The sequence below is a fragment of the Thalia democratica genome, chromosome 2, assembly GCF_965202585.1.
Source record: "Thalia democratica chromosome 2, ktThaDemo2.hap1.1, whole genome shotgun sequence".
NCBI classification, from domain to species: Eukaryota; Metazoa; Chordata; class Thaliacea; order Salpida; family Salpidae; genus Thalia; species Thalia democratica.
The window spans coordinates 32,761,812-32,833,742 of NC_139166.1; the positions used below are offsets into that span (position 1 = coordinate 32,761,812).

General features: G+C 25.2%; 2 protein-coding genes across 3 annotated transcripts; both read right to left on the bottom strand.

Annotated features, from left to right (window-relative positions):
- Positions 1 to 1,608: 1,608 nt before the first annotated feature.
- On the bottom strand, positions 1,609 to 32,811 carry LOC145830219 (sorting nexin-13-like). Of its 2 annotated transcripts, none has more exons than XM_082938151.1 (24): positions 32,674 to 32,811; positions 29,560 to 29,668; positions 29,219 to 29,308; positions 28,862 to 28,983; positions 27,396 to 27,510; positions 26,901 to 26,978; positions 25,043 to 25,147; positions 24,701 to 24,778; positions 24,031 to 24,114; positions 20,405 to 20,543; positions 19,355 to 19,470; positions 18,175 to 18,271; positions 16,438 to 16,545; positions 16,079 to 16,146; positions 15,493 to 15,597; positions 14,428 to 14,562; positions 12,505 to 12,589; positions 12,150 to 12,289; positions 10,545 to 10,766; positions 8,274 to 8,480; positions 6,201 to 6,386; positions 5,874 to 6,012; positions 3,567 to 3,711; positions 1,609 to 2,114 (listed from the first exon to the last, which is right to left on the bottom strand). In XM_082938151.1, exons 1-24 carry the CDS (start codon positions 32,802 to 32,804, stop codon positions 2,045 to 2,047), a joined length of 2,874 nt encoding a protein of 957 aa, XP_082794277.1. In that variant the 5' UTR covers positions 32,805 to 32,811; the 3' UTR covers positions 1,609 to 2,044. The 2 variants fall into 2 exon arrangements, with proteins under 2 accessions (XP_082794277.1, XP_082794276.1); XM_082938150.1 differs by having other exon boundaries at positions 16,414 to 16,545.
- A 10,442-nt stretch (positions 32,812 to 43,253) lies between these two features.
- Positions 43,254 to 57,847, bottom strand: LOC145830253 (DNA-directed RNA polymerases I, II, and III subunit RPABC1-like). Its single transcript, XM_082938196.1, has 4 exons — positions 57,715 to 57,847; positions 54,231 to 54,405; positions 47,676 to 47,872; positions 43,254 to 43,873 (listed from the first exon to the last, which is right to left on the bottom strand). The coding sequence occupies exons 1-4, from the start codon at positions 57,769 to 57,771 to the stop codon at positions 43,670 to 43,672; spliced, it is 633 nt and encodes a 210-aa protein (XP_082794322.1). The 5' UTR covers positions 57,772 to 57,847; the 3' UTR covers positions 43,254 to 43,669.
- Positions 57,848 to 71,931: the final 14,084 nt, after the last annotated feature.

Here is a 71,931-nt window from a genome sequence, read left to right on the forward strand (position 1 = left end):
ATATATATAAAATAAATTATTAAATAATGAAAAAAAAATCGGATTTATTTTGAACGCGGGTGGATTTTGATAGTATACCGTTATTTGTAGTATAAATCCTTCTTTCGAAAGCTTCTTTTACATTATCTGCTAAGAGAACCACTTTGACCTAGTTGACTATTCGCTTTAAAATTAAAATAAATCAGCACTCCTGCATGCGGAAATACACTTTGCAACAATGTGTTATTTCTACTAAATTGCTGCTTTATTATTCAAAAAGGTTCAAGCATTTCAATAATGTGGCTAACAAGTTGCCATTCTTCAGCTGTAACAACATAATTTGATCATTTTTATTGTAAACCACGTAGTACTTGACATTTCCTTTAACTATTCTAGTCTTTTCAAAACATAGATTTTCTGGCCAAATTCAATTTTAAAATAATATAATTAAATTTAAAGTCTATCTTTTAGTTTTGTTTTTTATCAAATTAGTAATAAAAAGATTTTTACAAAATTGTACAGTTTTAAATTTTAATAGTATTCTTAATACCATACGTTCTTTTTTATTAACATAAATCTTTGAAACATAATCGGTTTCTTATATGCATTCTTTTTTAAATAAGTGCTTATAAATAACTAATTCTGAATCTGTCGAAAACATCAACCTTAATTGATTTGTTAAAAATTTAAGAGGCGCTAAAGAGCAGTAAAAGTTTCTATAAAAAAGATTTGTAAGCAAAAACACATTAATCTAAGTATAAGACTGAAAGAAGCTGATGGAGGAAAACTAAGTATTCCCAATAAACTGGATCCGTATCCGGCTAAATTTCAGCTAGGATCTGGCCGGAACCAGATCTTGTTTAGATTTAACATTCAAATTTATTTGACGCCATTACAGGCTTTATACTTATCTTAATATAAACATTTTAAATTTTTCAATTAAGTACACTACATTAACACTATGTAATATTTTATTAGTTTAACACAATTATTCTAAACACAAATACAATTACCAAGATAGATGTTTATTTCGACAAGTATTTGAATATTTCATGACATGCTCTAATATGATAAGAAAAAAACAGTGTAATTAGATTTAGCAACTAGAATGTTTTATTGCATTTCATACTACATTTTTTAAAAAGCAATATTAAAACTATTCTTCAAAAAGTATGGCTTAAAATAAAAACATAAATCTGACGACATGTATAAAAAATATAATAAATATATACAATAGAAAAATATTAATAAACTTTTTATGCAAAATAAACTGCAAATGACGTTTTTTTAATACTTAGGTAAATTTTCATAAATAACTTTAGATAACCTTAATTATTACTTAATTTTTCTTTAAATTTTTACAACTTTCTTGTATTTTAAATTATACAGATCACTTATTAAAACTATCTATTTTTTAGAAAAATTGAAAATATCACTTTATTATAAACTTCTAAACAAAACAAAATATTTAGGAAAACTGAATAATTTTAATCGATATAATGATAAAAATAAAACTGCTACTTTATTAAGTTCTCAAGACTATAACTATGATATTTTTTTGCATTTAGTATTTTATAAAATGCGTCAACAATAATTTTTAAAACAACAAATCAAATTAGTCTTGTGCAGTCTTTTTTAAATAAGAGGACATAAGGAAATATTTTAACTATGAAAGTATTACTAAACTTACAAAGAAACTGTAAAATAAAAATGATTTTTATTTGGCACTTAATTGTGCTCATATTTTACGATAATTTTTTTTTTTTTTTCAGCACATCAAATATCAAGCATTTAAACAAAAACGTTTTCAACAAGTATAAGCTTTAAAAAAGTATTTAGTTTTTAAATATCAAAGTATCATCCTATTTTTAGTTTTCACAAAGCAATTTTGGAAGATAAGAATTATTACAAGATTGGCTTGTATGTGGCAAAATCAAAAACCTAAGAAAAAGTTTTCTTTTGACTTTCTTTCCTTGAGTATTCAATAACATCAATAAGCTTCTTTAAGGTGTTATAACTGATCACAATTTTGAATATAATAGTTTACTTATATTATTTGTTATTCTCAACTAATTTTCTTTCCTAATTTACTTTGGTAAACAGGATCATGAAACTTCTTTTTCAATTCTTCAAAACTAAAATGTTGTACATTAACAATTATCATTGTCGAATAATTCATTAAGTACAATATTAAAGAGCATGATAAAAAACCACCAAGTTTAAACTTGTTCTAAAAAATTATCAATATAAATTATGTAACAAAAGAAAGTAAAAATATTATTATAATTTAAAAACTTTTTTTAGACTTAAATGTATGTTTCTAAACTACAACATTAACTATCAAAATTATGTTCTAAAAAGTAAAGTTTACAGTAAATTTTACTTAATTAACATATTTTTTTTTAACCTAGAACTATAACTGTTTATATTTAATATAACTTTAAGACATTTTATACTTCAGTTTGACCCAGAAATTAGTTATTTTTAATATTTTGTTTCTAATAACTAATCATAAAATTAAGTACAGTAGAGTTCCTCTTGTGTTCGCAAACAAAACCCAAAAGTGCGAGCTCAACAGGAAGTGCGAATTCAAGAAATCAGGATCTTTTTTATTTGTAAAATGGCTAATTTCAATATCTTAAAAGCCAGTTATGAAATTTTGAGATATAAAATCTCCTAAAACTTAGAGATACATTTATTAAAAACATTCTTTATATTGAAGCTATCAAATATGTATAATTATTCAACTACATATATAAATAAATGTTTTAAATCTCTTAACAATTTGTAACATATTATGTAATTTTTTAATTTAAGTTTATTAAAATATTGTTTAAATAACTAAAAAAATAAGTTTAACTATAATTTTGAAACAATTCATCAACAACAAAATGTGTCTGCCAGACCAAAATGTGTTACTATTTGAGACATTTTTTCTAAAGAATCTACTTAAAAGTAAATACCTCTGTTTGTTATTTTCGTTTAAAATTTTATTTTTAAACATTGCCTTTTAGATAAATTTTTAATTTATATTCAATTATAAATGATGCTAATATAAGTTACACTGTTCGATTTTTTAATGTGTAAATTTTTAAAAGGATTTTTTACAAACTTTTATTTATAATCAATCATAAAATTTTTAGATGTAAACTGTACTGTTTTTATTACCTTTTTTATTGATTTTATTGCATTTTTATTAGTTATTTTGAATTTTTCTTTTTTTTTTTTCCATTTGATTTCATTAGATATAAAAACCTTAAATAATCGATTGCTTTTCATTAATACTTAAGTTAGTAATAGAGTTTTTTCAAATTAAACTTTGAAAATACAAATTTGCTTTTTGAACGATTTTCACAAATACAAAACGTTTTTGGGTGAAGATTGAAGAACTCAAGAGGAAGACTACTACATATTTTAAACAGACATATGAAATTTGTAGCCGCCATAGGTTATTAAAAGATCAACTAGTTTGTGACTTGAAGATACATTCGGGTTTTGGTTATGGACTTTTTTTTTATTTAGATATATGTATGAATACGAAAGGTTATTTTATTGGTTTATAACAACTCTACTTCAATAAAACTAACTTATTGCATGGGAACAAGCGGTGTAGGGCGCCTTCTAACAACACAAAAATGAGTCTAGTATTCACACTTGAAATCTGCATCATCTCAAATAACCTCAACATTGCTCGTTTGCATGTCTCATTTCCGACTATAGTCTTTAGTTCGTCTGTTAATAAATATATAAATTATTTCTAAAATGAGCAAATTAGAACAAATTAAATCTTCTTAAAAATGGAATTGCTAAAAATTAACATCTAGCTTTTGATGTTGTAACCTAAAATGACTTTAAGAATATCTTTTAAAAATTGTTCAGATTTTTATAGCAAAGATCTTTTACGTTGACGACAATTAATGATTATCATTTTAAAAAAAAGTTTCTTTTATAACATTTAATTTACTTAAACTTGTAGCGGTTCTCTATGGCAGTGGTCTTCAAAGTGTAAACTGGTGCACTTTGAAGAGCAATTCTTTGTTAACTGGTGAAATTTTTTTGGGGTACACAAAAGTTTTAGGGTACACGATAATCATATAGGGGTGTACGAAAATTATTGGGTACAAAAAAAGTTCAAATTTTTTTATTATATATATTTATTTATTTCAAACGACATAGTTCAATATTGAAGTTAAGTCGATTCAATTTGAGTTTTTATTTATGGTCATTGCACTCATATGTTTATCTTAAGTATGGAATCTAGAACATCATTATTTTTGTAAACAATCCTGTTGGGAGTACAGAAGTTTAAAGAAAAATTTAAATCACTATTATAGTACTTTTTTTGAACTAAATAATTATTTCTATATAGTACTAAAAGTAATTTTACTGATAATTATGTTTGAAAGCTAAGAGTTATATTTACGAGAAAATTTAAGAATTTATATTGAACAAAAAAAATTAATTAAAAAAAAAATTATTTAAGTATATTAACTCTTTGAATAGATTCTTACTAATAGTATTAAATAAATTTTAAGTAACAATTTTAAGTTTCAAATAAGCCAAATGGTTGTATGTTTTGGATAATAAATATTTTGAATAGTACATATAAAAGTTAAAAAATTATAGGTTTAAACTAATACAGAATTGCCACACACTGTGGCTTTCAAAAAGTTTTTGAAAATTTAGGCTGGCTCAGGCTTTCTGAAGTTCTTTTGTAAATCTCAGGCTAGTTAGGTATGGTTTTTTAATAAATTTTCAGCTAGTGTAATTTACCAATTTTTTATTTTGAAAACTTATCTTTTTAGTTATATGTTATTTCTACCTATATAATTATGACAATTTAATAAAAAATAAAGAACTCAACCATTATTAACTGTATATTTTCATGTTTTTAAATGTGTCTTCTAACATTTTTTTTTTTTCAAAAACTCAGAATGACTAAGGTTGATGGATGAATTTCAAGATAGATTTTGTTTACTTTCAACTTAGATTTTTGCTCTAAAAAGTGGCAACTCTGTTAATATCCAGTTCTATGGTTTAGCATGATTCAGGGTTGCCATACATTAAGCCTAGTTGAACTTTTATATAAAATACAAATTGACTAAAGATGTTTAATTTTTTTCTTAAACTTAAGATGACCCAGGCTAGTTTGATGTCACTCAAGCAGAGTTTTACACACCTAGGATAACTCACACAGTTTTTTTTTAATCTCAGGATGACTAAGATATAATTATTAGTATAATTAAGATTAACTCCGATTAGTTTGAAATAATAAAAAACTCAAGCCAGTTTGTTTTTTTTTATAAAAAAACTCAGCATACTTTCAAGGTTTTTGAAAATTTTATTTCAGCGTTTTTTCCAGATCTTGAATAACATTTCTCTGTTTTTGATTTCAATATTCTGATATTTTATAGCCAGTTTTTTTTTTTTTAAACTTGTTTTGTTTTTCAATTTTTCTTAGAGTTTCAAAAACTTAGGATAACTCAGAAATGTTTACTCAGAATTTTCACTCAGATTTTTTTTATTGTTGCCAATCAAAACTAATAAAAATACAAAGCATATTACTAACATTTATAAGGGCATATGGGGGGTAAACACCCTTTTTTGGTTTTTGATCTTATTTTATATAGTTTTTACTAAGCTGCAAGATGCTTTTTACAGATTTGAAAAATTCAAAATAGTTTTTGAGATATAGCCGGTCAAAGTCGAAGGCAACAATAGGTTCCTTATGGGAGGCGATAACTAAAAATCAATTAAAAAAGTAATTACATATGTAGTTTCATAAAAATAAACACACATTTTATGTATCACAAAATTATTTTGTACTAGTGAATGTTTTTTTTTATCAGGTTTCTTAATACATTTAGGACCAATAAGTACGTATTTCAAACTACCTGGCACGCAACCCATCAGTTTTGTTTTAGCAAGGACTCGAGTTCTCATTATAGTGTGGCGGTCTCTCTCTGGTTTAGTATCTGCCAGGATTCCACCTGGCCACATTGAATTCCTAAAATTCCCTATGTAGCCAGCAATCTATAATTTGAGAATCTTATAATTCAAAAATTTTATTTTGAGTTTGTTAAGTTGTTAGTTTAAAATTTTAAAAACTATCTAAATATTTAAGTATTCAGTTTTTACATTTAAATCACGTATACATGGAAATATTTTAAATATTATAAACTTACATAAAATAAAACAACACAAATATATTATAAACGCACAGCTGGTGCAGATAAGGCTTGTTGAATAAGTTCATCAATTTTTTTGTTCATTCTATCACCAAACAAAGTTCTTACAAACTGTTGTATTGCATTTAATATATGTCTTCTTAACCACTGGTTTCTTTCTTTCAGATCAAATACTTCATCTAACAGCAATATACCAACACCTAGCCACACATTGTTTCCCTATTTTTATTACTCGTTTGTTTATTGATAATATATTTCTGTTTCACGTTATAATAAATTTTTAAACTTTATTTAAATTTTATTGCTTTTAATAAGCTGTTTATCTAATGGGAGTTTAATTTCATTCTTTTTGAAGCTTTCTTTTTCATGTAAATTTTACTTTTAATTAACTATTACTGTACAAGAAAGAATATTTACTGTTGTCATTTTTTGGTTGTAATATCTTACGAGTTTGAATCATCAACTTACAAAATTAGTTTTTTGCAAATATCTAATAAATAAAATAACTTTTAATATACCATTAAAAAATATAAATGCATATACTTTGTTTTTTCTTAACCATATTAATCAATATATAGACTCGTCTTGAACATAGATAACTATAGTATTTTTTAATAAATTAACAGTCTCATACGCTTTATAAATACAAATGAAGTAAAATTAAAGGCATAGGGGAATGAATTTTAGTCTTACTTTATTCAAAACAAACTTAGCTACTAGTTGTTTTTTTACTAGTTTTAAAAGTTAAAAGAAACTTTTGTTGATCTAAGTTAGAGAGTCCAATAGATTCTTTATGGGAGGTACAAACTAAGAAGAAGAAATTAGACTATTTCACTAAAAATCATTATTTTCCTTCAGATTTGAGCATTTATTAAAAAAAAATTTCAGTCTAACTTTTAATATATTTTGTACTACTTGTATAAAACTGATTTTTTAATTTTTATTAAAACTTTTTTTGTTAAAATTTTTTTTGTTAAAACTTTTTTTTTAGTATCTGCTTCCTATCACTTGTTTGTATTATCAAAAAGAAAATTTCCTAAATATTTAAAGTAAATCTTTTTAAAAGAAAAGGAGAAGATATATTTCTACTGAATTCTTTTAAAACTCAGAGAAAATTAGCGAAGAAAGTTTTTTTATTCCATACGGTTGTATCAGATTATTTTAAAAATCTAGTTATCTCTGAAAAAATAATTTAGTTTTTTTTTTCAATAAAAAGTATCTTATAGTATATCTTCTAAAATTTTAAGTAAGAGACTATGTTAACTTTTGTAAAAAATTTTACAACCCCTCTTTACCCTTAGTTTGTAGATTTTTTTCAAATCTATAAGTTGCTTTTTACAACTTTTTAATATTCAAAGAAACTTTTGAGATAAAGCCAGTTAAAGTCGGAGAGTAAAACAGGTTCATTATGTGAGGAGAAAACTAAGACCTTGAAAAAATAGAAACTACTAAAAATCTATCTCCTCCTATGTTTTTGAAGAAACTTGCTTAAAATTATCAGGAAATGTTCTTTTTAATGTCATAAACAATTTGTAGATTTTTTATAAGATAAAAGTGTTATTTTATAAAACTTTATGATCATAATTTTTAAAAAGTATTTTTTTGTTTGTATTTCAAAAAAATATACTTACCGTTTCCCTATAAGTTGTTCGTAATTTTAAAAAAAAATATTTAGTTAATTTAAACTCAAAAATTTCTTTAACTAAAACGATTGCTCAAAAACTGTAGGTAAAGATAAATTTATAATGAAGTAGTGTGTTCTCACCTTTTTAAAATTAGCGCCTCACATTAAGAACCTATAGATCTCTCTAAATTTAATACCCTTATGTCTCAAAAATTAATAAAATTTTAACAAACGGTTAACAGTAACTAGTACCTTAGTTTTATGTAAAACGTAAGACTAAAAAAGTATGCTAATTCCCTCTGCCCTTAAATATTTGTCATTTTATTAAAAAATAACATTGATAGTTGCTCAGTTTACCAAGTATTTATCATAAGTAAAGTGCTAGAAATATAAAATTTATTTTAATGAAAACAAAACTATCTTGATGCCTTATTGAAATGGTTTGTAGTAAGATTGACTTATAAAATATTTACAACTCTAACTTCAATTTTATTCAAGTTGACAGCAGCAACAACATCATCTTCATGGCCACTATTCGCCTGATTACCAGGTAACATATCTTGCCAGGTCTCTTTCAGGTGGTCATGTACCTTGTCACTTGCTTTTATTATACCGTCCATAAAATTATCAGGGGCTTGATTGATGAAAGTTGACACATTTTTCATGGATTGTTTCACTATATTGTCCATCTTGTAAGGTAAATATTTCTTAATTTGCATATAAAAATATTTTAGTAATTTTTTTTTCAGCTATTTGTATGCCTTAGTATAGCTTTTAAAAGTTTAATACTTTATCTAAATAGAAAAACTTGCCAGATCTCAAAAACTAGCAAAAGTTCATAAGTAGAGTTAGAAAACAGTTAAGAGCTTGTGGCGTAATTTTATTTTTATCTTGAACTAAATTTTCAATGATCATATCAAGAAGTTCTTCATATGAAAATACTTACATACATTTACAAAAAACTTTTGTTTTGGATAACAAGTAAAATAAATTTTAAAAATATTTGTTTACGGGGCTTGACGGCGTTGCTAAAGCTTTATTGTAACTAAAAAATTTATGATGAAAAAAATAGTCCCATTGGCTAAAGATTTGCAACCATGCTACTTGTGTAAGATAACCTAAGCTTTTTGTAATGTATTTACAGTAATCGTTTATACAATTCATTTTTATCTCCTTTTTTTTATTGTATGTATGAAAGTTAATGCAGTAAAAATAACATACATTATAATAAATTTACTTATTAATATACTTTAAAATGACAAAAATAATATAACAATTATTTACTTAAAGTTGATGAACTGTAGTTATGTTTTTAAGAACACATATAAAAAAATGTTTACCTTGTAAAATCATATTTAAGTATAACCTTTAGAAATCTCAAAGTCTTACACTAATAAATTGTTTTATGTACAAAATCATCAAAAAGTCTTCATCTAAAACAGAATCATAACAAGAGTTAGAGAATTTTTATTCCAAATAATTTAAAATAAGAGTTATAAAAAGTGAGAATAACTTTTCTGACTTATTTTGTTTTATCCGGGATTAATCAATAATATATCGGCACATTAAAACAAGCGAGTAAACTTAGATAGTGCAACTGTTATTTATAATATATTTAAAAAACAACAGTCCGCCTTGTTTATCAATAAACTTCCCTCTTTAAACATAATTATTACTTATTGATTTTTCAGTAGTGCATAAGGTATATATGTATAAGATGTTTATTACTTATGTTAAAAATTTACATTTGTACATGATACTTTTTAAGAAAATTCTTCTACCAGACTTGCTTGATAAATTAATCTAACTAGACATTACTAAGAAGTGTTTTTGCATTTTCCGTTTTTAAAATGGTGTACCAAAGATTCTAAAATGATAGAAACATATAATAAAAATAGTTTTGAACATATCTAATTTTTGCTTTTAAACTTTTTAGAAGAAATTATGTTTACATATTATTTTTAAGAGTTCGACACAAAACTTATAAAAGGTTTTTATAGTGCTTAAAATTTTAAAGCAATACTATAGAAAGTTGTTTTTAGTATGGAAGACTTATATTTAGCTAGCGTATTTTATGAACAAAAGTTGAAAGTACAGCTAAATTAGATTTTTTTTTGTTTTTAAATTAATTCGTTTTCCAGGGAAAGTTAAAAAAAAAATATTTTTTTACTCAAAATTATACCACAAACATGATTTGATCAAGAAAGCCATTACATTTTTTAAAATTAACTTATTTTTATCGTCATTATACTCCCAAGTAATTTTGAAAAATTAGATAATAGCAGTACTTATACACTGTTGTCTCGTTTCGCTTTTGAAATAGCTTTAAATACTCAGCAACTTTTACAACAAGTTCAGCAAATTTTACAAGCTTAAAAACAGTTACTTTTATTGTTACCGCTTTTAGAAACAAAAAATAAATATTCAAACTAATTGAAACAAAGAAAAAAATATCTAATAAAAGGGGATCCTTCATGAATAAACTAATTAGGACCACCTTTATAACAATATTTTTTAAATATAAAAGTTTTTTTAAACATAGAGTTTGTAGGATTATAGTTAAGTATTGGCTAGTAAAACTCGTTAAGTTTAGTTTAATACACTGTGCTTCTCTCACCAACTTGTATTTAACATTTAAGCTTAGTTGTATTTAAAAAAAAAACTGTAAAAATTATTATGACCACCTACTAATATTTTTGGAAAATACTTTTTTCTGAGAACAAAATTTAAATAAAACTACGAAAATAGATAACCTTGGTAGCAAAATTTCTGTTTGTTTTTTGATATGCTTTTTCGTTTAGGAATGTGGTGACAACTTCGTATACTTTTGAGCTGACGTTTTCGTTTGAGTTGAGCATCTTTAATAAACTATCTAAATAAATGTTTAGGTCTTCCTTTCTCTTTTCTAAAAACTCCACTTTCAGCATTTTAAAAAGTGTTTTTTTGGGGAAGACTAAGCCGTCCATATTAAAACCCTGATTAAAATATTACATTTTTTATTTAATTTTACTTCGAAAAACAAGAGCTTTTGAAAGCTTTTAAATTTTCATAAACTGAAGTAAAATTTTTAAATATTAATTTTTTGGTACTTTTTATCATCATTTAAAATAATTACTTGAATAATATTTACAAAAACCTTTAATTTGTATAATAAAAGATACTATTATCTATCAATAAAGATCTTCTACTTAAAATTTTTTTTTTTTTTTTCATAATAATCTATTAACAAAAACTTAAAATAATCAATTTCAGGAGTCAGCAAAAAGTGTCTCGCACGTTTAACTTTATATAATTTTTATTTTTTTAACCTACTGGAATTTTAAATTTCAAAATGTTTGGTTTTTTAGTGAGACCTTCAAAACCAATAAGTAACAAGAAACACTAATTCCTCAATAAACCGGCCCAACACTTTGCATTTTCTGCTCAACGGCTTTTTTAAGCATTTTCGGTTCGTCGGTTTTATAGGCTACTGTTCCTTGGTATATTAATTAGTCAATTGATTAAAACATTAGTCACAGTATACTGGTCCTGCTTTAAGAATGTTTATACCTAATGTAATATTTAAAATGGCTGTTGATTTTTTTCAAAGATTTTTTTATTTAAAGTTCGTTACCATAATTATGTTAAGATTAGTGGAACGGGTTTCGTTTTTATTGAAATTCGTTATTTGGTCACAATCAAAGAAACTTTGACAGTCGACCTACAAACGTTTAACCTTGAAATACGAGCTTTCATTTATTACCATAATGCTACTGTTTGCAGGTATGATCAGGTATATTGTTTTTTTTAATGGAATTGAGGAAAGCTTGTGGTCCGATGATCAATGTGGTGTACTCAAAAATTAACGGTTTACAAACAAAACTAACATTTGTGTTAAGTACGTAAAACTTCAGGAATAAGTGTTGAGGATTTTGGCCGAATAATTTTCTTAACATTTTATAAACACTATATATCTATATATCAACTTTGTACTATCTTTACCAGGGATCGGTAACTACAGCCTGCGGGCCATATGCGGCTCATTAAGGGTAAAAATGCGGCTCGCAAACATGTAAGTTTATGAAATTTACACTAGATATTCTGGGGTTTGAAATTAAAATTAAAAACAGAGACCATAAGTATAATTAACGGTAATTAAAAAAACAATAACGTTGTTACTAAAACTGCATTCATGTGGTATGAAAACAGTTTAACAAAAAAGAATGCAGTTATTAAGTCAAAAATGATTCTTAATATCGTAGATTACCTAATGAGTTTTTTTTTTATCAGCAGTTCTTATTAAAATTAAAATAACATGGATAAATAATAACAAAACTAATAAAAAATTTATCTAGCAATCTAAAATAAAAGTAAAAAACATTTTCTCTTAGTGACAGGTGAAGATCATTAAATTCTCGATATCGTCTAAAGGTGTCCCATTTTTTACATGAATCTGAGGATTTTCTAGTTACTGAAATGGCATACAAAGCATAATTCTTCCCATGTTCCGTACAAATACCTAAAAATAAAAATTACTATAAGGTATTTAGCTTAATTTTGGTTTTTAAAGTTCAAGTTAATTTTTTTGCTGATTTTACTTTTCCGTTAATTTTTTATCCATCTGAAAAACTTTTAAAAGACAGCTTAAAGTCTTATTTTTTTTTTTTTAAGTGTTAAGGAAAACCTTTATATTATAAAAAAAATTCAAAGTTGAATAGGTGTTGTAAGACAGACCTGTTTGAGTAATTTCTGCAAAAAGTTTGTGATCACTAGATAGAGAAGTTGAATCATTTAACTTTTTATTCTCGGGTTCTTCTATCTACAGTTTGAAAATTAATTTTTTTTTTATACCTAAATTTTTGATGAAAAATATAAAAAATAAAAGAAAAAGCTGAACAAAGTATTTGAACAAAAAAAGTATTTTAGTTTTATCCAATATTTATAGTTTCTCAGTAATGTTTGAGCATGATTTCCAAATTATTTTTTCACAAAGTTAATTTATCTGTTATTATATCTAACGAACCTATATATGCTTTATTATTTTAGCATATTTTTAACTAATAAATTTGGTATGTTGGACAGTCAACAACAACTTTTATGCTCAAATAATATGATTTAAGATCATAAAGGAACTAGGGACTGTTTTACAAATTGATCTTAGTTTGCATATTTTTATCTTAGATAGTTAGTTGCTTCTTTTTACCATTTTTCTAATTTAAAAACATTTTAATTTATTAGTGTACTAATTTTAAGCGTTACTTAGGTCTAAATTGAAGGAACAAACTAAAAGTATAAAAGAACACTACTTAATCTTTTTTTTTTCCTTAAACTTAAAGCAACTACTTCCAAAATTTTAAGTTTTGATTTTTTTAATTGGTGAAACACTTTTTTTTAAGTAACTTCTAAAAGTTAGCAGTGTTTAGAATGAAAACCTAGAATATTTTTTATTTAGATTAGACAGTTTCGAAATTTATGAAAATATTGATAATGAAAAAGTTGCTATCCGTAAATTTACATATCTTTTTTTTTAACTGGCTATGTCTAAAAAAGTTAATAATGTTTTATATTTTATAAAACAAAAACTTTTAGTTTATACTAAATTCCTTCACTTAGAAGTCTCTGAAAAACTTTTGTAAAAAAAATTAACTCTTTATATGGCCCTAACTTTAAATATTATAATTTGGATTCTAAGCAGTAAAAGCTAGTTTTTTTTCGTAAGCTGTTAAGATTTTTGTAGCTTAAGGTATTTAAAAACTTTATTTATATTTATTGCTTAAAGTTGTTAAAACTAATTGTCACTAATATCTTTAACTTTACATAAGGTATTGAATTTTCTGCCTAAGTTATTAAATAATATACTTGGTTACAAAATATCTAGCAAAAATATAATCAACGTTTGACTGTCGACTACAAACTAGGATTTTTTATAGTTTAACCTAGCCTGAATTAATTGACTAATCTACGTGAGTAGCTGAGTAGCATTAATGTGGAAACAAAAAATAATAAATGAAAATTTTCATGATAATCTTAAAACAAACTTTTGAGTTTTAAACTTTAATCAGAAAATCTATACAAACTAAATGACTATTTCAAATTTTTTTGGAATGAAGACTTTAAAAGTGAGCAGTATTTTCCAATGTGAAATTAGCATTTAGTAGAATAGTATTTTTTAAAGCAAATCGGCTCATGTTTAGTTTTACATAGATGTCATATATATGTTTTAATATTTTTTTAATGCGTTATATTTAGGGCTATTATGTTTCTAGACAACTTATAACTCTAACTAAAACTATTACTCTACTTTTTTTCACAAATTAAAAGTGAGCAGTATTTTCCTATGTGAAATTAGCATTTAGTAGAATAGTATTTTTTAATTTGTGAAAAAAAGTAGAGTAATAGTTTTACTTAGAGTTATAAGTTGTCTAGAAACATATTAGCCCTAAATATAACGCATTAAAAAAAATATTAAAAAATATATATGACATCTATGTAAAACTAAACATGAGCCGATTTACTTTACTTTAAAGTGTTTACTATATTTAAAAATTGTATATTTATTAGTTTATTATTTTGAAAATCTAATTTACAGATTAAGTAAACAAGTTTAACTTGATTTTTTTTGTTTACACAGATGTAGAAACACGTTTATATACTTACGTTATCACTATTACAAGTATCAGAGTTAATGCTTGATTCTTTCAATAAATCTAGTTCAGCAAGAAGTTTCAAATAAGATTTGGTCTGTTTGAAAGCTGGGTAAAATTGATCTTCTCTTAACATAGAAAGATAAACCTAGAAGTAGTACTTTGTTAATTTTTTGTAAAAAACCCAAATTACATATCGCATTTACATAGATCATTTTTAAAACTTTTATCGCTCAAAAACTTGATAGAGAATATATTTTTTTATCTTTATATGTATATTTACTGTTTAACTCTGTAATTATTTATAAATTATTTCGTTAGTAAGTCATTTTCATTAGATAATCACTGAAATTTTTATGAAGTCTTGGTTCCTTTTTACTTAAAAATTAAAAATAAATTAAAGCAGCTAAAAATTTGAGATTCATAAATAACTTTTCAAACTCTAGTTAACAACTTACCTATTTTATTTAAAGAACATAACGAAACTGGGTAGTTTAAAACTCAATTGTAACGATTTGTTAATTTGTAAAATATCATTATAACAACAATAATGCTTCACATTATTTTTATTTATTTCTAAACAACTTTATTATTTCTAGGTATATCAAAAATATATTATGAAGTCTCAACATGATATATGACACAAATAATTAATTTAAGAACTAAAATCAGTAGTAATTGATATTAAATACAACGTAAAAACAAAAATTAATTTAAAAATTTTATAATTTTATAGTTTAAATTAGGCTACGTAAAATTTTTGATTTCTTAATTTTTTAAATACTCAAATCAAAAAACTGTTTTAGTTAAAAAACCCAGTACTGATTTCTACAACACGTTGTAAAAGTAAAAGCTATAATTATTGAAATGAAATATTGAACAACACATTGAAATTAAATTTATAAGGTTTAAAAAAATATATGAGAATAAACTACTTGACAGCAATCTTTAAAAAATAAATAGTCATAAGCTTCACTATATATCTTACTTATAAAAAATATGTCTAAAAAGCATTATTAAAAATAAATGTTTAATTTTAACTTGGAATAACAATAACTATTTTAATTATATAACAAACCTTAGTTTGCATATCATCAAATATATACGGTGAGGGCTCGTCAGTGGTAAGCTTCTTATAAAGTTGTTTATCAATACTACTTTCGATAGGAACCCTTGGATTTGCCTACAAACAAAAACAAGTCTAATTGTTCAGTATTCTTATATACTCTAACTCCCTGTTTTTATTTTTATTTTTAACTTACTCAAAATATTTAAACCCAATGTACTAAAGTTTTAAAAGATACAGGTAAGAGTTAAACTGTAGAATGAAAAATGACAATTTAAAAACTAGTTATTAAGTACTACTGATAATGTTTTTAAAAACCCACGCTTTAAGTTAATATTACCATTTAAAAATGTGAACTAATGTGTGACTACTTACATATTACTTACGACTATAGTAAAGTAGTACTTTACACTTTTATAATTAATTAAGATACCTTTAAACTCAACTTTAAATAATCGTTAACTAATACAAGATAATATTTTTTTTAATAAGATATTTAATCAAAAATAACATAAATAGTATTATGTGATAAACTTTATTCTAAAAAAGCTATCTAAAATATACACAATTAAAATTCTTTACTGTGTTTTTTTCAAACCTGTGGGCTAAGATATTGATTGTATATACTTTTTGCAATGTCTCTTATCATTTCTAAACGGCTTGCACCTAAACATAATATTTAGAAATTAAATTATACATAGTAATTAAAAAAATTTTGTAAACATTTTAAAAAATAACTTATCTTTTGCTTAGCTAATTAATTTTGTTTGAAGTACTTTTGTATGTATTTTCAGTAAACAAAGAGTAATTACAGTTTAAAGTTTTAAATTAAAAAGTTAAATATTAAAAGATAATTAAAACAATTTAAAAACATTTACAGCTGTTTATTTACAAAAATATGAGCTTTTAAAAATTAATAAATAATCTAATTACTTGTTAACTTTAACATAAAAAAACCTTGTGATTGATTCTCACTCTCAATATACTGCAGTGCTGAGGTCCTGTACCCTTCTATTGTAAGCCAAAACAGAAGATATGCTTGCCCGTTCACTGATTGCATGAACTCTAGTTAAAAAAAACTTTATCGAAAACTACTGGTTTGAAGTTATTGCTAAATTTTGTAATCACAACTACACAGCTTTAATGAAAGAACTTGTTGGCAAGAGATTGTTATAAAAACAATTTTAATTTAATTATAGCGTTAGCTGTTAACATTTTTTTTTATTAATTAAGAACAAAAATTTATAAAGTTAAAAACACATATAAACTGTTTAAAAATCTTTTTGCAATATTATTTTTCAATCCAAAATGCAATCATAGGCATATGGAACTCTTCGGAGTTTTAACTAACAAAATTAAAAACCTTACTTTTATAAAATTAATTTACAGCTTATTAACTGAAAAATTCTATTTAAATACCACTTTCATTTACTTGTTTTTTACTACAACAACCTGGTGTGTATTTTTGCATGTTGGTCAAAAAAGTAAAAATATACCGAAGGTTCAATTGTTAGTTGCGAATTAAAACTTTTGTACTTAAATAAACCCACAGTTTTCAAGTGCGAATTTATACTGTATACAAAATTACACGGCTGGTTATTATACATAATTTTATACTTAAGTGCTTTTAAAACTAATTTTTCTAACACTTTAAGGTAATCACAAAGTAAAAATGAAGTTACTAATAATTTAAGTGTTATTTTGAAAATCTACTTTTATTTTCCCAGAGATCTTTAATATTTTGTAAAAATTGTAGAGGAATTTATTTTATAAATTTAGTCAGCACCTGACTTTTTTATAACCTAAGAAATATATTTATTTAGGAGTAACAAATCAAAAACAAGTAAAAATTGTTTTCATCTAACGATTAAAAGATAATTAAACGAGGCTTTGTTTTTATACATAAAGTAACCTATACTAACATTTTTTCAAAAACTCTTGGTTTTGCTAAGAAGAAACCTATAAAAATGCGAGAAACTATAATTACGTGAAAAATAATTTGTCGCAATCACCGTCTAGTTTGAAGGTTGCCAATACAAGGCGTCCTGCATATGCAGTACTTTTAAGCGTTTCAGCGAGCAAAAAAAAAAAAAAAATTTTTAACTCTTATTTAAAGTATTATACTTTTTTTCAAGCTGTTTGAGTACTTTAGGGGTAATGTCAATAGTAAAAGAATAGTTATTTACGTCTACGTTAACTTTAAAGTTTTTATTAACTTCACACAACTACACTTACAATTTTAACAAATTCTAGTTATAATATTAAAAGAAGATGACTTTGGTAAAGAACTTAGATGAATTGATTTTAAAAATACTAACTAAAATTCTATGAAATATATAAATCTAAATTTAATAACTTCTAAAAGCTTTTTTTAAATGTCTAAATGATAACTTACGCTTGACATTTAATAGCTAAAATAAATCAATTTAAATGTTCTAAATCCATAACATTAAGGGTTGAATTATGTTTGCTTTGATTTTTGACTCAAAAATTATTTTGTAGAAACATTCATTTAGACTTACATATAGAATCTGAAAAAGGCTTGAGATTAAGTTCTACTACATTAACAATTCTTAAAAGGCAATAAATAGTATCTTAACACTTTAATATATTAATAATGTTACTAAATATATATGATAAATATTAGCAAATGTAATTTTTTTTAAATGAGCAAACTTTGCTTATTAAACAAACCAATAAATGCTTGAAGAGCAATGTTGTTATGTAGGAGTGTTTGAAACGGAAGACTGTACAATTTTGACTTATCTTGTACATTGTACCCTTCTAAATCCTAAACAACAAATATTTAAAATCAATTATTTTTCAAATAAAACTCGTGAAAATTTTATATAACTTATATAAATTAATTATGTTAAATAAATATAATAATAAATCAAATACACATAATTAAACATTATAAACAAATCAAAAGTAACAATTTTAGTAAAACATTATTACATATTTCGTTGAACAACTTTACTTGTTTTATTTTTTAATCCAGCAAATTTTTGATAATAGTGTTACTTAAAATTATTAAATACATTTTTATACTTAACAACTGTTATTTAAATTAAAATTCGAGCTTAATAGTAACAAACTGTTACTACACAAATTTACTTATTTGATTCACTTATACTTTTGCAAATCTTGTTTATAAATAAACAAAAGCATATTTAAGTTATTTTTTGAAATTAATAGTGAGTATATATTGAGCTCATCTTTAAAACAATACAATCAAAAGAAATAAAAATATTTAACCAGTTTATCTAAATAATTTTAAATTTTTAAACTTAAGTTAAAACTTTGAGCCATCAAGAAAACACTCAAAATAAATTCTTACACAATAAAGAAAGATATTTCCAAATGTTAATCAAAAAAATAGTTTGCAGCTAATGCATACTTATTGATTTTTCTTAATCAACTTGTTTTATAAAATATCATGGAAATAAAGCTGTGTATAAAATCATAACACTTAATTTTATTGTAAAAAAATAAGACAAAAACAGTTTTAGATCTTTATAAAACTTAATGCGTTTTTTTAGTACTGCGGTTTTTAAATAAGTTTATTTTTGTAAACATAATCAATAAACACAGCTTTTGAATAAATACATATTCAAAAATGCGATGAGGTTGCCGAAATAAATACAATTAAGAAAACCTTATTATACCAAATTATATTAAAAGAAAAATATTAACGTACACTTTGTCGAATTTCCTAATCAAATGAATTGTAAATTTAATTGTTTTGAACATAAATATGTAATTTTATTAATGGAAATTAGCATTGTATGTATAAAGTTGAAGCTTGTATTTTAACAAAGAAGTGAGTTTTTTTTTATAATTGTATTGATAAAAACAAAATAAAAATAGTTACCAGGTCTGAAACTTGAAAATCCGTTTGGTTTCCAGACTCTCTGTGTATTCTGAGTCTTTTATCACAGAGTACTTTCACATATCTGATACTACTTAATTGTTGTTTTACAGAAAAATCTGTGTAATAATTTTTTTACTAAATAATTGATTGTAACTCAGTTTTATTTTTATTATGTGTTTTTTAAAGAAGCAAATTATTTTTGAAAGTTTAAAACATTTATTTATCATTCTGCAAGTTTATTTTTCTTTAGACTCAATTATTTTCAAGTACTATTGGAAAAACAATCTTCATTTAAATATATGTATGTATAAATGTTTAATTAGTTTTGGTACAAAAAGTATGATGAGAAAAAATTGAATAATTGGAAAGTATTTTGAATAGTAAAATAACCCTTTGTAATAAAAATACCAAGTTATTTCTAAACTTAAAAACTAACAAATGTTATAAATTGGTTTATACTATAAAAATATAGATTTAAGAGAGTTGGCAAATATTTTTAGAAAACTTTCTCCAGGTTTTCAAAAAATTTTTCAGGTTCAACGTTTTAGGGTCTAGTTTCAGTTTAAAATTAAGTCTAAGGTAAAAAACTTTGATAAATAATAAAACGACTTCGAAAAGATAGCTTAAAGCTTCTTTAAATTTGTTTTTTGTTAAAAAAATTTTTATGATGACAATTTTTTTTTTATAAAATATATTTTTTGTGTCAAACCAAAATTTCACTACTGAAACATGTAAAATTTGTTCAAAATCAAGGTTTTTTAGTAACATTTTTTCAAAATTTCAGGTGTTGTTCAAAATTTCTCGAATGCCAGGTTTTTCCAGGATTCCAGGTTTTTTAGCAACCCTAATTTAATATCAATTTAAAAACTGAACCTAAAGCAATAAAGGAAAGTTATTTATTTGTGTTATTTTTAGTTATTTGTGTTTTTTTGTAATTAATTCATAAAGTTCCAAAATAAATAGAATAAAGTTTAAAAAACTAAAAGAGTTTAAAATCTAAACACAAATTAAACAAAACTACTTTAGGAAGCATAAATATTCAAATCTAACCATCTCCAACGGTGTCTTTGGAGCGAAGTTTTTCAAATTCTTCATCGGCTTTCTCCCTAACAGCAGAAAGTTCATCGACAAATGAAGTGTTTCGAATGACATTGAGAAAACAATCACTTGTCATACAGTTGTCATTTATCTGTAAGATGGTATTTTCTGTTTTGTTGTTATGTTAAACAGTAAGTTATTTATGTAAAAATATTTAGATTTTTTACAATGCCTGTGTAACCTGTATTAATGTTTAAATCAAAAACATTAAACATATCAGAACTATATACACAATAGAAAAACTATCGAAACATCCTATTTTACGAAAGTATAAAATTAAAGTATAATAAGACAAAAAAATATATGATAAAATACTACAAAAACTCATAACTTAAACAGCTAACTATATCTCCCGTTGAGGTTTTCTTACAACTAAAAAAAAATATCATTATTGGAATTAAATTTATTTCTTTGAAAACTATTATTATTTCTAATTTAATAATTTATAATTATTAAATTTAAAATATATGTAAAATATGTTTAACTAGTAGCATTTCCTTCCTACTAAAATATATATTTACTCATACAAAAACACAATTTTATGCATTCGTTTCACAATTTGAATTTGTGTAACAAATTATTGAAACTAATAGTTTAAAGTTTTGTTTTTTAACTTAAATAGACCATCAAAAAAACTTTCGTTTAACAGAAACTACAAATTGTTGATTTCTAACTTTATAAATGTTAAAAATATTTTGACGTAGTAATAGTAAGTCTTTTTTTATAACAAGATAGTTAGCTTCAATTTTTTCCGAGCACTATCGACTATCATATTTAATAATACTGTTTTAAAATATTATCACAATAAACAAACTGAAACATATTATATATATATATATAATATAGAATTAAGTTATTTAACTTGATAAACTAAATCTTTCACACTGAGCCCACCTTAAGGGCTTTATTGATAAAAAGGTTAATTTAAAGATGTAAAACTCGAATCCTTTGAGTTTTACACCTTTAAATAAACCTTTATATATATATATATATTAATAAAACACAACGTTTTACAAAAACAATTGTTTCACTATTCTGTTAAACAGAACAGATCTTCAGTTTGTTTGTTGTAATAAAAAAATATATATATATACATATATTTATCTAGTTATATAAAAACTATAATTTAAACAGCTGTTTCACACATTAAAATGTAAAATTTCATGTGATCGTCAGTAAGTTACAGTTTATTATAATAGTGAACAGAAATTTCGTTTTTAAAATTTTTATAATAATTGTGACGTAGTAATGGTACAGTTTATTGTACGATTAGCTGAATTTGAAATAATACGCTTTGAATGTTATTTTATGCTTTTTAGGAAAGTTCAAAAAGGTTATTTTGGAAAAATGTTTTAAGCTATTAGAAAATTTTTTTAGACTGTTGGGAAAAATGTTATAAAATACTCGTGTTTGCCGCTTCGATTTTATTTTGTTTTAATATTTAGTTGGTTAAATATAACCTTTTTAAACTTTCCTAAAAAGCATAAAATAACATTCACAGCGTATTATTTCAAATTCAGCTAACCGTACAATAAACTGTACCATTACTACGTCACAATTATTATAAAAATTTTAAAATCGAAATTTCTATTCACTATTATAATAATCTGTAACTTACTGACGATCACATAAAATTTTACATTTTAATGTGTGAAACAGCTGTTTAAACGATAGTTTTTATATAACTATATAAATATTTAGCTCCAATTCAATTTGTCGAGCACTATCGATCAGAACTTTTTATAAAACCTATATACATATATATTTTATTAAAGTTTTATACTTTGAGTGTGAAAAAATTGTAAGTTGTGTTTTTTTATTAAAGAATAAACAAAAAATATAATTATATGTATATATTAACTGTTGTTGTTTTGATTGACAATTGTCACAGTCCTCTATACAAGTTTTGTTGCAGAGATAACTATTATAAAATCTTATTGAATAAAAAAGCAACTTTTTTTCAGTTATATTTTCTAAAACTTTACAAATAAACTTTATCTACTTTGACAACTCACGCTTTTATGCGTCGAAACGGCTGTCAGCAATAAAATTTTTTAATCGTTTATATATTATTAGTCTTTAATAAAACTTTAGTCAATAGTGCTCGACAAAATTGAAGCTAAATATGTAGCTGTATAGAAAACACAGTTTTTTACATATGTTTCACAATCTTAACTAAATTTTAACCGTTTTTTGTATTATTTTTTCACATTATACTCAATATTTTTACATCTCTTACTAATAGGGGAGTATGTTAAAAAATTCGTGTTGAATGGAATGTTAAAATGAAAAAGTATGAAGAAAATGGGTACAGTGAGAAGGAAGCGCTTAATATACGTAGAGAGGTAAAAATCCTCCTGGCCCTTTTACCAGATCTAATCAAGTTTCTCATTACTTAGGAAGTGATATCAATGATGCTGTCAAGAATAAGCGTCTTTACATTAAAGTCAGATTCGCAAAAAGAACATGCTTATCACTAAAACCAAGCTCTTCAATCTTCAGGCTTAAGAGGGCAGGAAAAAGCTTGATGTCTGATGAGTATGGTAAAAACCTAATCTCATAATTAAATAACTCACATTCACAAATATCAATTACAATTACAGACTTACAAAAAGTTCTGACTGCATTAAATAAAGAACAGTTGTCTAAAATACAAAAATTATGAATTCGACGTGTTTCAGGCCAGGTGATTATGTTGCTGCATTTTGGATTGATAGTAGTGGTAAGTATGAGTGGCATTTAGCTAATGTAGTAGAAATTTGCAAAATGACACCTTTCTACTATCATATTTCAGAAAGATTGGTCACAGCAAAGAGGCCACGATTCAGGTATCTCCTGAAGTGCCTGAGGTTATTAAAACAGACAAGTATCAGGTTATTAGTCGAAGCATTGATATTTCATACTTTCGTTCATGTCGAATAAAATACTGCATACATAAGTAAACCATTTTAAGTCTAAACACAGAGTATAAGAGAAAATTGAATCTGATTAATATTATAAACATTTTAAGAACCTTTAATGTTGTTATTTTGTTACTTTTTTTTTGTAGAAGCAATTTGTTGAACTAAGATTTAATCAAATTAATGTCTTTAATTATTTTTAGTTAAAAATAGTTTTAATATAATTGCTAGATAACTAATTTAGTACTGTAAAATGAAATAAAATCATTATTCCACAACTACTTTAACGCTAAAACTTTTGACTATTTTCTTGATTTTGGACGATTTTCGCCCAACAGAGGATCCCTGGTGGCTAGCTTTGGAGGTAATTCAACCCAATTAAATTTTTTTTGTGACCTTTAAACACAATTTGGAACCCTTTTTAAAAGGTAACAAAAGTCGAACTTAAAGAAATCAAAAAAAACATATCTTTATTAAAAAAACCTTCTTAAAATTCAAAAATTGATAAATTAATAATAAAACGAAAAACAGCGTATATTCAATCTCAAGTAACTGTACAAAAAAATTATAACTATGTCATATTATTTTTAACATATCTAAAGTTAAATATTAAACTGTTAAAATAAAATAGTAGCAGCTTAAATTGTATTTATGTTATTCGTTTTGTTTGAAACTAACCAGCCAGTGTACATATTGATTGAGATAGTCTGGATCACTGAACAGTTTGATTGTTGGCATAAAAACTGCATTCACCAGAATTTCCTTTAAAACAAATTAAGAATTTAAGTAGTTTTTTGCCATACCTTATACCAGTAGTCTTCACGGGGTGCACCTATGAACACTAGTGTGCATGAAATTTATTTTGGAGTGCATAAGATTTCTGATTAAGAGCACAAAAGTGTCTTAGGAATATTTAAGGTGGGTTTGAAACTTAAACTATATATATTTATTTATTTGTAGTCACAATTTAAGCTTTAATTTAGTAATGTAGCTCACTATTTGAAATTTCTAAACAACTAGAATACATGTGCCTGCTTAAGCACCCATCTATTACAGATATTACTAATGTTACAGAAATTTTTTTTAAACAGTTCAGAGAGTTCGGAGCTTGGAGTACACATATTTTTTTATTCTACTTCAGTATGGACAGATTTAAATTATCATGAAAACTACTGCTCTATACAAATGAAAATAAAAGTTATCTAAAATATGCAATCATAAATTCTGAAATCTATAAAAATTAAGTACTTCTAAGCGTCAATTTAAAACTATTAAAAAAAGTGAACTAACAAATAATCAATATTGTAATTAAATTTAAAAAAAAAATATTTATTTTCAAATGACTCACTCTAGCTATCAATTTGATTGGTCTAGATAAAAATTCGTCCTTTGGTAGCAAGAGATACATAAGAACTTCACAAACATCCTAAAATAAAAACTACAATTCAAAAATAAATAATGTTATAAGTTAAGTTGTTAATGTTTATAGTAGCTATATCTTAATAAACTTAATAAAATGTTTTAGATTTTTTTAAACTTTTAGTCAATGCTACTTTTGTGTAACTGATTTAACTTAACTTTAAAATCTTTTATAACAGTTCTCTTGGCTAAACGAAACGTCTTTAATAAACATATTTTAACTACTATTAGGAAATACAACTCAGGCTTATTTTAAAGTACAAAATTAGACCTTCAAATAAAGCTTCTGCACTTCTGGATCACTAGAAACATGTTCTCTGGAAATTCCAATAGAAGAACACTCGTACTCAAAAAATATATCTTTTAATGTTTTACTCTGGAAAAATATTCATAACAACTTATTATTACAGTTAGCTTTGTACATTTTGTTTACAAATCTTTTTAACATAAAGATGGCAATTGACAGCCAGTGGCCAGAGAACAAAGATTCTAATGGATTATAGCTTTAAATAAATTTAAAACATCCGTCTACAACTGGATTCTGCCAATTAACTTTGTTTATTTTTCGTAGTTTTGATTATTTATTTCAATTAGTAATTTAATTGACAGTTTTTCATTCTGTCAGGATTGCTACAGTTAGAGCTGAAAAAAAATCTTGACTTTTCTTTTTGACTTTTCCTGACTTTTTGATCAAATTCTTAATTAAAACCAACCCAAAATATATAAATAAAGACTTGAAACTACTTAAAGTTTTCAATCTTAATTTTATACAGGTTAAAAAAGTTATTTTGCTGTATTCAATCATACAACTTCCATTACACCATTTGAACTGTCTGCGTATGAATGATGTATAAGCAATAAAAAGCTCTATAAGCAAAATACTTGTATCTTTACCACATAGTAAATACAAACGTGAGATCATAGAAAATTTAATTTATTCCAAAAATTCAATTAGACATTGTAAAAAAAATAAATTGCCTAAGCAAAAAATTTTTTGAAAATAGTATTAGCAAAATGCAGTTTATAATGATAATAAACTTTCATCTCAAGAGAATGTTTATATAAATTTTCTAACTTTTCCTAAAATATTTTCATAATCCCCCATATTTTCCTGACTTTTGTCATTTTTCTTGACTTTTCCTGACGTTGTGGCAGCCCTGTTGCTTTAAATTTTGCAAAAATATACACTATACTGTTTTTTTTATTACCTGATGAAACTTTAAAAAAGAATAAAATGCACATATGGAACATATAAGAATGTATATCATTAAAACCTTTTATTTGTAAATTTTAATAGTAATAACAAAAATGGTCCACAGGCGCATAATCTATTATTAATATTTTTTTCTGTTTCATATACAGTATTATTCGAAGACACCATATTAAACTTTGCTTCAAATTTTTATTTAACACAGTAGCCTTCCTCTTCAGTTTGCTTTTTTTTAGTTCGCACTTACTGTTGAATTTGCACTTTTTAACCAAAAAACGATGTCTTAATACTGAAAATTTATGTATTTTAAGTTTAACTTAAAAACTCTATCACTAACTAAGAATTAATGAAAAAAAATATTTTATTTGAGGTTTTTCATATTTGCTGAAATTTAACAAAATACAAAAATTCAAAGGTTCACTAAACACTTCTAAAGTGATAATAAAAAAGACAATGCTTCAAATATTGTATTTTTCTTAATAAGCGACCAAAACTAAATAAGTTAATTTGAACACAATGGAATTAATTTATTAAAACTTAAAAGTCAGTATACCACATTAGCAAATTCGTAAGTTACAACAAATTAAGAACGTTGACACTCTTATTATATACAGCAATCTTAAGTTATAAAAAAATAATTTATACAAACATTTTTATAAGAACTATTTTTGTGCAATTAAATTTGTCTGTTTTACAACTACTACTATAAACAACTTAAGTACATTTCAGTCTATACTTCATTAATAACCTAGATATGAATAAAAAATATGAAATAAAAATTTACACGGCAATACTATTTACATAAATGAAGCATCTAAACAATATTATACAATGAGATAAGGATAACATTAACATTATCAATACTACTTTTGAAATATCAACTCATTAAGTCGTAAAAGAATAAAAACTAAAGACTCACTTGTTTATCGCTATCAGTAAAACTTTTTTGCGAATTGATGCTAACATTATCATAAGCAACATCCAATGAGTCTTTACTCTACAAAATTCATTAAACTAATTTTTACTGTTTAATCACATTATAACTGTTCATGTTTAAACAAAATAGTTTACATTTACAAATTTCTTTATAAGTATAATTTATGTGTAAGCTTTAAAACTTTTTGAATTTAAATTCAAAATGTTTTATTTATGAAGAAAGTTTTATTAGCATCATAGGTTAAAGTATAATAACTAAATTCAAAACTTACTAAAATCTAAATACGTATATAACCTCAATAAACTATAACCTATGTTATGTGCTATTCTATAAAAACAATCAATTTATATAACATAGCGTTAAAATATTATTTAGAGAATTATCAATGTTTATTAATAAAATTATTTAAATGTAGTACATACTGATAATAAGTAAAAACTGTTTAAAAGTCTAAATTAATTTCTATCATAGAAATACCTGGCTGTTAAGTTTGTTAACTTTTTCTTGAGATTTTCGAAACAATCTTATATGTGAAGTTAGTCCTTCGACTACTGAGCTTGTTAGGTGATTCTGCCAGTCTATACTTTTGCATCTTGGAAGCAAAATAATTTTAACTATTGGATAAATTAATTAATTAATTGCAATAGGGACTTTAATTCAACTTTATTTTTTTTACTATTTAAAAATGCCTACTTAAATAGTGACTTGTTAGTTTTTTTTTTTTAATTTTTTTTAAAGGTTAAATAAAACACAAAACATGCAAAAAAATATCATATTCATGTAATATCTATTGAAACTAGAATCTTTTAGTTGTCAGAAACATTATTTTAGTACTATACAAAAACCAGCCTAATATATCAAAGAAAACTATTGAAAACTTATATAGTCTAACTAAAATGCAGTAAGAGTTTAAACAATTAAAAAGATACAATTTTTTGTCAGTCATTTTAATGACTAAATAAAAACTAAGCTTTATTAAGGCCATAGGGGGCTAGGCCATGTTTTTTACAAATTATTCTTATTTTAAAGAGTTTTTTCTAATCTTGAAGATGCTTTTAATCGTTTTAAAAAACTTAAATTATTTTTTGAGATATGACTAGTCAAAGTCGGGCCGCATAATAGGTTCCCTATGGGAAGAGAAAACTAAAACAGCTAAAAAAGACTATTTTATTCAAAATCTATCTCCTCCTACATTTTTCAAGCAATCTTCTTCAAACTTTTACAGTCTTATCTTTATACAATAACAAAAATACTATTACTTTAGAATTTGAAAAAATATTGTAAAAATATTATTTTTTAGAAAAAAAAACACTATTTTTTTTAATTTTTGTGACAAAAATTTTATTTTTTTACATTATTAAAATTCATAAATAAAGTTTTTTTTCTTATAGTATAAGGAACATTTCCTGAAAATTTGAAAAAAATTGCTTGAAAAATGAAGGAGAAGATAGATTTTTAGTGATTTTTTAATTTTCCGAGAAAATAGACCCCAAAAAATTTGCGGTCCATATGTTTGTATCAGAATTTTTTTACAAAAAATATAATATCTCAAAATCTAATAGCTATTTTTAAAGTCTATAGAAACTGGCCTGTAGTTTGTACTTAAAGCTTTTATATAAAAGCTAAAGTTAATTTTTGTAAAAAATGTGTTAGACCTTAATGTGCCCAATTGGTAACTAATTGGTATATACTGATTATGCCCTAACAAACACTACTTCTTCAAAGAAACATAACACGATTAAAATTATTGTTTGTTTTATAGTAAATATTAGTTTATAAATTATCAAGCACTTTAAACCAAACTTTAAAAAGAAAAAACTATATTTTCCTTATAAAATACGCTTAATAAGTTTTAAAAGTTCAACAAAAAATATAAAGTACTTTTTTAGTACTTTCAAACCAAATTTTTAATGATTTTAAAATATTTAAAAACTTTAGAAAACCTTGAAGCAAAAGTTCTTATTAATTCGTGAAGGCAAGATTGAATATGGTAATAAAACTCTTGATTGTCAGTCATTTCGTCATACCAGTCTTTAATATAATCTCTTACTAAGTATTCTAAAACCTAAAAGTACAAGTAAAAGCTGTTAGAAAAACTTATTTTTCAATAAAAATGACACTCAAGTAGTTCAAATTAATTGCAAACCTACAAATTTAATAAAAAACTAACTTTTTTTTTAAGAAATTATCAATGCATTATTAATCATGTTTTTATCAACAACAAAGTAATAAAATTATATATACTTATAAACTTAATTGTATTTTTTGAAATAAAATGTAAAAAGTATAGAATAACTTACATCATGCAAAACATTGTCAATCTCAGTAGATCCAGACAGCCTTCTGTCAAATTTTTGAATTTCCTTTGATTTTTCAGCCTCATACATAACCTATTAATAATTTAATAAAATAAATTAATCTACATAATATTTAATACAAACTTTGTTTAATAAAAAGTATTTTTAATCATACAAAAAACTAACTCTTTACAACTTTAAATAATAAAATTACAAAATAAAACCTATAAAAAATCAAATGCTATAAAATTTTGATTGTTTAAGAAACAATTAGCAAAACTGATCAAAAGTAAGAGTAGTGTTTATTTTTTGAAATAGACTTCTAAAACAATAGTCTAGCTCACCCATTTCAACCCTGTGCCAGGGCGACTTTTAAATGGCTCATCAACCTCATAAATCTTAATTTCATTATCAACTTTTTTGTCTGCAATGTCCCATAAGACACCTAAAACTCTGCAAAAATATTTTTGATACTTTAACAAAACAGTGTAACATAATTACAGTTTTTATTTTTTATATATGGATTACAAATATTAAAAATACCATAACTATAGAGATAAAGGGTAAACATATACATTATTGATTACATGAAGCTTTTTTATGTTTGTAATCCTTTAAAACTGGAATATTTGTATCTTAAACAGATGCGAAAAAAAAAGAAGTTCTAATTAAATAATAATTTAAAACCATAAGGAGAGTTTAATATTTAATTTTCAGAAAAATTAACAGTGGTCCTTATCTGAAAGCTGTGAGTGTAAAACAAAAACTATCTTTATAGAATAAAGAACTTTAATAAATATGCTAAATATAGTAAGTTTTTAAATATACAACTATGACCAAATATCTTTGATATTTTTAACATTCACAAAGGTCTATATTAGGGGTGAAATTGACCGGCCCCCACGGTTTTTTTTCATTTCAATGAAATCCAGTCGTGGATGAAAATGACTGGCCTACGAGTTAAGTTACCAGCCGGCCAAGGTCAGTATTACAAAACTTTTATAAAACTTTGTATCAAATTTTTACAAAACAAAGCGTAAGAGTTAGACTTTAAAAACATGTTAAATTTATTTTTTAATTTATGTGTAATAGTAAAAGCACCATTTTGTCCTCATATTTTGTTTTGTCTAAACTCAGTTGGAATATTGTTTTGCCAAACTACCCTAAGCAAAATGTTTTATTTTAAATATTTTAAATATTTATATGATATTTTACCTTTATGTGAATCTACTATGTTAATGACATTCATAAACAATGGACAAGTCAAAAATGACATTTTTTCTAAATAAATAATGAGTTGTTTATATCAATATTAAGATAAGTTTTTTTTTTGCCGATAAGTAATTGACTACCATTTTTAATTAAACAACTCAACTTAACATTTTAATAAAGTTTAGGAAAAGTTTTAAGATGTGTTTTGGACCACAAGCCGCAAATTTGTCAACTTTTTAAAATGAAAGAAAAGTATAGTAAACAAGCTTTCAAATCAGTTTTCCGATAAGGATTGGTTTTCAGATTTTGCATTCATGGTAAATTTGTATAGGCATATGAACAAACTGAATACCAAACTAATAGAAAAAGGGTACTTTTGCTCATGCAATGTACTCTTTAGTTAAAGAATAAAGGTTGTTGCTAAAACTATTTTGTTCCCATCTCAGTAAGAATAACTTGAAGCATTTTGCAACACTTGCAAATGCAGAACAACCAGTGATATTAACAGAAAAATACAGCATTTCATAGTTTCAGCTGACAATTAGTTTGGTATGAAAATGAACTTCAGTAAAACAATACCCTCATAGAAAAACTCAAAACTAAAAACAAATACAAAGTTTATGATACACTTAACAAGTAAAAGTTTGTCTCAAGTAATTTTTAGTAATTAAAGTATTGTATTTATAAAATTTTTATTAATTCTGCCCAGGGTTATAATAATAATAGAAATCGAAAAACTTAATAACTAATAACTTAAAATGTCATACTTTAGAGTTGTTTGTGAATTAAATGGATTTGAAATAGTGATCAACTGTAAAACTAGTATCCGGCCAGATCCAGATAGTAATTTATAGTTAGGATGCGGCCAAATCCGGATCTAAAAATGGATTATCTGACCGGATCCATACACTAAGTCCAGAAGAATACTAATTCGAAATGCTGCGGCCCTCCAAGGACTAAATTTTTTTGTATCTGACCCGCTGATTGTAAACATTGCTCACCCCTAGTCTAAATCCTAGTTTTTTAAACTAGAAACCTTTTTTTTTTAATTATATCATTCAAGATTTCAAAAAATTGTAATACATAATCTTTCATAGAACAAAAAAATCATTGTTTGTATTAAATATTCATTTACAAAGTTATATATGTTTTTTATAACTATAAAAAATATAAATAAGCTTAAAAATAAACTTAAAGTATATATAATTAAGTATTGTTTATTATTTTGATAGAAAAGAGAATGGATATTACAAAAATAAAACTTTGCTTTCAAAACTGTAAATAAAAAATAATGAAACAGTCTGTTTATTTTTTTATTTTTTAAGTTCCTACTTTCCTAAAAAACTTTTTTACTATCTGATTTGGTACTTTTTTATCTCAAAAACTATTTTGAAATTTTATAGTAGTAAAAGGAAAACTGTAGTGTAATAAAAATCTGCAGAACTGATTAACTTGTAAAAATTGTACTATATCACCAGATATTTTCCCCGAACAAAGTAATATAAATTTTAAACGTTTTAAACGTTAAATAATTTAAAATTAAGTTACTTTTAATAGTTTTAAAACTTAAGGAATTAAAAAATTGTAGATTTAATTTTGAAAACATATATTTTTTTATGCAACATGACTCTTATTTGTAGTTTTTAAGGAAACTAGTTTAAAATCAATTTAAATCCAATAATATAACTTCACATCGGAAGTGATAGAACTATAATGTTAATTACTACTTTTCAAAATCTTTGGATATTAAGTAAAAAGTCAAGTTGTATTAATTAACTTGTTATTATTGTATTTGCCATAAAACATAATATTTATCACTAAAATAAAACAATTAATTTTATAATCTTAACTGAGTAGTTATATAACTGCACTTATCTTAATATTTGCTTATTTTAGTTTTAAGATAAAATAAATAGATTTAATAAACTATTAACCTAATTTTTAATTAAAACATAGCTTTTAAAATATTATGAACTACATAACTAAAAAGTATCAAATTTTAATTTTAAATAAATACTAAAGACTGTGAACTAAAAGAATGAAAAAATAACTTTCGAAATAAAGTGTAATTTATTTTATGAAAAACTTTTATTTTTCAAGTTTTTTCATGAATTAAATAAGTATATATTAAGACTTTTTGGCAGTCAGAAGATCAATGATGTTTTAAAAGTACTTAATTACAGTTGAATCATGAATATAAAATAAATTAACAAAAAAAATATTAATTCAAACTTGAAATTACTTACCCAATTACAAATGAAAAAATGCAAAGCAAAATGAAAAGTATGTTTGACAAGCCGAAAGTAAACAGACTAAGCACTACAAACAACAACATCCACAATATTGTTGAACCTTTCATGCTCATCATAAAAACCATTTTGTAAGTAAATATACATCTAAAAATTATAAATAAAATAGATATATCTAACAAAAAACATATTAAACTTTGTTTTTAAACTAAAATAATCAGGACATTTTATCTACTACATATAAAAGTAATTATACTAAGCATTTATCATATTGATACAAAAACGTTTTTAAAAGTTAGTGATTTAAGTAAAATATCATAGATTAGAATATATCTTTTTAATTTCTATTTAGTTGTTTAAGTAAATGGTTGCAACAAAAATATCAAAATAAACCACCGATAGAAAACTATAAAGGTTATTCTAAGCCAATTATCCTATAAGTCATTTACTTTTTGAAAGAATTTAATGAACTTTTTATTTAACTTTGAAAGAAAATAACTTTAATCAAAACCTTGGTGTCTTTTTATAAAACTTATATAACTTTATTTATATAATTTACTTTCTGTTATAGTTTAAACTATACTCTATAACATCTTGGCCTAAAAATATGTTTTTTTATTTATAAAACAATCACAGAGGTTTGTAATTTCTATGATAATTGGTAGAACTATGTTTAAACTTAAGTTAACATTTTTATATTATAAAAATAAAACTTATAAATTAAAAATAAAATTTATCACAGAAAACCATTAAATTTTTTTTTACAAGCTTAAGGTTTTAAAGTGTACAACCCTACAAGCTACTTTTAAAAGTCAAAAATTATATTAATTAATGTAAAACTAAACTTATTTAAAACAAATAAAAAGAAATTAGATGATTTAGACATAGTTAATTGTTCATTTAATCTTCTTTCTGTTTTTACTGTTATAAATACAAATTTTAATAAATATATTTTGTACCATATTTCTAGCTGCTTCAATTTTTATAAAATATAATGTTCAAGAGTTTATGTACCTATTTCATGACTACAGTACACTAGTCTATAAATAATAGTAATTCTGAAAAATTGATTAAAACTCTTATAGGCATAGAAATTGAGAATCATTCAATTATTATGTTTGGAAGAATTCATTGTAAAACTATATCTTACCTAGTATTACATATTCTAGTTATAATTTTAATTAAACAACTTATAAATTAGGGGAATTTTCAAACCTGATACTACATTACTTAATATTTGTGTTTTGACATCAATAAACAGATTTTTTCGGAAAATGACTTTTTTTCTTGGAACATAGGTTTGTTAAGAACATTATTTATCAAATTTTTTTTTTAATATTTGAGATTTAAAAAAAACATTTAGTGAAATAGTGTATAATTTTTTTTATATTAAATAGTAAGTATATTTTATGCTTAATTTAGATACTTGCGACGATATTAAATTTGAAACAATTATTTTATGTACTCAGTGATTTAAAAACTTAAAATTATTTAAAATTAATTACTATAAGTGAAGTACAACTCGCATACTAAAACTTAAACAATTTTTAAATAACAAAAGTTTTTCTTGATTTCAAATTTTTTATCAGTTTTTTTTTTGCGTAAAATAATTTTAAAAATGTGGTAGTTTAAAAATGTACTTTTTTAATGTTTAAAAAATATTAAAAGCCTCAAATTTTTACTGTAACAAATTTTCATTTTTACTTTGAAAATTTTGTATTAAAACTGGTATTATGTTAAGTTTTAATAATAAAATAAACTGGATTATTTGGCAGGCGCATGTTATCTAGCTAATAAAAAACTTAAAACGGTGAAAAACATCACCGTATAAACAGTTTCTTATTTTATAGCGGTAACTTTTAAGAAATTTAATTATAACTTAAATAAATATTTAGACCAGCGTTACCAAAACTTTTTTTCAAAAGGCCCTATTTTAAAAAAATAAAAAAGCTATGGCCCCCTTCAATAATTTTTTTTTTTTAACTACCGTTAAAAACGCTTAAAAACCTTTTTATTTTTGTGCTCTTCATCATCAACTTCAGAATATCTAGTGTAAATTTCAATTTATGGCCTTGTGACTCCCCATTTTACGGCTTGTGGCCGCTAGATTTCTTAAAATTTCTCCGTAATATCTAGTTTAAGCTTCAAAAGTACCATTAAAACCGCTATAAACTTTTTATTTTTACTCTTCATCATAAACTCCATAATATCTAGTGTAAGTTTCAAATTGTGACTTCATGGCCACCTAAATTTCTGTCATAACCCACTTTGGGAAACCGTGATTTAGACTAACTATTTTTTTTTGTTTTTGGAATCTTTTACGTATTTTCCCGATTAAAAAGTTTCTAGATATTTGATTCCTTCACTGTAAAAAAATTATTAATTAATAAAATTATAAATGTTTTACAAAATTGCACTTTATTAAAAGTAACTCTTTACGTTAGTTTATTATCGATAAATTTTTAATATAATTGTACTGCTGAGCTAAGTGTAATATTAAAACTAAACGTGTAGTAACAAAATAGAACATTTAAAATTATCTTCTATGTTATATTATTAAGCAGCAGTAGGAAACATCCGGTTTACGGGCCAGCTCTGGCACACCAACAAACTTTTAACGCATTTTTAGCGCTAAAAAAGTTTATACAAAAAAAAAATAGTCTAAAATGTTTTCTTTACTTGGTTTAAAATTACACAGTACAGTAGTAATGTGTGCTTGTACACAACTAAAAACATCCAATTTTATGCAATTAACAAAAACTTATAACATTTTTTTAAGAACTTTGTTTTTAACTTAGGCAGCAGAAAAAACATTTTTCAACATGTCAGGCCTGTGAAAGACTTTTTATAACAAATTTAGCTCGTGGAGGAAAATAAATACTCACCCTTAATTTGAATTTATTAATTTAAACTTTCGTGATTAATAACGACAGATACTAGTTGTTTATAACTTTTTTTGTGGTGTACGACTCAATTACCGAAAAGTTTTTTTCGTACACTAGGTCCTTAGACCAAACTTTTTGAGAGCTTTTTTTATCGTTCAATAAACAGTATATTTTTGAAATTAAGGTTATTTATTTGTAATTGACCAAAATTGAACTGTGGTAGATATGTAGACTTTACATAACATTGTATACGTCTTTTGATACTATTACTTAGTTATGAGCAAAATAGATCTACATATCATTGATTTCATTTTGCTACTTATTGTAGCTGAATTAGTCAAGACTAGAACTAGACTCATGACGTTCTATGTGTAAAAATCTTTGTAATTTAAAGCTAATATTGGAACATAAGTGACCAGTAACTATACAATAAGATATACAAGACACACAATTTGAATAGAACTAGATATATTTCGAGCAATTCTCATCAGTAGAGTACAAAGTTAAAAAAAGTTAAGGTTTTATAAACTTATATAGTAACCAAATAGTCATAAAGTAATCAAGAGATTAATATAAAACAAAAAGAATTAGTAACAATTTAAATCATTTAAGTTTACTAACGTTATAATTAATATACACTAAAAATATGTATTTATGGGTTATACTTAATTTAAAAAAATTTCTGCTTTCAAAAATAATTTATTGTACTTCAGATATGTTGATAATTGTTTTGTGTTGGTCAGAAGCAAGAAAATTATGGATGAATTTATCAATGTTTTGTTTAATGCTCATAACTCTATTAGTTTCACAATGGAAAAAGAATATAATAATGAACTTGCATTTTTATATGTACAAGTTAAACGAGAAGAAAATAGATTTTTAACATTGGTGTATAGAAAGAAAACTTTTACAGCTTGTTATTTGAATTTTCAATCCAACTGTAGTTTAACAAGAAAAGTAAATCTAACTGTAACTCTGTGTCATCGTGCACATAAAATTAATTCCCCAGAGTTGCTACTAAGTAAAATAAAATAGATCAAGTTACTATTAAACAAAAACGGGTACCCACCAGTGGCGTAGCGTGGTATCTTAGTCAGGGGGTGCGCAAATTTTTTTCTCAAAAAATCCCCTATATTAAAATTTTTGGGCTGCAAATTTTTCGAGGTCAGTTTTATCGTAAATTTAAAAAGTTACTAGAAAACTGTCTTCTACTTCATTTTTCAAGCAATCTTCTTCAAATTTTAGAAAATTTTCCTTAAATTACAAAAAAAAATGTTGCTTATGAATTAAGATAATTATAATTAATGAAAATTTTACAAAAAAAATAAAAAAAAAGTCTTTTTTTATTTTAAATATTTTAATACACATTTTTAAATTCACAAGTAATGTTTTATGTTATTGTATAAATATTAGACTGTTAAAGTTTGAAGAATATTACTTGAAAAATGTAGGAGGAGATGTATTTTAAACAAACTAGCCATTTTTCGCTGTTTTAGTCTTCCCCTCCCATAGGGAACCTATTATGCGGCCCGAATTTGACTGGTCATATCTCAAAAAATAATTCTAATTTTGATTTTTTAAAACAATAAAAAGCATCTTAAAGCTTAAAAAAAATCTTAAAATAAGATCAACTTCTAAAAAACATGGCTAACCCCCCCCCCCCTTATGACCTTAAACGATAAATAAATAGTCAACTAAGTATAACATTTAATACCTCAAAACATTTTTCTCTTTGCAATTTCTAAATAATGTTCAATATCTATTTTATACCAACAAAAAAGAATTGTATTAAACTCAAAATAACTCATATTTTTAGTTTGTTGCAGCTTTTAATTTATTATTTTTATCTTTTATATAAAAATGTTAAATCTTCAGTATTAAAATTGAAACTTTTTAATTTTTTAATTTTTGTAGAAGAATTCTGAAAAGCTAGTTTTTTTTTTAACTTCTACACTTTTACCTAAATTACAATATAAAACTGTAAAAATAAATCTTAACTAATGAAGAAAATCTAAAAATAAACAAAATTAAAATTAAAAATTTCATACCACTTGAACTGCAGTCTTGAGTAATAATAATATCTGGTGTTGGTCTGCTATTTTTCAATTCAAGTTTTTGAACTTCAGATAATTTTCCTATCTGACATATTTTTAGACTTGCAACATTCCATACAATATTACTTTGTATATTTAGAAAAAATATAATCTAAAAATTAATGAAAATAAATGTTTTCTTTTTCTTTAGTATTATAAAAAATATTTTACAAAAAAAAACAAAAAACAATTAACTTTGAAGATATCAGGATTGCCTTGCCACTCTTTGAGTCAAAATAACTGTCCTGAGTTATTTTTAAAATGTCATATGTCATCATAAGCACTCATAAAATTCTTTCAAAGATTTTTTTATTGTTTTTAAACTAATAGAAACTAGGTTTTATAACAAAGCATTTAAAACCACTAAATCTATTCTGAGTTAAAAAAACAAATCTATCAATAGTCAGCCTGAGGTTAAAAATACTTAAAACATTCTGAGTTATCCTGATTTTTACTGAGTCATACTAAAGTTTTCCAAAACTTCATAAAATCCTGAGTTATCCTGAGTTGGTGGAAAGATTTTAATAAATGTTTCTGATACAAAACAAAATGTTTAGAAGATAACTTTTTTAAAGGTCAACTTTTTCAATGCTTTTAAAAATTGACAAGAAATATAACTTTTCACTTACCTTAAAATCAGTTTTTCTAAGATCTATAGGGAATAGCATTTTTAAATACTACAAATAGTTTATATAAGATTTTTTTTTTAATTTCATTTAAAATTTGATTTAAAACTAAATAAATTTAAATTTAGAATTAATCATCTGTGTCTTTTAGACTAAAAATTGATTGTAAAAATTCTGTTTTACAAGTTGCTATAAATTTATTTATGATGTGACTCAAGAAATTTTAAAATAACTTGCTAGAAAAATTAACTAATTTTTAACTTTATGGCTGATAGAATAACAAAGTTTAATTTGTTTGTTTTCTTAATAAAAAAGGAAACTACTTTTAATAAAATTGTAAACTTTAGATAATTTAAACAATACTTTTTGTATAGTGAGATTAAAACTGTAATCACAGTATGAACTGTTTGTTTATTATTTGTTTTAATTTATTATTTTCTTCTTTTTTTAATTTTTCTTTTAAATTATGTTGTTAATGTTTTTTATTCTTATTATCAATTTATTTTTATTTTATTAGCAGTTTTTTATTGCTATTTTTACTACAATTTGTTTATTCTTGAATCATTATCACTATAAAACAGGTTTAGCTTTATGGTTTGCTAACAAAATGTTAGCATTTTTCCTTGTAAAAAAATCTGTCATAAGGTTATACTACTGCGGTGCACTAACTAGTTGCGTACTGTTTGAGTCTAAATTCTTATGAAGTTAATGAAGTTATAAAATTTTTCCTTATGGAGTTTTTCATCAACATCGGTGCGCATTTGCAATTACGCACCGAATCAGTATACTGGGTAATTTCCCTAACTTGTCACTAATTGGTATTCGAAATTTCGTTTTACTTTTCGAATACTAGAAAAAAATAGCTGAAAAAAGGCAAATTAAGCAGAAGAAATAAACAATAAAGGATAAAGATATTGCATTTTTTTCTACTTCTTTTTTTTTTGGTGGCACGCATGCGCCAGCGTCCCTCCCCACGATACGCCCCTGGTACCCACAATAGTTAGTTAACAAAACAATTCATTTACATTTTAAAAATTTGGATAAAATAAAGACATTAGGACCTAAAAAGTATGGAGTTACTTTTAAAATTCCATTCATTAATAAAAGTCAGAAATGTTAGAAAAGAAAGTTATACAATTGATAACAAATGCTTATGATGCAGCAGACCCTAGAATCGTCTCTACCTCTAAACCACTACTAACAACAGGTGGTAAGGATCCAATATCAAACTTCAATAAAAGTACGGTAATTTACCAGTATAGCTGCTGCTGTAAAGCAAGCTATATTGGATTATAAACAGGACATCTAAAAAAAAGGATAAAAAGCATATCGGAAAGAGTGTAGAGAACTTTTGATTTTCAGATAAGAAAGATTATATACCGGTCAAAGTTTTAAATGCATCTAAACGTTCATCAATTGCAAAACATTTGCTTAAAAATTCAACATGTGCAAACAGTTATATTGTAAATAGATTAAAGATTTATAAAACTTATAGTAATGTTTTCGATTTGATTAAATAAGAAGCTATTTGTATTTTGTTAAGGAAACCTGTATATGTAAGCAAAAAGATTTTGACTATACTGTTTCTTTATTATCGTAATACTTTATGAGTGATGTTTTCATTATATCAATGTATAGTTTTACTTTAGATTAATTATAACGCAAATAATCTTAAATGATTTTAACTGTTACTCTTTTTTTCATCAATCTCTTGATTATTTAATGATTACTTGGTTACTATATAAGTTTGTAAAAATTTTATTTTTTGTTAGCTTTGTACTCTACTGATGAGTATTGCTCGAAATATATATAGTTTTATTTAAATTATGTGTCTTGTATAATTAAAACTAATACGCTAGGTTAGTTTGTTTACTTTTCCGATTAAGAAAATTTACTCGAGCATGAAATTTCAAGTCAAAACAACCAAGTGTTTAATAAGTACTCAATAGACATACCAACCCTCTGTCTACTCTGCCACAAAGTTTTGTTAACAATATAATTCTAAACCTATGGTATGTATAGAGTAATTCACCGAGAAAATATAAAAGAGTCTTACTGTTTACATTTTGATAAAATAAACACATATTATTACGACTTGCTTTGTTGCGCTAAACCGGGGGTCAACAGCCTACAATAATTGCCAGGATAACATTTCTTCCAGCTCGCAGCAACACTGTGTAAAAACAAGTGTTCAGCGTGCCGCAAACATTAAAATTAATAGTAGTACTAATAGTAGTAAAATTACTAATCGGAGAAAGTACCATTTTAAACCAAATAAGTCTTTAAGTTGCAATAATAAAGCATATACAAATTAAGAGCCTATATGTAAAAAGTTTTTTGATGTCTTCGCTAAAATCGAATAAAAAAAAATTCTAAATTAAAGGTAAAAGCTATTACGCTAAAAGTTCTGCAAACTTATTTTGTAAAATTATTTTCTAGGTAGCGCGATATGTTTAATAAAACAAAATTTGGCATTTTTCAAGATAGCTACGTCTTACAGTTATTTGTTTTATGATAAACAAAATGTTGTCTTTTTTTATGTTCTTTTGATATACAAATGTAGGTTTAGCAAACTTTTATGATGGCAATACTTCAATTGTATGTCAAAATATTTATTATATATTGATTTGAACACTTTAATCTCGGATAGCAGATGTCGTGTTAATTATACAGACTAGTGATCTATCGGATCAACAAATTACGGATAATAAGATGCGGTAGATTACTAACTGAAAGTAGATTAGCTGTGTTTAAGCTTATTTATCAAATTTAAGAAAACTATAGCTCGTAAATAGTTTCTAGACTAATAGAAAAAAAATTGTTGAAATAATAAAAATGTCATTGTTAAACTTTTAAAGTAAAATGAATTTACAAAATACGTTTTCATTTTATCAGTAAAGAATTTAGGGTTTGTTTAGAAATAACTAGAAGTACAATTAAAAACAAAATTGTAGTTCGAGCTTAAGTTTGTAACACACTTGAAGCTTGTAAAATTTTAGTTTAATATTTTACTTAGTTCTTTTTTATACATTTAAATACAAAATTTATATCAGCATAAAATAGAATCATGTGAAATGACTTTGATGCTAAAGTTTAACTCCGTACTAAAGTGACGCCATACTATTCGAGGGTTTCCAAAAGTTTTTTGGTCTATGTTTAATATATGATTTAACATAAGTTTGAAAAATTTATTAAATAGTGTAACAACATTGAAAATATACTGTAAAGCTACTTTAAATGCGTTTTTTAATGATATAAAAAAGTTCTAACTTTATGATAGATTTTTCGTGAAATTTATTACTTATCATGTAATAACAGTTTAAAATTAGTTTAAGGGTTTTTAGAGTTTTGTTCGAAACTTAAGGTGTTTTCAAAATTTCACAAATTCCAAGTTTTTCTTGTCTAAATTGTCAAAATATGATTTAAGTTTCTTTTTTTTTTTTGTAATCCTTCATTCTGACCCGTTCCCAGGGTGGTCATTGGTTTTTGGCAATTATTCTCAAGGTTTTCAAAATTTCTTCCAGGTCTTTAACGTACACCTTTTTTTGACCATTTTAGTAGTAAATTAATAAAAAAAGGTACTTTTTGAAAGATTTATACTATTCAAACGGTACATAACTACTATTAGTTAATCTTTGTTTTATTTTATTTGCAATCTGTACTATTATTTTGAATTAACTTCATCAAAGTTCTCCTCATATGATTGTTCAAAGGCCATTATGTTCATATACTATATAAATAGCCATAAAATCTAATTAAAATTTGTTGTTAGTTTTAATTTGATAACTTATTATTATTATATATCAATCTATTTAATTAAGTAGTATTTTTAAATATGAAATAATTTTAAATATTTCTATTTCCATAAAACTAAATGTAGTATAAGTTTATTGTGAGTAACAACCAAACTAAATAAGTTTTTAAACCAAACAGTATGGATTTCGTAAGCCAAACTCTAAAACTTAGCTTGACATGACCTGATTTAGCCTAGCATTTTAAAAGCTGTGTTCATTTGGTAGCCATCAACTTGGCGCTAGACCAGATGTAACTTTACCATAACTCTAACCTAAAAAAAATTTCATCATTTTTTCTGTACCTAGATATATTTTTCCTACACCTTGTTAGTAGACACCCAGTTCGGACAGCGTGACTAATTAGTTTGTCCCATTTATAAGCGTTTTAAAAAATAAAATTGCTATTTAAGTTGCAACTACTAAATTACTTATTCTTTAAATAACTTGAGATACAGTTCAAGTGATACACTAACTTTAGATATACCCAGCTCTTTGCCAATAAACCCCGAGACCGAGAATTGTAAAGCAAATTACTAGCAACGAAATTAATGTTAACACTAAAACTCATTCCTAATAAAGTCTGCAAATATGATAAACATTTCTCAATAATGAAATTTTAGAAACACGTACTTATCACTCATATCATAATGTATAAATAGTTCAACTCAAGTTAATAAATAATTAGCTATAACCTTCAATTGTCACAGAATATCAGATTTCAAAACTACACGAAAATGCTTTAAATAAATAAAAAATAGATAAATTTATACGTTAGCTAAAAACCAAAACATCTATGAAAATTCAATGAACCAATCTTATAAACATATCGATTTTTTAAATTATTTTACACCAAAAACTTAATAGTTCTAAATACATTTTTAACATATAAATGGTGAAAATTTCTACCATTATGCAATAAATATGACAAAATATTGACAATTTAAAAACTTTTTTTAATTTGAACATTAGTACTGACAAATCTGATATTTACTAATATTGTAAAATTTACTAAACTAGCTGGTTTTTACTGACGCTTACAAACCATGAATATAGGTAACACTTCAACCCGAGTATTTTTTTAATATTTTACTACAAGTCATATTTCTCCAACTAAACATTTTTAATTATTCATATTAAACTACATAGTCTTTTAAAAGCATAAAAAACTACACATTAATTTTTTTTTAATTTATTACTTATGATAAGTTAAAAAAAAATTGACTAAAAGCACAAACAATCTATAACATATCAATTTAAGACCAAATGTATAAGATTGCATTAAAAATTACCTTATAGGGATCATATTTCAGTTTTTATAATCAAATTTTTTAAAAAACAACCATTAAAATTGTAACCAAAAATTAAAAACAAATATTCAAACACAGCTACCAGCTACTTTTAGAAAAAGTATGTTAAATAATTTTAGGGGTCACTACTAATATTCTAAAAAAGGTGACCCCTTATTTAAAACTGTTTATATTTTAAAATAGTTCAATCTTTGAAAAATAAATCTTTTTTTTTCCCTAATAAGTTTTAAATACCCCAACTTACTTTTAACAATAAAATTTTCTAACTTATTAAGACATCAAATATGTTCACTGAACCATCCTGAAGGTGACGTATCTTCCTGCAGTTTCTGATTTTCTTACAATTTTAACAACCTGACCTCTCTTCAAACCGTAATACCTAGCAACAGGGTCGTTTGATTGGATTCTGGGCAGTTGGTGGTCCTTAAGGTGGTACCTGCTTAACAATTCTTTCTTTTCTGCATCCGACAGCACTTCGTGATCCGGCACCAACTTTATTTTAAATAGTTTTATTTTTTGCAATATAACATACTTCATAAAACTAAGAAAGTAACTATAAAAGCTACAACAATGAACTTTACTGTACATATTTATCAATTTATTTAACTTAAGTTCATTCTTACATTTTCATAGGGTAAATTAAAATCATAAATATTACTTTGAACTTTTATTTTTAAACTTTTATAGTTAAAATTCGTTACTAACTAAATAAAAGAAACAAGAACTTTTAGTTTTATAACTAAAAATAATATTTCTAATCTAAGTTATTTTCATATGCGAGAAAAATTAGCCAGTAACCTCTCTCAATTTTTTTTATTTAATTGATTGTAAAAACTTGTTTTTAAAAATTCAAGTTGACTCAAGTTAGTTAAAACTAGTGATGTACGGGACCTATAATTTCGGGTCCGGACGAACCCGAATTCGGACTTTTTTTTCAAATTAGAATCCGGCCGGAACCGGATCCGGACTTTTTTTCAAATTAGGATCCGGCCAAAACCGGATCTGGCATTTTTTTTCAAATTAGAATCCGGCCGGATCCGGACTTTTTTATCATATCAAGACCCGGCCGGATCCGGATATCAGACAAAAATGACAATATCCGGCCGGATCCGGACCCGATAGTGAGTCCAGTTTATCACTAGTTTTCACATAAAAAGTAGAGCTTACATTTGTAGTTTCAAAATTTCATTTCTATAAAAGCTAAAAAAAACTATGAATAACTTTAAATTTAGTATAAGGAAAATTGATAGAAAGTTAAAGTACATTACAGAAATAATATCTGGTAGCTAAGATTAAAACTATTAAATAAGATCAACTTGTAAAAATCAAGGAGGACCCCCCCTATAGCCTTACCAATCTAAAATCAATTAAAATAAAGTTCTTTAACAAAATTAACTAGAAAATCACAAAATATTGAAAAATGGATCAGCTTAAACTCATTCAAAATCTAAAAGAAAACTAGCCTGAGTTTTTCAAAAAATCTTAAAACTAGCCTAACAATTTGGTAGTAAAGTTTTTAATTTTAAAACATAGGTAAAGAGCTGCATTTCTGAAATGTTTATTTCATAGTTTAAATGTAAACAAATGTAAATTAGTCACGTGTTAAAAATGAGCCAATCACGGTAGGTGTTTAATTTACAAATGGTTTGTTTTTGAAAAAATACTTTTCTGTATGCTCTTTTTTACCAACTAGATCCGAATCGGCCGGATCTCTGTTAGGATCTGGCCGGAACCGGATCCGGACTTTTTTTTCAAATTTGGATCCGGCCGGACCAGGACTTTGTTTTCAAATTAGTATCCGGCCGGATCCGGACTTCTTTTCATATCAAGATCCGGCCGAATCCGGATATCAGACAAAAATGGCAATATCCAGCCGGATCCGGATAGTGAGTCCGGTACATCACTAGTTAAAACGTGTGCTTTATTTCTTGCAATCATGTTTTTTATGTTTATAATAAAACTAATTTAGACTTAAGTATAAAAAGCTCATTAAAAAATATTTATCTTTATAAGATCTCGTACAAATATTTTAGTTATATAGTAAATTCAATAATTTTATTTCAGGGCAGAGTGAGTCAAACATTTTTTTACAGAAATTAACATTGGGTCTTATTTCAAAGCTTACGTATACAAATACTTTTTATAGAACAAAAAAATCAACTAACTTTTGAGATATAAAAAGTTTTGTAAAAACATTTCGATACAACCGTATAAACTCAAAATTTTCAAGGCAAATTTTCTCGAAATTAAAAAAATAAATATAAAAATCTATCTACTCCTTCATTTTTAAAGCAATTTAATTCAAATTTAAAGGAAATATTAAAATTTAATAACTGTTTACTTTTCAATATTACAAACAATTTTTAGGAAGCGGGTTTTTGAAAATAGTGATAAAAAATTATGATCAAAAAAAAAATGTTGTTTATTTTTTTTAAAAAAAAAAATTTTCCAAAAATTTAAGTCTGTCTCCTAAAAGTTGTTTAAAATTTGTCAGAGATAACTCTGAAATTTTTTTTTGAATAGTTGCCCAAAAACTGAAAAGAAGATAGATTTTAAGTGAACTAATCAGTTTTTGCCCTTTTAGCTTGCGCGCTTTGCATAAAGAACCTATTTAAGGCTATTAATATTATTACTATAAACTTTGATCGCTTTATTTTCTATTTCAACAAGCGGTAAAAAGTAACAAGTAGCTTATCTAATTATATGTAAAAAAAGACTAAATTTAAAATAGAAAAAAATTAATTTAAATAAAATGTTTTACCTCCCCATCCTATGCCCTTAATGTAGTTTTGTAATTATTGTAAGTTTTCATTGTTGGTTCTTTTTAGATAGATGTTCAATATAACAAATTTTAATAGCAAAAAGTAATGTGTTTTAGCTTCAGCATTTTGTTAATTTTTAAGTTCTAAATTAGGGGTGGGCAAAGTTTTTCGATCAACGGGCCGGATCCGGAAATATTTAGTCTTTTGCGGGCCGGAATATTTTGAATTAGTTATTTACCGGATCCAGTCAAATAATGACTTTTTAGATCCGAATCCGACTGCATACTAATTTTAAGTCGAGATCCGGATCCGGTCGGAATACAATTAAAATATAAGTTTCGGATCCGGCCGGAATCTAGTTATATTGATATAGTGGATTCACATTTTTTGAATCCTTAAAATTCACAAATTTTTCTCAAGACTGACAACTTAAGATATATTTTAAGACATGTCAGGTGTAAAAACAATGTTTAAAGTATAATTGACATTTAATTGACAAAGGTATGTATGTAAAATATCGTAATTAAAAAAACACTTTGCTTGGGGTAATTTAACAAAACGATATTCCAACTAAGTTAGAACAACACAAAACATTAGGACAAAATGGTATATTTATTACTACACATTAAGTTACAAATTAATTTTTTAGCATGTTTTCAAAATCAAATTCTTACAGTTTTGATTTGTAAAAATATAATGCAAAGTTTTATTAAAACTTTGTTATATTGACCCTTAGTGGGCCTGTCACTTTGCTTGCGGTCCGGTCATTTTCATTTGCGGGCCGGATCCCATTAATGTTTAAAAAACGGTCGGGGCCGGTCATTTTCACTCTGCGGGCCGGATCCGGCCCGTGGGCGGTACGTTGCCCACCCCTATTCTAAATCTACACTTGATTACAAAGTCATTTTATATTTCATTAACTTTTAAATTTCTAACTACAATATTATTAATTTCAGTTAAACTTACTAACATAGAGTTTTTGACAAGTCTTGGATATAAGTTCTTAAATAAATAATATTGGAATGTGTTTTGTGATATTTCTTGAATGATGTAGTTTTAAAAACAGTTGAAGCTCAAACAGATACATTTTTTTCTAGTTAAATCATTATATCACTTAAGGTTTTATAGAATGAAAAATATCAACCTGCAGATAAGCTTTTATAATTTAAATATTATTCCAGTTTTTTACAGTCAACTAAAAAATAACAAACTTACTCTTTAAACTATTATTTTCTTCTAATAGTCAAAAAATTTATATCAGTCTAAAAACACTTATAACTGTTCTAAATTACTGTTTATGTGTTACAAACTATTTTTCACTATTTCAATGATTAAACATTTCTTTGACACTTTAATAATTTATTTCAAAAAATACACAAGACTCAAATTTCATAACAATATATATTTCATGCTTAGTAAACTTTACTGCTTTATTTTTATTGCTTAGTAAACAACTGATGAGTTAAGCACGAAATAAATATTGTTATGATTTTTGAGTCTTGTGTATCTCAATGATACATAATAACTTTTACCTGGTGTTCTGTAATGTTAACAAGAAGTTCCTGTTCCATAAACTGTTCCAGTATGTACTTGGGTGCAAGATCGTCCAACGCAGACCTTGCTGAAGGTGTCATTGCAGATTGAACCACAATAATTGCTCGCTGGATATTGTCTTCCTGCATTCTCTGACAGTAGGCTTTGATGGCTTTCAATGACACTTTTGCATCTTCTGTTTAAATATTCAACACGTTTATGAGTGTGTTTTTGAAAACACAATGTTCTTCTTAGTATGAAACGTATAAATTCCACTTGAAAAAAACTTCACTTAATTCAAAATAAAACTAGATTAAGTAGAGAAAAAAAACTTGTTTGATAAGGAAAAACGGAACGATATAAGGTTCCAACAAAATTAACATATTTACATGGCTAAATTTTTAAAACAATTTCATTTAAAATTTTCTAATGAATAGAAAAAAATATCATTTTCAATTAATAACTAACTAAACATTGAAGATAAAAACTAAAGTTTCCAATATAGTTTCAAGAAAGCTATAATCTAAAAAACTATATTTCAAGAGCAAACGTTACTTTAATTTGAACATAATTTACAACTTCAACAAGTTTATTAACATTAGCTTTTTGTTTCAGAACTATCAAAATGTGTTTCGATTATATAAGTTTTAAACTCTCTGAAGCCCAAAATTTTTTTTAACTTAAGTATTAAATGTTATTCTTACAGACTTTTAAAAACAAAACAATGTTTCACTCTTACAGTAAACTATAAGAGATCTTAAGTAATACAGAATATTCTATTTACTTTTTATAGTTTATATAATTTACTATTATAGTTTACTATATGAGTGAAGCATTGTGTTGTATGTAATAATCTGTGAAAAAAATAAAATTCGTCTTCTTATAACTACATAATTTGAGATCTTTCTATTGTTTTTTTCTAAAGTAAATTACAATATCATAACTCAAGTATTTAAGATTAAAAAAAACCTAATTGGGTTATCTAGAATCTAGATAACAGAGGTTAAACAATTTTATTTATTCTTTTATTTATTGTAAATAATTAGTTTAAAATTATTCAAAAATTTACTTTAAATATTATAAAATTAGTAAAGAGCAAAAATGTTAACATTTCATATAAAACTTATATTAAATATATGGGTGCGAAAATTTGGACAATTTAAATTCTGACAACTCAAATTCTTTAAACTCTGTATTTATCATCTCTTTTAATCAACAATTTTTCTAAAGTAATTTATACTACTGTAATACTATTAATTAGACCTACAAAAGCTTTTTTTACAAAACTTTGAATACTTCTTGAGATATGGCTAAAGTTTTAAAATATATTAATTTAAAAATTCTCTTTTTAGTATATATTCTTAATTAGAATTACAAGAGATTATTTTATATTAAATATATTAAAATTTTTTAGTTGTGTCCCCTTAAATTTTCTTTTTTAATTTGAATTGTCATGTAACCTAAATACCTAAATATATATAATTAGTAATAGTTGTTTTTAAACGCATTAGTCATTTAGCTACTGAAAAATTTAAGTTTTATTGAACAGTGGTCTTCACTTTGTGCATCTGTGCAGGGTTGCCACAGACCAAGCTGTGAAAAATTTACAATTTAAACTTATTCTAAAATACAGAATCAAACACTTGAAACTATCTTAAGCTTTCAATATTATTTTTTTACAGGTTATAAGAGTTTTTTTTTTGCTAACTCAATCATCTAACTTCCATTACGTCACTTGAACCATCTGTGTATGATTGATGTAATTCAATAAACATCTCTATCAGCGAAATATAGTCAGACATAGCATAAAATTTGTAAAATAACCTAAAAGGTAATAATATCTAATAATAAAAAAATAGTATTCTAAAACATGTAACACTTATATAAATTGTTCACTTAGTTTAATAAAATACTAACTAACCCATTTAATATAAAATCCTTAAATTAAAAATCAATTCGAAAAGAATATACTTAAGGCCATAGGGGGGGGGGGGGTAAATCATGTTTTTTACTGATCTTATTTTAAAGAGTTTTTTCTAAGCTTGAAGATGCTTATTATCGTTTTAAAAAGTTCAAATTATTTTTTGAGATATGACTAGTCAAAGTCGGGCCGCATAATAGGTTCCCTGTGGAAAGGGAAAACTAAAACAGCGAAAAAAGACTATTTTATTTAAAATTCTATCTCCTCCTACATTTTTTAAGCTATCTTCTTCAAACTTTCACAGTCTAATCTTTATACAATAACAAAAAAACGTTACTTTGGAATTAAAAAAAAAAATTGTAAAAATATTATTTTTATGAAAAAAAAAACACTTTTTTTTTGTGATAAATTTTTTGTTTTTTTACATTATTTAAATTCTAAAGTAACGTTTTTTTCTTTTAATATAAGGAACATTTCCTAAAAATTTGAAGAAGATTGCTTGAAAAATGAAGAAGGAGATAGATTTTTAGTGAATTTTTAAATTTCCTAGAAAATAGACCCCGAAAAATTTGCGGTCTATACAATTGTATCGGAAACTTTTTACAAAAAATAAAATATCTCAAAAGTTATATGATATTTTTGAATTCTATAAAAACAGGCTTGTAGTTCGGATTTAAAGCTTTCATATAAAAGCCAAAGTTAATTTTGGTAAAAAAAAAATGTCGGACCCCCTCCCTATGGCCTTAAGTAACTGTAAAAAAATATATAAAAAGTAAACTATATTTCTGTTATATAAAACATTTCCTCTTATCATTTAGTATAAAATTTGTAAATATAAAGAGGTATAGTATACACATAAATTTGTTACATAAAATACTAAACTTAGTGCTTAGTTATAAATAACTTAAATATTTACTTAAACAAAAAACACTTTAATTCTAAAATTGTGCAAGATAAACTTTTGTGTGTATATTTTAGTTTCATTATGGAAGTGTCCTTGCCACAGATCATCAATGCTAAAAAGCATACAAAAACTGCTTGTTCAAGAAGGGTAGTTGATCAATATGTTAATATAAAATTTTTTGCTGTTTTATAAAGGACATTTTATTTATTTATACCAAATGAACGCATTAGAAATTAAGCAATTTTATAAATTTAAACTGACAAAATCTGAATTTTGTTATTTTTGTAGCATTATTTAACTTTAGTTCATTCAACTATATATCAGTATTCATACTATATATGTGTTTTTATATTTATACTTATTATTGTTTTAGATTTTTCATTGCTAATAAAGTATTTAAACACAAGGAGTTTTTCTTCATGAGAAATCTTTAATAACTGAATTGAATGGTTGTAATGAAGTGTTTAATTCATGGATGCAACTACAATACGCCAAATCATCCATGTGATATAGTTTGCAGACTGCTTGACCTGCACAAAGTGAAATGACATTATCTGGGTATCCTGTTGTATAAAACAGCTTTTGATGGCCCAGAATTCTTCTCATGTTCATCAAAAGCTGTTTTATACAACAGGATACCCAGATAATGTCATTACACGCTAATAAGCAGATTATGTTGAACAACATTATATTTGAAAGAAAAAAATCGCGCCCAGCCAAATCCTTAAACCATTCACGTGGATCAATAAAAATTAGTATAAGCAGTACAAATAAGTTTGTTGTGGTAAGTGTATTAGCTGATACTGGTGCACAGTCAAATCTTTGGGGGTGGAAAGACTTTCAAGATGCTGGTTTTGAAAAGAATGATTTACTTCCTGTATCAATTACAATTCGTGCTGCTAATAAACATTCCAGTAAACATTTTAGCAGCTTTCAAAGCTACTTTTAGTAGAATTCTCCAGAGAATGAGGTTATCAGCTGCAATGGTGTTATCTATGTAAGCAACTTAGTCACTGAATGTTTTTTTTTTCGTATGAAAAAATGGTTGATCTCGTAATTATCAATAGATATTTTCCCACTATTGGTTCTCAGCTGCCTCATTAGCATATTAAATTTGTTGCAAATTTAAATTAAAAAGATCAAAGTAAGCTGTGCTCACAGAATGTAATCTACAGTTGCCCAACTATAAGAAAAGTTCCAGAGAAGGCGCAAACAAAAGTTTAAAGCAGGGATTTCCTGTGGAACATGCGCAACAACGTACTATTGATAAAGAAACCCATAGGAATTGAAGTCAAAATACCTCCATTGATCATTGCCAGATTGGAAAACTATGAGATAAACAGACCCAGAGGCTTCCATTGAGGTAATTACAAGTCTTTCAAACCACCCTTCAAAATTCATGCAATAACCAGGCCACGGAAGGTATCCTGGTGGCAGACCCAATAGAAACCGCAGAAAAAACACAAGAGCTTTAACTTTAAGAACAGGGGCAATAGACCCAAGTTGGAAAGAATTCAAGACGTCTACCAACCATATGTACCACAAAAGTTATCTGATCCTCCTACAAGTCCTTTTAAAAAGATATTTGCAGATTTTTCCACCTTGCTGGAAATAATTTTCTAGTAGTGGGCAACAGATTATCAGGCCGGTCAGAATTATTCTCCACACCCAGCGGAATCTCTCGAGCAAATTTGCATGGGTTGATTAAGTATTATTAAGACTTATTTTACAGGTTTGGAGTACCTGAGGAGATATTGAGCATTGGCGGATCTGAGTTCTTGTCCAGTTCAACAAAGGAATTCTTAAATACCTGGGATGTTACACATTCAATAGCTTCTGCTTATTATCCAAGATTAAACAGGAGAGCGGAAGTTGCTGAAAAGCAAGCAAAATGACTTTTAAGGTCTACTTTTAACAAATAAAGCAGTCTAGATAGTGACAAATTTCTGGGTAAAATGCTTCAGTAAAGAAAAACCCCTAACAGCGACTGTCAAGTGTCCCCAGCTGAAGTTATATACGGACATCAGCTGCAAGATAGTTTTGCATTTTTGAACAATATGAACAAATTTTCTAATCCTGCTTTGCGTCCTGTATGAATAAAAGCATGGAAACTAATAGAAGAGGCACTTTGTACAAGATACGTTAAAAATTCAGAAGCAATCAAGCATAACACTAGAAAGTTGCAACCTCTGTATGTTGGCAGTAGGTGTTTATTGCAGAACCAAGGTGGTGCCCATAACTGGATCAGGAGTGAGTGGTGATAGAAATGCTTCCACATGATCAGTTTGTGGTAAGAATTGATGGCTCACAGAGACTGACGCAGAGAAACAGAAGTCTTCTAAGGTTGTACAACCTAGTCTCAACAAATATTGAAACAAAAATTTTCAATGGTTGACAGTCTTATCGACCCAGCTCACCATAAAGGCAATGTACGTCATCAACATCATGATTCTCCTATAGAGGATACAGAAGACTCCAAGAGTGCCAAATGAAACACATTTAGTAAGCACATTCCTGATCTTTCAGTTCCATAGAAAATAAGGTGCCACTTGCCTTGCGTTGGTTAAAAAATTTCAATGCGCCAGGAAAGCTTAAGAGCGGTATAAGAAGGCTCTAGGGTATAAGAAGAGTGCTTTAAATGAGCTGGAGGGGATATAGAATAATTGAACTATAGGTCTTTTACCTATATATTAGTGTTCATAATAAATATGTGTGTTTATATTTATACTTATTATCGTTTCAGATTTTTCATTGTTTAAAGTATTTGTACACATAATTTTTTTTTTTCAATTTTGACCCAAAAAAATGACTTTTTGCCATTTTGACTGTAAAAAAATCTGAATTAGCATGACTTTTCCCAATAAAATAACTTAGCCTGACTTATCCTGACCCGTGGCAATCCTTTTTAATCTGTTGTTTTATACTTTTGGAAAAGTTAAAAAGCATAGCTTCTTGTTCAATTTTAAATATTATTGTAATTGTAAAATGATATTTTAGAGCTTTATTTACTTAATCTTAGAATTTAGGAGATTTAGTTTGTATAATAATTGCATATTTATCACAATAATTCATTAAGCTGTAAAGGTATAAAAACAACTCGACATATTTATTCCAGTATGTGTAACAAAATAATACAATGTTAAAGAACCATGAATTTGGCTTGATTAGATTACACTATACAAATTTATTACTACAATTTTTTATTTTGTTTATTTTGTCTTTTTGTTCGTACAATGATTGCATGAATCTAAATAAAAGTTTTGGCAACTGTACAAAAATAGACAAATTTAATTTTAATTATTTTCAAAAACCAACAAAAAGTAAACGTAGTATTTGAAACTTAAGAAAACCAAAATTGAAGAATAGCACTTTTTATCAAAGCATTTGCAAGATTTGAATAACAGAAAATAATAACATCTAAATTATCATCATTAAGTTTGCTGTGACTTTGTCATTAAAACAAATTTCTAAAAATAGAAGCTTTAATACATCTAGCAGTTCTTAAATTTAATTTTCTAACATTTCACTTGTTAAAACTAGATATCGACAATCCAACTAAAAGAAACTATTACATTTAAAATATATATTTTTACACAAACTTCAATTATAACAACCTTGATTGCAAGTAATTCTGAAGATTATAACAATGGAAACTTATGATTTTTATTTTTCTCCAAAAAGAAATCGAAAACATTTTTAGAGACATTAGGTCATAACAACAGAACTAACCTGGGAAAAAGATATAAAGCTGGTCAGTTGGGTCTTCTCCATGAGAAACGAGAATAGTCAAACTGTTTCTTGAAGGGTTTCCTTCACTTGGTCTGTCACCAAACTCAGTTGTAAAGTCTTCTAATGTTTGATCTAATTCAGCTTGAGTTACAAGATAACCACGATCATGGCAAAGCTTAAATAAAAAAATATCCTCAATATAAACAATATTTTTTAATATTTTGGTAAAAAATTATTTGATTAGCAATTTAGCAACAATAGTTATGAAAACTTCTAAGTATTTGGATCTAAATTATGCTCCAAATCTTAATTTAAGACAATCCAGCCAGATGATAAATTGTGGATATAGTAGTTATCACTAGTTTAAACAACTAATTTAATAAAAAAAAATTATCATCTAATTTTCTGCTTAAAAAAGATCAAATTTCTGGTAACAAACTAATAAAAATTTTAAGAAAATTTTTTGGGATTTCTCATTAAAAAATAAACATTTATTACAAAATTCAGACAGTTACTAAGTTTCACCATTAAACAAATTAACAAACTACCATTTCATATTAAATAAAATATTTTAATGAAAAACCATGCAAAAAATGTAGTTAAAATTTAAAAAAAAAATTATTGTAGGAAAACTTGTTATATAAATTTCAAGTACTAAATAATGAATAAATAAATCAAATACATGAAATACAATTAGGCTATTGTACAGAAACTAAAAAAAACATGGACACAGTGGAATTAAAACTTTTAAAAAACAAATTAAGTACAATTTAATCGAAAATACTCAGATGCTATTCTTAAATCTTTTAATTATTTAATTAAATTATAACTGCATATCTTCAGAAACGATACTGCAGAATAACAAAGTTTAAAACACAGTTTTTCACTAAAAACAAAAGAATATCTTAATGCTAATAAGGTAAAACACTTTTTTTTTTTTTTTGAAATTTGATCTTATTTTATTTAGTTTTTACTAAACTACAAGATGCTTTTTACAGATTATAAAAATTCAAAATAATTTTTGAAATATAGCCGGTCGAAGTTGGAGGCAGCAATAGGATCCTTATGGGAGGCGCAAACTAAAACAGCATAACTAGAAATCACTAAAAATATATCTTCTCCTACGCTTTTTGAGATAAATACCTCAAATTTTCAGGAAATGTTCCTTGCAGTATTTAGAAAATTGTTTTGGAACAAAAGCAAAAAATTTTTAAATTTTTATTATTTAATAATTTTGAAATGCTAACGGACAGAATTTTCTAAATATATCAAGGAACATTTCCTAAAAATTTGAGGTAGTTATCTCAAAAAACATAGATGAAGATAGATTTTAAGTGAAATAATTTTCCGTTTTAGTTTGTGCCTCAAATCTAACTAAAGTAGAAAAATAATCAACGCAAAGACAATTATTAAACTAACTTTAATACATACAATACAAAATGGTCAGTTAAGGGGAGGTAGGGATCCACCTTGATTTTTACAAGTTGATCTTATTTAATTGAGTTTTTCTGAGCTATCAGACACTTTTAACCTGTAATAAAAAGTAATTTTTGAGACACAAGCAATTAGAGTCGGTGACCTCAACAGATTTTAATGGAAGGCACAAACAAAGACTAATTAGTTTAAAATCTATCTTCTCCTTCATTTTTTAACTAATCTTTTTCAAATTTGCACAGGAAGTCAATTATTAAATTTAAAAACGATTGGAATTTTTTTTTAATTTTGAAGAAAAAAACTTTTAGTTGAAAAAATCACCTTTTTTTCATTTTTAAATATTTTCAAAATTGCAACATTAAAAGCCTTTATAACTATAAAAAGAACATAAACTTTCAAAAAAAGGTCTTTGGCTTTTTAGAAAATTGACCCCAAAAAATTTGCAGTCCATACATTAGTATTGGAAACTTTTAACAAAAATTACAATATCTCAAAAGTTAATTAAGATTTTAAACATAAAAACTGGCTTGTAGCTTGTACTCAAAGCTTTCATATAAGAGACAATGTTATTTTAGTAAAAAAAATGTTGGACCCCTATACCCTTAGTTAATCAAAAAAAAAACACTTAATAATCAAAATATTTTTGTTTCGATAATTCCAGTTTGTTTAAAAATATTGATATAGCTAGGGGTAAGGAGTACTTGGGTGATGTTTGATGGGCTTATTAGGACATACGATTCAGATCTGTTTTTGCTTCATTAAGAAGAAAACAAAAAAATTAAGCAAAAAAATTGCTGCCTAAAAAACTAATTTCAACCCCAAAAACCAATTATTTTTTGGTATTTTGACTTAAATAGAAATCAAGTCACTTAAATATGTCCTAGACTTATAATTTATATCTTAAATAAAAGCTTATAATTATAGGCATACATTAAAGACATTTCAACTGTTTTTGAGGTAATATGATGTTACTATTACACAAAATATGTAATTTTAATTTAATTGTAAAATTGTACTTTTTTTCTATTATAAAATATATCTATATCAACGTGCAATTAGAATGACAATATATCAATAATATCTCTCTGTCTAACTAACTCCCCATATTCTCATTCAAAACCAAAGAAACTAAAAGTAAAAACAGCAGGTAAATTTGCTTTTTATACTAGAAAAGAAGTACAACTTTACTAACAAAATTTGCATATTTTGTGTAATAATGATGTCATAATACATCAAACGCAGTTGAATTGTCTTTAATGTATGCCTATAGTTACAAGATTTCTTTAAGATATAAATTTCAAGTTACTTTATATAAGTATAAATGACTTTATTACTATTTAAGTTCAAAAATCAAAACATATGTGATTTTGGGGTTGAATTTAGGTTTTTGGGCAGCTATTTTTTTTTTCCAAAACATTTTTTTCTAGATTCTTCTTACTGAAACGAAAACTCATCCAAATCTTATGTCCAAATAGGAATTTTACAATATGACCAATAAAATGTGCTGTACTCCCTACCCCAATATAGCCTCTAATCTAACTAGGTCCAGGGTTCATGCGCAATTATTTTTTCATTTAGCCTGACTGAGACCAATTTAGCCTGAGATTTTTTCAAAGTATGGAAAATCCTCTTTAGAAGTTATTTTAGGTATTGGGGGGTCTTGATTAGTACTATTGTAGTCTCTAACTTCAACCAGCTTAACTCAAAAATATTTTGAGCTTTTAAAATCTGCAAATAGCAACCTATAGCTTAGTTACAACTCAATAAAATAAGACTAAATTGTGAAAAATGTTTTATCTCTGGGTTTTATCTGATTGTAAGTTGATTTTGTAAATGAAAAAAATTGTTATATTGTCTACAAAAGTTGTTTTAGTTAAGCTTAGAATTGTATTAGTATTTAGCACCAAATGAGCCACTTTAAACTATTGAAAAACAAAAACAGTATTTTTTTAAATTCTGAATCACTAAGGTGTTAATAGTAAAAAATTAAATAAATGTACTTCATAATAAAACTGTCTACATATAAATACTTATTCAAAAATTGCTTTACCTGCATGCATGTTCTACGAACTCTCCACAGTTTGTAAACTTCTGCTTCATCATCCATGATTATTTTTAATTATTTTAATCTAAGTTATTTTTTTGCTTAATATAAATACAGTGTAAATTTTATTAAAAAATCCATCTATAGTAGCAATACTTGTACCATATCTAGCTATTAATTTGCCAATCAAAATAGCCTTACCCAGATTTATTTAAATAAATTAACTTTGGCCTTAATTTTTCAATATTAGTATAAACTTTAAGAAAACTTTTATGAATTAAAAAAATTCAATTAACTTTTGAGATAAAGTAGGGGTAGGGAGTACTAGGGTGATGTTTACTTGACTTATAAGTACATTTGATTCAGATCTGTTTTTGCTTCATTAAGAAGAAAACAAAAAAATTAAGCAAAAAAATTGCTGCCTAAAAAACTAATTTCAACCCCAAAAACCAATTATTTTTTGGTATTTTGACTTAAATAGAAATCAAGTCACTTAAATATGTCCTAGACTTATAATTTATATCTTAAATAAAAGCTTATAATTATAGGCATACATTAAAGACATTTCAACTGTTTTTGAGGTAATATGATGTTACTATTACACAAAATATGTAATTTTAATTTAATTGTAAAATTGTACTTTTTTTCTATTATAAAATATATCTATATCAACGTGCAATTAGAATGACAATATATCAATAATATCTCTCTGTCTAACTAACTCCCCATATTCTCATTCAAAACCAAAGAAACTAAAAGTAAAAACAGCAGGTAAATTTGCTTTTTATACTAGAAAAGAAGTACAACTTTACTAACAAAATTTGCATATTTTGTGTAATAATGATGTCATAATACATCAAACGCAGTTGAATTGTCTTTAATGTATGCCTATAGTTACAAGATTTCTTTAAGATATAAATTTCAAGTTACTTTATATAAGTATAAATGACTTTATTACTATTTAAGTTCAAAAATCAAAACATATGTGATTTTGGGGTTGAATTTAGGTTTTTGGGCAGCTATTTTTTTTTTCCAAAACATTTTTTTCTAGATTCTTCTTACTGAAACGAAAACTCATCCAAATCTTATGTCCAAATAGGAATTTTACAATATGACCAATAAAATGTGCTGTACTCCCTACCCCAATATAGCCTCTAATCTAACTAGGTCCAGGGTTCATGCGCAATTATTTTTTCATTTAGCCTGACTGAGACCAATTTAGCCTGAGATTTTTTCAAAGTATGGAAAATCCTCTTTAGAAGTTATTTTAGGTATTGGGGGGTCTTGATTAGTACTATTGTAGTCTCTAACTTCAACCAGCTTAACTCAAAAATATTTTGAGCTTTTAAAATCTGCAAATAGCAACCTATAGCTTAGTTACAACTCAATAAAATAAGACTAAATTGTGAAAAATGTTTTATCTCTGGGTTTTATCTGATTGTAAGTTGATTTTGTAAATGAAAAAAATTGTTATATTGTCTACAAAAGTTGTTTTAGTTAAGCTTAGAATTGTATTAGTATTTAGCACCAAATGAGCCACTTTAAACTATTGAAAAACAAAAACAGTATTTTTTTAAATTCTGAATCACTAAGGTGTTAATAGTAAAAAATTAAATAAATGTACTTCATAATAAAACTGTCTACATATAAATACTTATTCAAAAATTGCTTTACCTGCATGCATGTTCTACGAACTCTCCACAGTTTGTAAACTTCTGCTTCATCATCCATGATTATTTTTAATTATTTTAATCTAAGTTATTTTTTTGCTTAATATAAATACAGTGTAAATTTTATTAAAAAATCCATCTATAGTAGCAATACTTGTACCATATCTAGCTATTAATTTGCCAATCAAAATAGCCTTACCCAGATTTATTTAAATAAATTAACTTTGGCCTTAATTTTTCAATATTAGTATAAACTTTAAGAAAACTTTTATGAATTAAAAAAATTCAATTAACTTTTGAGATAAAGTAGGGGTAGGGAGTACTAGGGTGATGTTTACTTGACTTATAAGTACATTTGATTCAGATGTGTTTTTGCTTCATTAAGAAAAATCTGAAAAAAAAATTCAAAAATAAAAGTTTGCCGCAGATTTAAAAAGTTCAAAACATTTTTTGAGATATAGCCTGTCAAAGTCAGAAGCATCAATAGGATTTTGATGGGAGGCACTAACTAAAAATGGAAATAACTAGAAATCACTAAAAATCTATCTCCTACGTTTTTTGAAATCAAATTTCAAAAAATGTGTTTTATCTCCCCTATGCCCTTAATGAGATCTTTAGTTATAGCCAAAATAAAAATCTAAAGATTTACAGAGACATTAAAGGTTTGCTTAAGTTTACAAACTATATTTAAACACATAACAATAAACATTTGCTTTATTAAAAATAATGCTTACCTATGTTTTATGTTTATTAACAAAATATTAATACTTAATTTTGTATTATTCTATTTTTACTTCTTTTTATTTTAATTTGTTGCTCTGTGTTTTATTTAACAGATTTTTTTGTGTCTGCTTTGCAGTGAAACAGCTAAATACAAATAAAGTTAAACAAAAGAATTAGTGTAATATACTAATGAAAACTGGATTAAAAGCTTAAGGCTACTATGAATAAAAATATTAAAAAGATGTTAAAATTAAATTAAGGTCAGCAAACATTGTTAATATTCAATAAATGAAACATCATAACTAGTTATAAAATTGCTAACTTTAATTTAGTTTTTAAATAAATTAATAATTAAGTTTATCTTAAATTGTGGCAAAATCTGATAAATACTAGATGCAAGTAAGAAATTTAATTTTACTCCTGAACTAAATCAAAAGTATAGAAGTAAATATTCAGAAGTTTATGCTTATTGTTAAGTTTAATTATTTTATGTTATTTATTTAATTTTTATTACATAAAGGATTTTTGTTGAGATGTTGTACTTATGTTATTAAAACATTGTTCTGAGAGAATTCATTTGTCAAGTTTTTAGATATTGATCAAGACTTGTGTTAACTAATTTCTAGAAATAAATTACATTAGTTTTTCTTTTAGAAATTTGTTTTTTTTGTAGTTGTTTGTTTATAATTTATTCTGTATAATTTAAATTTTTAACAGCCAATTGTAGAATCATTTTGGTGGCAGTGATATCATGATTTGATTGTTGTTTTGTTCAGAATGTTGGCAGCACTTGCTTGGGGATTTGAGCTTCAGGATTTTTCCACACTAAGTGGTTTAAAATGTTGAGATTTTAACCTTGTGAGTGTTTGCCAACAACATGTCACCAGGGTTTTTTTCAATAAAGGGTTAGGATTATTTTTTATTTGTAGTTTAGTTAATAAAAAAAGTTCTGCTTATTTCTTTTGTTTATAGACAGATTTTGTTTTGTTTTTTAATTAAAAGGTAAATTTTTGCTTGATAAATTAAAAGATAGGGCAGGTGGAATAACACATGATGGGGTCAAATCATTTGCTTGACCTTCAGAAAGTTTATTGTTGCAGAGGGGAGAGGGAGTTCTAGTGTTTTCCTACTTAAACAAAATAATAAAAACTAGAAAAAACTAATATTACATACATAATTCAATGATTTGTGACCTGCATTTGGCTTTGCTTATTTTAAAGTATATGTTTTTTGGTCTAGCTAGAGCATGAGATCTTCTTGTTATTTTATTTAATAAGTTCTGCATGAGACATTATAAGGTATCCGTGGTGTGAGACTTGATAACTGAAAGGTTTTTTCAAGCACCAGGTCTTAGAACAATATATTTTAAGCGCGTCTGTAGTTGTTCAATTCACATTAATATATAACAATAATAAACAATAATATATAGTTCAAAGCAGATATTCCAAATGAGTAAAATAGCTCCAAATGCAATGTAGATGGAAGAGTAAGTCTGATATTTTTCTATTATGAAAAAATTGAATACAAAAAGGTCTTCTTTTTTTGTGTCAGCCACTGGGTTTCTATCTCTCAAAGTTCAACTCAGAAAGTTTTTAATAGCATCATTAGGACCCCTACTCAATCAGGCCACCTCAAGTAATTTCAACATATAAATCAATGTTTAAATTTTTATCCATAAAAAATTATCTTTGTTATACTGTAGTTATAAAAATAATCCAAGAATGACTTATGTGCTTTTACATAATTGGTTAACATGACATTTCAAATATTAAAACTATGAAAAGTAAATTGTAAACCAAGTAGATTGGTAAAAATGGCTCTTTGTGCTTACTACATTTAGAGTTAGTATAGATAATTATAAACAGCCTTCTTATTTGTTTATGTTTTGTTTGACTGGTCAGTTACAAACAAAACTTTTTTTAAACCTTCTAAAAGATAAACTATTTTAGTGATATCTTATTTTTTCTCTAAATATGCTTAAATTTAACATTATCTATTTTCTAACGATAGTGCAATAAATACCTTATTTTAAGTCTTGTACAATATTTGCTAAAACAAATTGCTTTATTTACTTAAACGTGTAATTTTTTTTAAGCTAACAAAGATAATAATTTTCAGTACTCAGTAAGCATAAAATACATTATCATTTTCTCATATCTGGTCTGTACCGGTGTCTAGTGGTCTTTACAGTTTACAGTTGTGTACCGTGTACTCCAGGGTTGCCAGAATGCTAGAAGTAAACAATGCTGAACACTGAACACATTTTTGGTGGTTTTAACTTAAAATGCAATGCTCTTTTAGTTTCAAGCGATTCGATCATACACAATCTACCAACTATTAATGCTTACCTTAAAGACTACTAGTAGTTTTAGTATTTTATGTTGTACTTTAGCCAAGTTAATATTCTTACATAAAAAAAAAGCTTACTTATGTTTTTGAAGCAACTAACTTTCAGTTCACTATAAAACCGCTATTAAAAAAAGAATTATTCATTTTTTTTGATTACTTACATACTTTTTGGTAATTAAGTTCTTGAATTTTTCTAACCTTTGTGATTTTAATGATAATATCCTTATTTAGTAATGCTTACCAGGCGCAATAAAAGTTATTTGATTTGTTATATATAACTTATTTAGGATAAATAATAATCAAAGAACGGTTAATTTCAAAAATAAGTGATGCACTTGCTTTTTTAAATTTAAGTGTGTGTATATTTTTAAACTTTTCTTGACGCTGATAGAAGCGATTGTTTTTGGATTCTTGGTAACCAGACTCCTCAGTAAGTATTTTTAACTATTTAGACGAGGCTAATTAATTAATATTAGAAATTAACATAAAGATGTACACTATAATCTTAATTAAACAAAAAAATATTTGCGATGAGTAAAAGAACTGAAATAGAATAAGCTGCAAAGTACTTATATTTTTAGAGCTATAAAAGATCTAGAAAAAGATTTAACTGGTTGTATTAAGAAAATATGTGTGTTCGTATTTTTTAATATCATAACTAAACGTCATTTAAAATTTTATGTTGTGAGTAATATCAAAGTACTTAACGAATGCAATCTTTTTTGGTAAGCAAGAAAAACTATCTTGTATCTAGAAACAATAAGTTAATAAATGTAAAATTTTATTAAAAATCAAGATTAGAAGTTAAATTAAACTCAGCAAAGTTAAATACAACTTTATAAACATTTAAAAATTTAAGTTTTTTACTTAATTTGAATAATAAAAGTTATACGTTTAGTTAAAAACATACGCAGATTTGATAGTTCACTATTGAAATTCTTAAATCATAAAGTTTTTACTAAGCTTCATTTATAATTTAAACCTAAATTTTTAATTAAACTGTCACTTTAGTAGCTTTTGCACCAACTTATTTCCAAATCTGTACACATATTTTACCTAAATTTTTGTTATCAATAAGTCTCTTAAATTTAACAAAGCTCTATAAAATGATTTTGATCATTCGTATAATATTAGAACGTAAGTGACCAGTAATTATACAATAAGATATACAAGACATACAATTTCAATAAAAGTAAATTTATGTTGAGTAATTCTCATCGGTAGAGTACAAAGCTAACAAGAGATAAGATTTTACAAACTTACATAACAACCAAGGAATCATAAATTAATCAAGAGATTGATTAAAAAAAGAAAAGAGTAACAGTTAAAATTATTTAAGTTTACTTGCGTTATAATTGATCTACAGTAAAACTAAACATTAATATATTAAAACAACACTTTTAAAGTATTACGATAATAAAGAAACAGTATAGTCAAAATATTTTTGCTTACATAAACAGGTCTCCTAAACAAATTACAAAAAGCTATTTATTTAATCAAATCGAAATTATTACAACAAGTTATAATAATTTTATATTTATTTAGATTATAGCTGTTTGCACATGTTGAACAATTAACCAAATGTTCTGCAGTTTATGAAGGTTTAGATGCATTTAAAACCTTGACCGGTACATCATCTTTCTTATCTGAAAAGCAGAAATTCTCTTCACTCTTTAGGACATGCTCTTTTAGCCTTTTTTTAGATGTTTTGTTGTTAATCCAACATAGCTTGCTTTACAGCAACAGCTGCACTGGTAAATTACCGTACTTTTATTATCCATTTATTTAAGTTTGATATTCAATCCTTTCTTCACCACCTGATATTAATATTGGTTTAAAGATGAAGACGGTTCTACGGTTTGCTGCATCATAAGTTTTTCTTATCAATTGTCTAATTTACTTTCTAACACTTCTTAGCTGTTATTAATGATTGGAATTTCAAAGTAACTACACACTTTTAAGGTCCTAATGTCTTTATTTTATCCAAATTTTTCAAATGTGGTGAATTGTTTTGTTAACTTACTATTGTGGGTACCCGTTTTTGTTTAATAGTAACTTAATGTGTTTGATTTCATTAGTAACAACTCTGGAGGACAAATTTTATGTCCACAATGACACAGAGTTCTGATTAGATTCAATTTTCTTTTTAAAGTACAGTTGGATTGAAAATTCAAGTAACAACCTGTAAAAGTTTTCTTTCTATACACCGATGTTAAAAATCTATTTTTTTCTCGTTTAACTTGTACATCTAAAAAAGTAAGTTCATTATTAAATTCTTTTTCTATCGTGAAACTGATAAAGTTATGAACATTATTTAAAATTTTGAAAATTCATCGATAATTTTCTCGCTTCTGATCAACACAATACAATCATCAACACATACCTGAGGTACAATAAATTGTTATTGAAAGCAGGAACAACTTTTAATTTATAAGCCATAAATATATTAGCCAATGATGGACCCAAGGGGGATCCCATTGCTATCCCGTCTTTTTGTGAATAAATTAAGAAATTAAAACTAAACTATAAAAATTCGTATAATGTTTAAACTTTTTTTTTACTAAACTAGAACTAGTTTAATTAAGTTTTTACTTGTTTTTGAAGATGAAAATAAGGAGTTATTATTATTTTTTGGTCTAGAGGTTGTAAGTACAACAATATTTTAACGATATTTTTAGCATCTATGATTGACGAATAAAATGCAATCTATACGTAATATTAGCTTTATTTGTATCAGCACTACTTTAACAAAAATACAAAGTTTTAGTCAATGCCTGGTAGAAGTTATAAAATTTATTGCTTCAAGACTCAAGTTGTTGAAACCATTTTAAATAACGTCATCTGTTTAAAGTACTAAAAATAAACCATTACTATACTTATACTTTCTGCATTAAGAAATATATTTTTTTAAATAGAAAGTAGCTTGACTTTTACACTTTGGATATTTTTATTGATCAAACGATTTGAAAAAAAAAACTAAATATAAACTTCAATATTCTTCTATATAAACGAAATAAAAGGCTAATTCTCTCTAATATAAGAGAGCATAACATTTTTTTCAAGGTTTTAGTAAACAGTCCTGGAAAAGGCATTAAACTGTATCCGTAGTGTATTACTATGTAATCAAAAGTTGTTTTCGTAAACAAAGTCCTTAAACCAAATACATTGAGCGCTTTTTTGTCTTCCGAAAAAACAACTAAACAACTGTTTTTTTTTATCGACAAAGTTTTTCTGTATACTTACAACTCGTCAGGATATTTACAAAAAAACAAAATTCTATTGTTTGATGGTTCTATGCAGTATAATAATTAAAGGTAGTTACTTGATTGCTTAGAATTATCAAACATTAGGTCAGCATAGTAACTAGAGACTATAACACTACATAAAGCAAGGCTTATAAAAGAATTTATATAAATTTCAAACTTTATTTTATTTTTTTCAATATAAATCTAAATTACTATACATAGTTTTATTGCGGAGAGATAGTAGCTAACTCATTTTTTTATTTTTAAATATTTATATTCATCAGCTTTAGTTATAGTCATTATTTCCGAGACAAAAATCGAACGCATATCATTTTTTGGTAGATTTATTTTAACTTTATATGAAAGTATTCAATTAATGTCTATCACAATATTTTTTTTAATGGTATATTAGATATTTTATTGCAACTTATATTATACTTGTACCGATTTTAATGGACAAAATATTATAAAAAAATATTTTTCTTTAAAAACATTATTCAACAAATCGTCAAGCCATAGGTTTTTAGCAACTTCAGCTTAATAAAAGCATATTCTTAAATTTAAATATTTTTGTGAGTACTAACAAACCTTTTTATATTGGACAAACAACTATAAAGTCTTTTGACTTTGTTTAAAAAAGTTGTTATAAGTATTTTTATTTATTTTTGAATCGGTTACTTACTTCTTTTCTACTAAATTACAAAATATAGCATTAATTTAAGTAAGTTTCTTAATATATTTTTTTTTGTTTTTATTTATATTATATTGAGTTTTACAACTATATGCTTATAACTTATAAAAACTGTTTTTTTATTGTAGAATGTTTTATGGGAACGGGTAAAATATGCACTTAGACACTTTTGCATAAAGGGTCAAATATGCACGAAGATGCTTTTGCACGAAGGGACATCTTTGCACGAAGACACTTTTACACGAAGACATTTTTGGACGAAGTGTCAGATTTGCACGAGGGGTCACATTTGCACTAGGATAATTTTGCACGGAGGGTAACTTTTGCACGAAGGGTAATTTTTGCACGAGAGTAGAAAAAATACAAATTGCAAAAAAAAAACAGATAAATTAGTTAGAAAAACAGTAGAGAAAAAAGTTTTCGACCGAGCATAAGGTTTAGGGGTAACAGTGATAGTAAAAATGAAAAATAAATAATGAAAATTATTAGATAAAAAAAAACTAGAAAAAAAAATAGTAAAAAAATCTATATAAAAAAAAACCGAGAGTAAGGGTTAGGAGTATATTGATAAAAGTAAAAATTAAAATTGATAAATTTTATTTTAACTCTTGCAAAAGTGTATTCGTGCAAAAGTGACCCTTTATGCACAAGTGTCCCTTCATGCACATTTGACACCTACCCTGTTTTAATACATTATAAACCTTTTCAATGCTAGAAAGATTGCTATGTCGCATGATAAGCATATGATTAAAACCTTTTCTAATGTTCTACGGATAATTAATTCGATAATAATATGTTCCTAAATTTAAGGAAATGCTGTTAATTTCAACAAAAAACTAAAATACTTATAAACCTTTTGTTACCAATTATTTTTATCAGTTGACCAGAATTAGCTTGTAATTGTTAAAATGTTGCATATTCCAACAAATCGAGTTATTTTTTAATATAGATTTAGTTATGGTACGGTAAAAGTAAGATAGTATATTGTTTTTGAAAATCTTTTCTTTAAAAAACCTTTAGTGTTAGGTTATAACTATTTTTTTTGTGTAAACTAATGAATAGTTTTTTATTATCATTTTAGTTAATTGAAAAACGAAGATAAACCCTGAATACCATTTGGTCCTAGGAACTGGTGCACAAAAAAGGCATCGGTCGTCGTGTCGCACGCCACTTGGATACCTTTTAACGTATTGTCAAGAACATAATTATACAGAGTTATACAACGTCTTATACATGAGTTAAAAACATAACAATCAAAAATATTTTTGTGATTTAAATACTATAGTATGATTAAAATACAACCTTATAGTGTTGCTAGTTATAAATAAAATTCTAAACACTTAGTTAAATAGTTGTGAAAATTGCTTGTTTTATAAACTATGAAAGAAAAGCTTAAAATTTTAAAGGAATCAATTTTATATGCTCAAGTACCTAATCTAGCTCAAATGAAATTAAAAATTTAAACATAACTTCTAAAATATTTATTGATTAGTTTATTTTAAAACGTTTTGAAGATTACAAAACTTTCTATTTCACGTGTGAGAAATTTAAACGTAATTATTTTATTGTTCAAGTTATTATTATTTTCCTGACTATTTATTCTGCAATGACAATTTTGCCCTTATTTTCTAATTTTCCGCTTATTAGCTCTCATCTTCTTCAAGTGGGTCATCTTTTTAAAAAAATACAGCTTAAAGTGAGAATCATAAATGTATATTTTTGTTTAAACAACAAAATAAGTTTGTAATTGCAGATACTTTTACATTTAAATATACTTTGAAGTATTTTAAGCTTTCTCATGTTTTTATTAAGTTCTCAGTTTTTATATTTCTGAGTTCTTTAGTTTACAGTGGTTTTAGATATTTATAATTCAAACAAGAAATTCAGTAAAAAAAAATATATAACTTTGAAATATCAGATAAGTTTTTTTTTTTTAATTTGCAATTGATAATTTTATTTGAATTATAGGTAAAATAAATTGCATACAAACATAAAATTTACATTTTTGCTTTATTTTCTGTGTAATAAAAACTTTATTCATATAAAAGTTTTAATTATAGCTTAAGTTTTTAAAAGCGTATCAAACCACCTATCAATATTTTTGGTTTTTGTAATTTTTATATGAATTCTTCACTTTTTTTGGTTTATCACAAACACTTAAGTTGGTATTTAAATATATAAACTGCGCACCAAAGTTATAACAATGATGTCAATTAAACATACTAGTAGTGAAATTAAATTTTTAATAACTAAATACTTTTTATCTAAAATAATTGGTTATTTAAATTTATTAATCAATTTTCAAGAGAAGAGTTGAACTTAATGCGGAAATGAAACAATTTTATACTCACAAAAAGCTTTCAAAAGATAATCCTTGAAAGAATAAGAAATCCTCATAAATTGCTTATTACAACTTGAACTTATTGAATTTTGTAGATTACAATGCTGCATCTTTCAACTGGTAATATAAAGATGTAGTAAAACAGTCCATAGTCTCTTTTTTAGTTTTAAGCTTGGTAAAGTTTTTTAACATCTTATATAATTCATTTTTTAAACTTTTGTTACAAAACTACTTATAAGGTTGTAACTTTTAAAATATGCATAAACCTTTCAACTTATTTATGTTTTTTAAGGAAAAACAAATGTATTAAATTAATAATAGTTGCATAAGAATAGTGGTTGTAGCTGCGTTTAAAATTGCTTAATTTTAACAAACTTGTCACAGACATGTCAAAACATTATTAGAAATAGTACTTAAAACTCAAAATTGGTACAACAAAAGTATAATGCAAAATCGTAAGTGTTAATTGATTAAACAAAAAATTAAAATGAAAGAAAAATCTAACTTTTTAAAATATCAAAAATAATTAAAGTTTAAACCAAAAACAAACGTACTAAGACAATTTAGCTTTAGCAAAAACCAATTTAATAGCTATTAAACGTCATTGATCTACAATATATAAACAGTAAAACGATATTAATCAAATAAAAAATTTAGTAGTGTTTACAAAAATAAAACTTTATTTTGTGATAAAAATAACTTTTTGCCCTTTCACTAAGTTATTCTAAAATAGTCACGTATATAAGTTTGCAATGTTTCCTTTTAATTTGTTTACTAAGTGATGTTCAATATTGAATAAAATGTATAAAAGATATTTAACTTGATTTTTTGTTAACAGAATCGTTTTGCATTTCAAATGCTGATAGATTAATGTTGAAAGTATAAAAGTATAATGGAACTAAATTAAGTTTGATATTTTAGAAGTTAATAATTAAGTTTGCGGTTGAATATTCTCTAATAAAAATCACAAGCTAATAAAAAAATATAAAATCAAAGATTGTTTATGTCATAAAACAAACCAATTCCATAACACCCAAGACAAACATTTTACGCTCATAAATTATTGTGGTTTTATCGTAAATCAAAAACTTTCACTTACCCTTGTTTACTTTACTTATTAATTGATGTCACTTTTTATTTAGTTAGTTTTTTTAAACTATTAAACTTTTTTTTTCATTTCGTTTAAGAAATTACAGTTATCATAAAAGCAGCAGTTTTTGGTATTCTTTTTTTAAGAACAAACTTAAAAACTTTTTTTTTTAAAGTATAGTGTTTATTTACGATTATATTTTTCTTTAATTGAAATGTTAAATTTTTTTTTTGCCTACTCTATTTTTTGTTGTATTTTTATATATTTTTTCTTTAAAAACTTTACATTACATAAAATAGCTAATTACTTATTTGTAATGAACTAAATGTTTTTGAACAAAACTTATTAATTTTACAGAAGTAAAACTATTATCAGTATTTTTTATCATGTAATTTTTTTTTATACTTTAAAATTTTTACAAAGTCTTTTCAAAAACGAATCAGGTAAACAAACTATCTTTTTCTTAATCTTGTCACTTTAATCAAACTTAAAAATTATAAATTCTTATATTTATCCTATTATAAATTTACTTACAAATTAAATCAATATCAAAACCGAAATATTAAAAGGTTTTAACTTTCTAACCAAGTTTAGGACCCAGTCTGTTATAAAAAGGATATCATTATATTTTTTTTAATTTATGAATAAAGGAAAAACCATTTTTAAATTCACATAACATTAAACCGATATTAGATAAAACTTTATTTACGGTAAAAAACGTCGGCATTTAAAATGTTCTCTTTATGCACAGTTCTTCTGTTTAATTTGAAGGCGATCAAAGTCAAACATTTATAGAAAAGTCTTGACACTTTTTATTATTCATCAAAGCACTTTTCAATTATTTATACTTCTTCTTACAATTTCGTCGACAACGCCAATCGACAACTAAAAAGAATAAAAACTCCAGCCAAGTGCTTTCTAATTGATCTGGCAAAGAATTTTTTCAGTTTTTATTGCAATCTAATATTGATCCCTAACAAGCCCCCCGTAAGTTTTTGCTCACTTAGCAAAGACAACCATGTGCTTCTGAGATGAGCAAAAATTTTATGCAATATATACGGCTAATGGGGCGACTTTGTACAATCTGTGTATGGGAGCTGCAACCATGATTACAAATATATCGAAGTTGCCAAGCTACCAAACTAGCCAACAGATGGGTTGCAAGCAAAGTCATTGATGACCCTTGACCCCATGTTTGCTTGTGCTAGCAAATAAATACTTTTGCACAAATGCACAAATAAAACGTGCAATATGGTACCAGCAGTTCATGGCGAACTTATTTTTTACTTTTTACTTTTTAAATCTTTTACTACTACTTGATTAAAATCTAGAGTGGATTTTTTAAATTATTTTAAGAGAACTATTAAACCTTTAAAAATTGTCTTTTGCTTGAATTCAACTTTAAAGTAAGAATTTTTTTTTTAATTTCTACCTTTTTCAAAAAGTTTATAAAATAATAAAAATATTTGGTTTAACTTTTTTATCTAAGAAGTATTTTGTTTGGTCTTTAATATTTGTAAAAGAACAAAAACTAGAAACATGTTATAAGGTACTAAACATTTAAAACTATATATTAATAACGAAACTACAATCTATATGTTAATCTTTTTCCTAGTTTAAATTTAACTTTGTTCTTTATATACTCGAAAAACTAATTATATCTATTTCTACTAAGACTTTTAAATGTTAAGTTAATTATATTGTTATAAATAGTTGTATTTTGTAAAAAAATGTTGTGTAAAAGTCAATGAAATTAAGTATTAATGTGGAATTTCTTAATAATTTTCAGAAAATCAAATGCATATTTTTTAAATTTGAATATATCTTTACCTGCTAATTTTAATTTTTGTGGACAAGTGAAAAGCTATAATATTGTAATAGATTTAATTCTTAATATATTGCATTGAAGTAACTATACTACATTAAGATAATTTTGACATAATCAACTAAAGACGGTTTTAATATGCTGTTTTAACTTTAGTAGAGAAGCTATTACCGTTTTTAAATCACCTAACAAACAATAAAACCTTATTCTCTGATACTTAACCCAAAGAAGTTTTTTTAAGTTAAACAATGTTAGTTTTATGTAAACTTATATTTCATAAATTGATTAC

Excerpts from the sequence above, each read along its gene's own strand:
- LOC145830219 (XM_082938150.1), bottom strand. The coding sequence starts at position 32,804 with ATGGTTTTTATGATGAGCATGAAAGGTTCAACAATATTGTGGATGTTG. Across the intron at positions 29,309-29,559 it reads CTGGCACAGGGTTGAAATGG|GTTATGTATGAGGCTGAAAA; the intron begins GTGAGCTAGACT and ends AATTATTAATAG. Across the intron at positions 14,563-15,492 it reads TTGATGATATGCAAACTAAG|GTTTATCTTTCTATGTTAAG; the intron begins GTTTGTTATATA and ends TACTACTTCTAG.
- LOC145830253 (XM_082938196.1), bottom strand. The coding sequence starts at position 57,771 with ATGGATGATGAAGCAGAAGTTTACAAACTGTGGAGAGTTCGTAGAACA. Across the intron at positions 54,406-57,714 it reads TTCGTAGAACATGCATGCAG|CTTTGCCATGATCGTGGTTA; the intron begins GTAAAGCAATTT and ends TTTTTATTTAAG. Across the intron at positions 47,873-54,230 it reads GCTTTATATCTTTTTCCCAG|AAGATGCAAAAGTGTCATTG; the intron begins GTTAGTTCTGTT and ends ATATTTAAACAG.